The sequence below is a fragment of the Salvia splendens genome, chromosome 14 (assembly GCF_004379255.2).
Source record: "Salvia splendens isolate huo1 chromosome 14, SspV2, whole genome shotgun sequence".
Classification (NCBI taxonomy): Eukaryota; Viridiplantae; Streptophyta; class Magnoliopsida; order Lamiales; family Lamiaceae; genus Salvia; species Salvia splendens.
The window spans coordinates 27,242,467-27,313,792 of record NC_056045.1 but is presented as its reverse complement, the minus strand read 5'-3'; the positions used below and the strand labels follow the sequence as shown (position 1 = coordinate 27,313,792).

The following is a 71,326-nucleotide window of genomic DNA, read 5'->3' as shown; positions in this document are numbered from 1 at the left end:
ACTTACGAGCCCAGTAGCGTACAATATATCTGGCCTTGAGCAAGTTAAGTACCGTAGGCTTCCAACCAAGCTCTTGCATAGTGTCGGATCCACCTTTTCTCCTTTGTCGTTCTTAGATAGCTAGACCCCGCACTCCACCGGCGTGTTGATTGGCTTGCAATCCTCCATTTTGAATTTCTTCAGAATCTCATTTGCATAGTGTTCTTGTGTGATGAATACTCCATCTTCAAGTTGCTTCACTTCCACACCGAGGTAGTATGCCATCAGCCCAATGTCTGTCATCTCGAATTAGTCAGTCATGGCCTTCTTGAATTCCTCGAACATGCTTGGATTGTTTCCTGTGAAAATGAGATCATCCACATACAAGCACACTATTAAGACATCATTTCCTTTACTTTTCACATATAGCGCATGTTCATGTGGGCATTTGGTGAAGCCGTTATCTTCAAGATACTTGTCGATCCTGCTATTCCATGCCCTTGGTGTTTGCTTTAGCCCGTACAAGGCTTTCTTCAACTTCAAAACTTTGTCTTCTTGGCCATTCACCACGTAACCATCAGGTTGTTTGATGTAGACTTCTTTATCAAGAAATCCATTCAAGAAAGCCGACTTTACATCCATTTGATAAATCTTCCATCTATTTTGGGCTGCAAGAGAGAGTATTAGTCTAATAGTTTCCAAGCGAGCGACAGGAGCAAATACCTCATCATAGTCGATTCCGGCTCTTTGACTATATCCTTTTGCGACGAGTCTTGCTTTATATCTTTCAACTTCACCATTGGAATTCTTCTTAATTTTATACACCCACTTAACTCCAATGACCTTGTGTCCCTTTGGTAGTGTCACCAACTCCCACGTATCATTCTTCTCTATAGCCTTAATCTTTTCATCCATTGCGACTCGCCAATTTTCACTTTCTGCAGCTTCTTCATAGTTGACTGGTTCACATTATTTCAATCAACATACTACCTCAACACATCATTTCCACTCGCCATCTTCAAGGACGTTCAACACAAGTTCTCACTGTCCCGACGAACCGTTAATCGGTATTGGACTGCTGCAAAAAAACAACGAGACGAAGGCAAAGCAGTGCAATTAGTGAGTTGTAAGAAATTTAGAAACAATTCTAAACGTGTTACTCTTGATTTGAACTTGTTGTCTAGTCTACATTACACAAAGAGAGGTACAATTAGGCGACTTGCCGTTGGTTTGGGGTGCTCGAAATCTACTGTCGGAAGGTGGGTAATTCAGGGTCTAATTAGAGCTCATACATCAGTCATTAAGTCGAATTTAACAGTCCCTAACAAACTGTTACGTTTGAGATTTACACTTGAATCTATAGAGCTTGACATAATGCTCAATGTAATGAGGTTTAGAAACATGCACAACACAATACATATTGATGAGAAGTGGTTATACATGACAAGATCAAGTCTCATATTTTATTTGGCACCCGGAGAAGAAGAGCCACATAGAATGTGCAAAAACAAAAATTACATAGAGAAAATAATGTTACTGTGTGTTGTTTCGAGGCCACTTTTTGCAGATAATGGTGAAGTGTTATTTGATGGCAAGATAGGAATATTTCCTTTTACTGTGAAAGTTCCAGCAAAGAGCAAAAGTAAGAATAGACCAGCCGAGACAATGGAGACAAAAGCTATACAAAGCGTCAATAGAGAAGTGATGAAAGCCTGTTTGATCACTAAGGTAACAAAATTTAATTTTATGCATTGATTTTATGCGCTTAATATTGAGACAAAGTATGCAAAAAATTTATTTTTTGAGAAATTCGTGTAATTTATGCATTGATATTATGAATTTGATATTGGACTTGTAGATCATACCAGCCATTGTCTCAAAATGGCCAGCATTTGCTCCTAAAGTAATCTATATATACAACAAGACAATGCAAAACCTCACATTCTGGATAGTGATCCAGAATTCAGATTGGCTGCACAAAAATCTGGTTTTGACATTAGATTGGTACAACAATCACCAAATTCACCAGATACAAATGTTAATGACTTGGGTTTTTTCAGAGCTATACAATCTCTACAAGTCCCGACAGCATGCAAGAATGTTGATGAGTTAGTGAATGCAGTTGAGAAGTCATTTGCAGAATTGAGCCCTACTACACTTGACAATGTGTTTATAAGTTTACAATGTTGCATATCATGAAAGCGAATGGACGCAACGATTACAAATTGTCACACATGAGGAAAGATGTGTTGAGAATGTCACATGAACTCCAACAGAACTTGCAAGTTTCTTTAGAGTTAGCAATGCAGTGCATCAAATATCTCCAAGACATGGGATGCAGTGAGGCAATAGCCACAATAGTTCAAGCTCTGGGCTTGGAGCCTATTGATGTCATGTGAATGCATTGTGTAGATGATAAATGATTTTTGACAGGATGCACTAGTTTTTTTAAAAGATACATCCTTTTTTTTGTAAAGATCCATGCTGATTAAGATTGTATGGTAGTGAATGCAATGATTTTTTATTAAGATGCATCACTTATTGAAATGCTCTTATTTTGTAAAGATCCATACGTATCAAAGTGGATGGATTGAATGCAATGATCTTTTGTAAATTATGTATCATATTTTCGGTAGAGACTAATGTTAATGTAATGCATGATGGTGACTAATGTTAAATTGTTAATGCAATACAGTGGATGGTGACTAATGTTAATGCATAATGAAGCTAACACACCACAATTACAACAACACACCACAACCACAGCCAACACACCACAACCACAGCCTGTTCACCACCACAACCAGCACATCGGCTCACCTGCCAACAGCAATATATAGCCAACAACCAAGAAACATAGACAAGCAGTATAATCAGTGAACAATAAACGGTCTGAAGCATTTGTCATGAACAAACCCAAAATCAATAAAAACAAGCAGCAGTTTAGGCATTAAAATCTTACAATTACCTCCAATTTTCTTGTCAAATCTCGTAGTGATGAAAACCATTTGCTTTTTTCTTAACTTGATATGTGAAACTAAGAAGATCTATTAAGAAATTTTTTAGGAGGCAAACACTGAAATTCGGTTTCTCCAGATAGTTTAACCCCATCGAGACCTGAGAATTTTCATTCAAGATGAGAATTTCTCGAAAAAAAAGAAGAAACAATCAAAATATCAAGAAATTCAATAACCAAAAGCCAAATGCAATGCTAAAAACGAATAAATTCAGTCACTTTACCGTCAAACTTGGCCCGTCTAGATTCATCCACCATCTTCGTCGTAAAAATCGGCAATACGCCTGAAATTTGGGAAAACTGAAAGGGCACCGTCAGAAACCGCACCGCTCTCGTCTGTCATTGCAGGGAGGGTGGCGTCCTCTGCGCTATTAGCACAAACATAAAGAAGATAGGTAAAAGGAAAAGACATTGAAAGAGTTTATCGAAAGTTGTGGTGTCGGAGCCGGAGACGATTGCCGGAGAATGAGATCGCCGATTAGATCTAGGGTTTCTCCAAAGTGAAGTTGGAATGTGGGCGGTCAATTGGGTGGGTGGGTTCTCATGTTTAGTTAATTAGTGAATTAATTATGGTTAACTAATTACCCTTAAAATCCCTTATTTTTTTTAATTATTTCCTTATTAAGTAAGAAGTCATCTTCGTTGGGACAGATGAAAAAGGAAAGTGAGTCATCTTTAATGAGATGGAGGTTGGAGTACCGAGTAGATTTTGATTTTATAAGATGAAAAAATTCCAAAAAAAAAATACCCACTGAGACTCAGAACTTGGATTACTGATTCAGAGTCCAATGTCCTAACCACTAGACATTGAGACCAATTGTCATAATAAAATGTCTGAGTAAATCTAGAATGATGGATTAACTAAGGCGTAGGCCATTTAATACCTAGCATATATACATCATTTATTAAGTGTATGCAATATTTAAGAAGACAAGAGTTTTAGTAAAATACATGTACTGTATTTTAGTAAAGAAAGTGATCCATTAGTAGATTTTTCGTGTATAAATAGAAATATATTATGAGGAAACGGTATTAAAAATTAACTATGCCGAAATTCGATAAATCCTAACTAATATTGAATCAAAAAAAAGTAACAAGAGAATAGTAGAACGTGATCAAAGCTTTTAAATGATCATTATATTGCACTAGTTTTTTTTTTCTCTAGTACATGTTTATGTTTTTCTTTTGTTCATTGTTTAAATTTTTATAGTTGAATTGTAAGTGCTATTGCTTTCTGAATAATAATATACCTATATTCTTTATCATACTTTTTCACATTTTTAATACAAAATCAAAATTTGATTTTATAGGATGAAAAATGTAAATATAAAAAGAAGGTCCACCGAGACTTACTCAAGTTACTGGATTCAGATTCCAATGTCCTAACCACTAGACCATGGGACCATTCGTTGACAGCAAATTGCTATTTGGTTATATAGTCCATGATGTTTGTTTAATTTTCGAAGTTAAGTACTCTCTTCGTTTCATAACGGAGACATTTCTTTTTGTCGCGAAAATTAAGAAAATTATATTAGGTGAGTTAAGTACATGGAGAATAAAGTGGAAAATGAAAAAAGTAGAGAGATGAATAGAGAATAAAGTAGGAGAGAGTAAAGTAAGTGTGGAGAAATGTGTTCACTTTTACTAAAAAAAAGAAATTATACTATTACTATGGAACGTACTAAAATGGCATAATGACTTTATTATTATGGAATGAAGGGAGTAGAATAGACCAAGATCGATAGACTAATTTTTAGTTATTATTGGAACAGTTTGCGCGCATCAGGAAATCCAGGTCAGGTCAAACCATCAATAATCTGATCATCTGACTTGATCTCCACCTGATTTTATGTCTAAATATCTAGGTATCGCTAATCAAATAATAATAATAATAATAATAATAATAATAATAATAATAATAATAATAATTAATTATTATTATTATTATTATTATTATTATTATTATTAATGCAAGTTGCAGTGATGAATTCCTTCTCCCTTGTTAAATCCTGACGCGGCGGCGCCTCTAACTTCCACAAACCCTATCTCTCAATGACAGAGGCGGCAGTCAACAACCCCCACCAAAACCATGAGCAAGATCCGCCTTCGGCGCAAATCCACCGCCTGCATTCAATAAACTCAACCATCCTCATCCGCCAGCTCCCCTCCCAAGGCCTCTCCTTCCAGCTCTGGCCCGCCGCCGCTACCCTCGTCTCCCTCCTCGACCGCCAAGCCCTCTCCCGCCTCCTCCCCCCCTCCCCCAACCGCCCCCTCCGCCTCCTCGAGCTGGGATCCGGCACCGGCCTCGTGGGGATCGCCGCCGCAGCACTCCTCGGCGCCTCCGTCACGGCCACCGACCTCCCCCACGTGCTCCCCAACCTCCAGTTCAACGTGGACGCCAATGCCGCCGCCCTCGCCCCACGCGGCGGCCATGTCCGCGTCGCGGCGCTGTCGTGGGGCGACGTGGCGCAGATGCAGGAAGTCGGGACGGAGTTCGACGTCGTTTTGGGATCCGACGTGGTGTATCACGATCATCTCTACGAGCCGCTGCTGCAAACGCTGAGGTTTCTGCTGCTGGGGAGGGAGTTGGTGTTTGTGATGGCGCATTTGAAGAGGTGGAAGAAGGAATCGGCTTTCTTCAAGAAGGCTAACAAGTTTTTTCATGTTGAGGTTGTGCATAGAGATAGCCCTACTAATGGGGATAGAGTTGGTGTCAATGTCTACACATTTGTCAGGAGAACTGATGCTGTCAAATCCACCATATAGCACTTGAATGGATTCCTCTGTTTTGAGCTATAAATGCTGAATAATATTTTCTATTACCAACTAAAACAGAATCTAATGGAGTTGTCTGATGACATTGCAAGCATATGGATTAATGTGTTTAGTTATAGAAAAGCCACATCATAAACTTTATGGAATGGATCTAAGAATCTCATATGTTGCTGTCTTAATCAGGAAGTGAAGTGTATCTAGTTAATCTATTGTCCATTAAAAAGGACAAGAGTGGACTGGAAATGATTGGATAACAATAACATCAGGTAGCAAGCTGAATGAAAAGGAAAATATGCCCCTCCATGTCAATGTACAGTAAAAAGTAATCAGTCAATGCTCCAAATACTACTTTCATAGAAATGCAGTTCCTATAAAAAACACCATCAAAATAAGCAACAAAAGTGGATGTAATTTGGCTGGCCTTCTCTGATCTTCAGAGCATCAGTGATTCAGAATTATTACATGTTGAAACAATCGAATATGTTATGCAGTTACATGAAACTGAGATGTGGGGGTAGCAATTCTCTTAAATTCACTGCTTAGTTCTTCAGGTCATTTTCAATAATGCTAAATAACAAAAGGAGCAAACTGGTCACACAAATGAGGCCCCATTCAACCTCTCTAAAGTAAGATCTTGTCGAATATTACCAACGGAGCAAACTGGTCACACAAATAAATTAATGATATCTCCCACAATCTTTTAGTAACAAAAATTCATAAATGAAGTGTATATCACATATTTTTCTGTTAGAGGAAGTCTCAAACTAACAACGATGATCAGGAAGCAGATCATTAAACTGGACACATGGAAATGATTGCTTTACATTTGTATTTGACACATCAAAGGATCTGTTTCAGGCATGCCTCAGTTACATGAAGAAAATACACACCAAACTGAGGCCATAATAATCAGAGAAAAAAAGTACATGCCTATATATACTATGTGTGTGTGTGTTTTCATTTAAAAGAACAACATCAGCCAATAATACCTCATAAAGCATTCTCTACTTCAAATACAAATGTTGTGCCACTTCACATCAGCCAATACCTCATAAAACATTGGATATATGAACCTGAAGGTGTTGTCTGTGTCAAACTATATCAAATGAAACATGAAAAAGCAGTAAAACCGAGAAACTTTGAGGCCTAGGTCAGGTATGCAACATAGAATATTGTTAGGACTCTTTACAATCAGTATCTCAAGATTGAAGATTCCGTCAATGCAGGTTAGAGATTTTAATATAGAGCACTAAGGGGCCTCCTCTGCATGGTAAGATTACTTTTCAAACATTAATTCCAAATGAGATTTCAGGCAAATGAAAAGCCAATGAAAACGTAAGAACTTGATTTCAACGCATTTAAGTGACAAATTTTCTTTAGCAAAGTACTGGATTTTCAGGCTGGGGCCTGTACACAAAGTGAAGCAGTTGAATAAAAAAGGACCTCTCATTCTTCTTCATTACACTGGATAAAAGAATGAGCAAATGCAATTAAGACAGTTTTTCCCTTGATGAGGAAAGTATAGAAGCTGAATCTTGAGGAACAAGATACATCATCCATATGATTACCCAGACCTGCAGCAATCTTCAAACAAGATAAATGACATACCATGAACATGACCTACAAACTACATCACATAGTGCAAAATTGACTAGAACAAGACCTCAAACCACTAAGCACCAAAACAACAGTTATTTTCACTTAGAGTCTATCCAACTTTGCACTCTCAAAACTAGTGATTTAGTGATATCCAACTCAAATTAAAGATGAAGTTTGTGATACACATCCTCTTAAAATATTGTTACACAAACTTGGTGAATGCAGCATTTCAGCCATTATATCAGCAATTTGGCATCAAAATCATTCTTATAAATAACTCAAACAAAGACATTAGATTCTCAGTAAATGCAATACATAGTATACATAATTTTCAGTGTCTACAGTCAAATTATAATCAGAACAATCGTGTAAAAGTAAAACCAGTTTGAAGTACTGCTGCATTGACCAAAAAAATCGAGAAGCCGAGAAAATTAAAACCATAAAACGAATGAAAAGTTGAAATCGGCAGTTACCTGCCGAAAATGGTATCGGAACAAATCGGTGAAACTCAAATGTAAGAAAGATTAACACTACTCTTCAAAATCAAAACTCATGAATGTATTCTTTTCGTTTGTTTTTTTTTCAGAGAAGAATCATAATCAGAGAGAATAAATACGGGAATGGGGTTGGGGGTTATTATAAACCCGCGAACTGTAATTGAAAAATCAGACTTTCATTTGGGCCGTTGGATTCCGAAAGTGGGCTGCACAAAGACCAATCTGACGAGAAAGTTTGGTCGGCCCAACAACGAAATTAAGATTTTACCCATATGAAATCATTAATCACACTCAAACTCACGTGGCATACCCAAAGTGACATGGCAAAACCATTGCTGATAAGGCAAATAAAATAACATTATTTTAATCAAAAAGAGTTTACAAATCCTCACAACTCACCGCCCGCTACGACTCCACATCAACTTTAGTTTATCATATCAATTGACTTCATGCAAATTGCAAGAAATTAAAATTTTGTATTACTTAATTTCGGTTTGAAAATTTATAGGACTGACCATGCCAAAGCTTATGAATTATTTTTCCTTCAAATAAATTATATATTTTGCATTCCGCGTGTATATTTCAAATGATTCAAGGTTTGAATCATACCATACTAAAGTACTAAGAAATACCGCATTTTGGTTATTATTCAATTAGACTAAAACTCCATATAACCTTTATTTCTGTTTTATCATTTTCTTTACTTGACAATTAAGTCTCTAAATTATGTAAGGATGAATTTATTGTTTTTAAAATCAACGTTGAGATTTTAATAGTGGATAACATTATGAAGTATCAAAAGCATAAATGAGTTGGTACTTGGTAACATTATATATACACGAAAATGTGTAGACCAGGTGGGTAATATTAAGTGGTCAAAATTAAGGACAAGAAAGTGTATGAAACAGACCAACCCAAAAAGTTGTTCTTCATTCAGATTCTACATATATCTATAAGACTAATAATAATATTGGTGCCAGGCCTGATAAAAGTGAAAGCTACAAAAGAAAAGCAATCTACCAAAACAACATGGAATTAACTCATTTTTACTCCATCTATGTTTCATACACAAAAACAAAAATTAATAAAATAAATAAGCAGCTTAAAAAGAATAGAATTTCATGACCCACCTATCAATCGCCATCAAAGTAAAATTTGGAATTCATTTTCAATTAAATTGGGATTGATTTATCTGGTGAAGTCATGATCGTAGCTAGACCTATCCGTCAAGTTGAAACGCCATGACATGCGGTGATCGCCGGCCTCGTCTTCTTCCATGAACCGGTACTCGCCGCCGTATCCCGAGGAGTAGCACGACCCGTTGTTCATCGTGTACTGTGCTTCATAGTGTGCTCCGTCGCCGTTGCTGGCTGCGGCTGCCGCGGCCGCCCTTCTCTCTTCCTTCTTGTAACGAATTCCACACGCATTACATAGCGACTGCAATAATGAAAAGACGAAGATTAAAAAAAATGAATGTTTAGTAAATTAAATGTGCTAATATTCAACATAGAAAATTTAAATGATTAAATTAGAATGATTAGAAAAGAAATACTTATCAATTACAAAGAAATATCATCAAAGAGTATTTAGTAAATTAAATGTGCTAATGTTCGGCATTAATAGAAATGACCGAATTAGAATGATTAAAAAAAGAAATATGACTCAATTACGAATGAGACAGGAAAAGTACCTTGGGGCCTCGGGGGCCGTTACGCCACAAGGGAGTAGAAGTGGTGTCGCAATTAGCGCATCGGCGGGCGAGAAGGGGGTCGCCACCGCCATTGGCGGAACCGCGGTGGGGCTTGGCGGCGGAGGAGGGCGGCGGCGCGTGCTTCGAAGGGAGGATGTTCCAGCCGAAGCCGGAGCGCTTCCTCTCGTGGCTGCTCTCGTCGGTGACACGTGTGGAAGGCGTGCCTAAGGAGAGGGTACAATCCACCGAAGCGGAAGCGGAAGGGGAAGAGTACAACTCTTGTTCATCGTAACCTCTGTAGCCATTAGCCATGGAGAAGAAGGAGTTGCCAGTTTGGGAACTGTGATACATTGTTGGGAATTAATATGGGATTCGATTAATGATTTGTGAGGTCTCCAAAGACGATGGTTTTATAGTGGGAGATGGGGAATGTGAGTGTGTAGGGACAGGGGGGAGGAGGTAAGCAAAGAAGTACAAGGAAATAGTGAGTTGAAAAGGATGTGTAATAATAAAATGTTTGAACAACAACTTAGGATAGAGAGCTAGGTACGAAGAGGGAGGTGAGATCGACTGTTGTCTGTTTAGCTTTATATAAAGGTATGGAATACCAGTCAGCACCTGCAGAATCCGCTTTGTCGTCAGCTCATTTTCATTATAATTTTAACTCGCAGTGAAATTAGATTAAAATATGGTGCGCATATAGAGGGGTGCAGATTACACGTTGCAAACTTGCAATGCTGATCTTCAAGGAGGCAAGTAAACAATACTCCCTCCGTTTCATAGTAATTGAGGCGTTTCTTTTCGGCACGAAGATTAAGAAAAATTGTACTCCCTCCGTCCTGGGCTACTCGCTCCTTTCCTTTTCGGCACGGAGATTAAGGAATGAGTGTATAGGAAAGTCAAAAATGACGGCGGTGAAATTTTTTACTAAAAATGGAAAGAGTGCAAGTAACTTGGGACGCCCAAAAAGGAAATAAGTGCGAGTAGTGCGGGACGGGGGGAGTATTAGGTGAGTTAAATAAGGTGAGAATAAAGTAGAAAATGAAAAAGATAGATGGATGAAGAGAGAATAAAGTAAGAGAGAGTAAAGTATGTGTGGAGAAATGTGTTGACTTTTACTTGAAAGGAAAATAACTCTACTACTATCGAACGTACCAAAATGGTAAAATGACTCTATTACTATGGAATAGAGGAAATAATAATTTACTATCGTGGCGTCTTGTACGCACCAAGTATAAGACCAATTACTTGAGTAACAGATTGAGATTTACTGTGATTTACTTCCACTATAGTTTATCAAGTCGGGATGTGGGAGGCATAAGGCGAGGGATTTGCCATTTTTTAGTAATAAGAATACACGTTTTGGTTGTTTTGCACATTAAATAACACATCATATTAAATTTTACGAGAACTATTTACGATCTTGTTCATTAAAACGCATCTAATAAATTAAGAAAAACACCAAGATAATGCTACTACTCATTGATATAGAGAGAGAGACAGGGGTCATTTGGAGGACGCGGAACAAGGTTATCTTTGATGGGAAAGCATGGAAAGCAGCTAGGGTCATCTTTGAGATCAAGGAAGCTACCTATAGCATCTTGTACTCACGTTTCTCGCACGAGCAGGTTCTTCTCCATCTTCCAGATAGATGATGGAGTTTCTCGGGTATTGGTTGTTTGGTCTTCGACACACTTTGAGTCACTCATCAGGGTACTCTTTTTCCCCTTGGGGAGTTTTATCCCATGGGGTTTTACCCCCAAGGGGTTTTAACGAGGCCCGCTCAATCTAGGTTTCGATGGGTGATTTGAAATGTGATCGGTCTTTGTTGTAGCCGACTTGTGGCTATGTCTTTTGTTCTTCTTCGGGTATGCCCGAGCGTATGATGTAAACGTTTGGTTTTGTTTATTTAATCATTTATTCATAAAAAAAAAGAGAGACAGGGGTGAAAGGTGGAGTTGGTCATTGGGCAGTCAAAAGAGCACACATGAGGAACAGTCTTCCATGGATCTGGCTTCTCCGATCACGAGGCAGTGCCACTCTCAAAAACTCCATATCTCTGCCCCACCACCACCACCTCCGCCACCGCCACCACCATCAAACTCACGGGAATAAACGCCTTGCTCATTTGGGGCCCAATTATTTTATTTTATTTTATTTTTTGGATGGCTATATTATGTCCATATATTAAAATATTTCATTCTCTAGATTTGCAAGCCTCATTTATTCAAATTGGAATCACATTTTTTAAAATTTATACCCTTATTGACAAATTGTCCCAGCATATTAGTATATCTTATAAAGTAAACATAAAAGTCTGCTGATATTCTTAGCTGTGAAGTAATCAATTAGGACAAAATAGAGCTCCATCCTTACATTTATATTTGAATCCAAAGGCTTGATAATGGTACTTAGTAGTACTTCTTAGATTTATATACACAAGACATTGGAGTTCAAAAAATAATGAATTATTCATGTAGCATTGATTTTGGTTGGCCAAGTGAACTGAAAAACAATGATTTAGTACGATGATTTTTAGATAGGTTAGGGCAAGTGGCTATGTAGCTATTATATCCCTGGATTCATGCGATTAACAATATTCAGTCCTAACCTCAATCATAAAATCTAGTCTCCTCAACTATTTCTATCTCTCACTGTTTCATACAACATCTATATGTTTGTTTTATTTTATTTTAATACCAAAAATTATGAATTGATAAAATACCCTCTCATCAAGTGTTGTATAGTGATGGAATTTTGTTTTTCAATAACCACATCTATTGATATGAATGTTGGTAGCTTCAAATTGGCGCAATCACATACTCAATCAATCAATCCACTGCTAATAGTTTTGATAGTCCAAGACATGAGTTTTAATGTAAAAATTAATGGTATAATTTAGTAATAAAAGTATGTTACTAGAAAATAAAAATCACACTGTTAGAGAGGCATTTACAAATAAATGAAAGCGAACTACTACTTTTTAGATTTTATGGATGGACCAGAATACAGAAAAATAGGAATATTTGTTATTAATTGGTTTCACCTGCATTGTTGTGTTTAAAGTTGGTGAAACAATTATATCTCTTGCTTGTATGATAAGTTTGCATTTCATACTAAGTAGTACTAGTAGTAATTAGTAATTTTTGCGAAAAAAAATACTAATTGTTTTGAATTGTAAAGTTAAGTTCTAAATTAAATATTTTTGCTACATAAATTTGTATTGGAAATTAATTCAGTATTTTGGATGGTTTACAGTTAGATTCAATGGTCTAATTTGCTCACACATTATAAGATTTCCTTGCAAAATTGGGCAGAATATTGATTTATTTGAAATAGATGGATGGGTGTGAACTGAAGCTATCTAGTTGGCCAGTCCATGATTCTTGATTCCAAAAAAAGTGAAGGCAACTCTATCACTCTATTGATTGAGATAGTGTAATTACAAAGATCTTGAGATTCTATTGAAAAATAGAGATGGAGAGAGAAAGATAAGACATTGCTGGGGCTAGGGAATGCAAAAAGTGAAAGAGGATACTCTGCAATCATCAAAGCAACACATTTTGTTCCTCTACTCTTGCACAAATCTTTGACCCAAAGATGGAAACTTGGAAAAAAAGAAAAGCTACTATTCCAACACTATACGCCATCCCATAAATTTTAATACAGAGTATATCATAATTATCATTTTTAACTATCTTAATTGGAGTATATAATAGTCTTCATATTAGATGCTTTTTTTCTAAAGGAATTACGAGATAGTACTACAATATGTATTGAATTATTGTTCGATCGGCGAATCCAGATGACTACTATGACATGCCTCTTTATAAGTAATTGTTGTTACTCCATGTATTAAAATGGGATTTTGAATTATTAAGATGAGATGGATACCCATTTTAGAACTTTTAGATATTAATAAGAAATAATTATGAAAATAAGTGATAAGGTGGTGAGGGACAAAAAGAGGAGGGACAAAAGTGACCCCACAATGATGATGGGGTCCAAAACCAGACAAACAAAGTCCTATGGAATATCGATCGATTCGATCAAAAGATTCAAACTAAATAAACAATAAAGAGCCCAAAGCAAGAGGGGTGGATTATTATTTGTCTTGAGATTGGAGTTCAACAAAGGGGAAGAGAAGACCATCCTCTTTCCAAAAGATGCACTATTAATAATTCATTATTTGATTATCAAATGGTTATGTAATTTAATTTTTTGTTAAGAAATTTATTTTAACATTATCATTAATTGTGGGTAGTGTGTGTTCATTTCGATGAAAAAAAATGAAAAAATATATATTTACTTGTTTTAAGTACTTTATTTACTACTATGTTGTTTAGCATTTGAGGGCAATCAATCAAATAGGAGTAAATTTATATCCGCCCAATCATCATCCTATGTGCTTCTTCAGATTTTGTGGGGCTCACTATATGATTTAATTAGATTATTACTATATGCACTTTCAAGGCTATTTATGTTGACACATTTCTCTCTCTTAAACATTTTAATCTAATTAACATATTTTTTAATCTCTTTTTCTACTTCATTATTTTCCCACTTAATCATTAACACATAAAATAATATTATAGTATAAAATTCTATATTTTATTTTGAATAAGATGTAGGAAGTACTAGTATAATATAAGAACGATAATTTTTATCTTGATACAAATCCTTTAAATAGGATGCAATACTATGTCACATTATAAATTAAATGTAAGGTTATTAAACTGTAAATATGGCACTCTTAATATACTTCATGAATTGTACGTATATTCGAAAAATAGTACTATGGTAGTGCATCGATTTTAAATTTGTTTGGATTTATCACGATTGATATGAAAAGCATTAGTATTTTTTTTATAAATAAACAAAAATTTAAAGACTGCATTGCAATAAACTTAAATCTGAGATACTTGTTCTTAGTAATTAACCACTCTATCAATAAGCCAAGCCAAGCAAAAAAGCATTAGTAAGTTGAAAGGGAAGCAACTCCCAATTTTACTTTCACACAGTCCCACCAATTATCAAAATCCAAAAGATTGCAATCAATGTGATATTAGATCTTCCTAAACACTAACCCATAAAGAGTTTATCATTGCCATTAATCCACGTGGCAATCAATGGACTCGTCCCATTCCATGCATGCATGCAGATGCGTCACCCAATTATTATTGCACTATAACTAAATCTTAAACAACTATGCCCTTATACATAAATTATTACTACCACAAGTCACGAAAAGAATCAATGTTTGAACTTCCAAAAAAAGACATTCCTCAAAAGTATCGTGATACATCTGGAACAAGTGAATAATCCAGTCTCCCACACATATTAAATAGACACATATAAGTCATATGACATATATATCATATATGTAGAGAGAGAGAGAGAGAGAGAGAGGTATTTGGATTGGACTAGAGTGCATAACAAGATCTACTTTTGGCATGTAATGTTAATAAATTGATGTCTTTGAGGGTTATGGGGGAATGGAGTAAAGGAAAAGAAAACGTTCATCATCACAACTTAACACCACAAGCAACCAAAATATACCCCTACCATGTATCATTGTTCTGGATAAATTTTCAGAAAAATCACAAAGTTTGATCAATTTCATATTAATTATGCAATTTTAAAAGAGTGATGATAAACAACCAAATTTTGTACAACCAAAATAAGATTATATTAGTAATTTTGATGTATTAATTATATATTAAAGTAATAAATGTAGTTACTGGATAAGTTAAAAAGACTTTATTAGTCTTCGGCCTCATTTTCTATTTTTTATTTTTATATTTGAATTATCTCTCTACTGTTTTTTAAATTTGAATTAAAGTACGCGTTAATTACATTTTATGTTCCAAAAAAGTAAAAAACAATTATACACGTGACCATAATATTATTCACATTCCATGTACTATATATGTGTCTATATATTTTAATTAAATGTATAAATACACTAGTTTTTTTCTCAAAAAAATAATTTTTGGTTGTACAAAATTTGGTCACATAGATTTATTGATTTTAAAAATAGTCGATCATAATGTAACTTTTATATTTTTCTCAATTACACCATTAATTTGGAGTTGTGGGGAATTGTGTATGTCGAAGCGAAAGCCAAAATACGTTAGCCTAATCTTACATTTCATATTTCCAAACTTTAATCCATCGATTTCTTGAGTAATATAAATATATGCATAAAAGCCATAGATTTCAGTTTCCACTTCATACACAATTTTCATCAAATCCAAATTTGTGAAATAATTATTAAGAAAAATGATAAATTTGTAATATTTATAGAATTGACCACTATTCAACTAAATATCATGTTTTTTTAGTAATTTATCATTTTCAATAATACATTTTAATCGAGTTGCAAATAAAGTATAACACATTGTATTTTTTTAATATGTATAAAATACTCAAACGAAATATGGTGTGCAAAAGTTCATCAAAGGAAGAATAATAAGGAATATCTGCAAGACTCCTCTCAACCTATCAAAAAACAATAGTAGTACAAAATATAATAGAGAGGCCCGTCATATCGCAACAACATACACATCAAATCAAAAACAAAAAATTAAGCTATTTGAAGTATGAATTAAATTTATCAAGCACTCTTTATTATGTGGAGTGAAGTGTCAAATCAAAAACAAAAAAATCAAGCTAGTTAAAGTATGAATTAAATTTATGAAGCTCTCTTTATTATGGAGTGAAGTGAAACTATAATAATAGCTATTTAAAGTATGGGATTAGATAGAAGCATTATATTAGTCTCGGTCAAATATTGGAAATAAGACAAGACTAAAAAGATGAATCTGTAGACCCCCAATTGTCTCCTAGAATGAGGTCTAGTCTTCTGCCCAAAGGAAACTCAAACCCCTTTTCTCTAATTCTCTCAAATTCTCTTTTTCTTTTTTCGATGATTGATAATGCCCAATCCACCTTAGTGTCCATTTGTCATGCCATTGCTTCATACATTTTTCTTTCCGTTTTTATAAGGCTAATTTGGCATGCTACAACATTATTCTAGAATGAGTCCTTGCTTTATCAACTTAGTTTTGAAAATGGTCAATTCCTTAGCCCCATATTGAAATTAAAGGAAGAGGAAAATAGAAAGAGAGAAAGAAAAGAATATTGTAGGGAGGTTGAGCCTTTGAGAATGTTATTGTTTTTTAGACTCGATTTGCACCTTTATTGGGAGGATTACCTAGTTTCAAGCCCAAATTTAATCATAAAGTTGGATAATACTAATGCATTATCATAAATTCGAAATTCTTCAATATTTCCATTTGTTTCTTCTCTTTTTCATGGTAGCTTAGATGGATTGTAAATGTAATTGAAAAAATTAGTTATATAAATAAAAGTTAATTACTGAAATAACAGAGTATATTTTAAAAAAAATGCGAAGATAGAAGCTAGTTGCTATAGAGGAATGAGAGTGCGATGATATAACAATTTCAAAACAATGTTTTTCGCTTTTGAGAGAGAAATCTCAAAACAATGCTAGTAACATCGGTTAATGCAACTTGAAATTTGTGGGATGGCTTGAAGTAAGATTCAATTAGTCCCACAATATTAACTTGCAATTCGAGTAGGGCTCACGACATAAAATCTTATTGATTGATCTTAAGTGTAATTGTTGTTTATTACTTTGAATTATTTGGCACTTCACCGATGATTTTGATCACATAAACAACCACAAAATAAATTTAAGCATCTTATTTTTATGATATGTATATGTTTTAGATTTTTTGTTAGCATAATATAATAAAATAATAGATAAAATAATAAAAATAAATAAATTCAATATAAGAAATTGTCACGCCCGCATTTCCTAAGGATAGGAAGTACGGTGGACCGCGACTAGGGGAGGAATAAAGAAGCGGGGAAGAAAGGGGAGAACAGGAATATTTGACCCAAAAGGATTTATTAAAAAGAAGTTCACTTCAAACATTGTACTAAGAAGACATTTCTAAAGTTAATGTAAACAGAGTTAAATAAAAACAATGTATCGGATTACAAAGCAGCGGAAAAGACCAAAAGACAGATGATGCCGGGTATGACGACACGACACCATCCAAAAGACCAAGTAAAACACTCATTTGGCTTTCACTGCTCAACATCCGTCATCCCCATCGCCGCTCAACCTGCACATTAAGAAAACAACATGCAGGGCTGAGTACTTATTGCACTCAGTGGACACACGCCAAAATCATAGTTTGTCATGCCACATCAGTGTAACCTTGGGGTTTTAAGTGTAAGAAAGTAACCCAAGTACACTATTTCATAAATTCGACTGCGCAGTCATTTTCAGATATTGCCACCCTTATTCCCACTATCATACACTATCTGATCCAACCATGACAAGGGGCGTGGCCACACCCCAGGTCAACTAGACCGGCCAACTTGCTCTCAGATGGCTCCCGGTCTCGTGTACACTAGCCTGAGGGTTCGCAGCCCAACAGACCCGAATTCGATTAAACATATGTGGTAAACCACTTCAGATAGGTTTCAAAACAAAACAATTGGCAAGACAAACAGTTCACCTCCATAAACATTTCCGGAACAAAGTCCGTATTTAAAGATAACCCACATAAAAGTAGGGTAGAAAAGCTCACCTCGATTGCTTAGCTTTTAAAACAGTTCCCTTCAACCACACTTTCCTCGAAAAAGATCACCCTTTTGAAAGATAAATAAATCATGATTAGAGTCAGGGTAGACGATGTTTAAACGACAATGCATGATTCCTACGTGGACGACTTCAACATCTAGCACGTTACACGAACACACACTTAACAACATCTCATAAGCCAAACACACAAAGACACGCCCGAAAACACACCCCGCACGCACCCGACACGCATACGACGTACTCAAAACGCGCACACGACACACACACAACACTCAAACTCCTGGCATACCCTTATTGTGCAACGGCTCACTTGGCTCGGAAAAGGTTCGGAAAAAGCTCGGAAAAAGGATCGGCGTCTCGGCCTGGCTCGGTGTCTCGGCCGCCTGGCTCGGCACCTCGGCCGACCGTCTCGGCCGCCTGGCTCGGCACCTCGGCCGACCGTCTCGGCCGCCTGGCTCGGCACCTCGGCCGCCTGTCTCGGCACAGCTCGGCACCTGTCTCGGCACAGCTCGGCACCTGTCTCGGCACAGCTCGGCACCTGTCTCGGCACAGCTCGGCACCTGTCTCGGCACAGCTCGGCACCTGTCTCGGCACAGCTCGGCACCTGTCTCGGCACAGCTCGGCACCTGTCTCGGCACAGTCCAGTGTACACTCACTTTCCTCCAACCTCCGATTCTCAAACCCTATACGACATTCACACCACACCTCCTACGTCCCAAAACACACCCAAACACCTGGGTCATCCCTTCAAAACTCTCCACAACACTGCCCTAGGCCGAACCCTACAACTCTCGGCCAACACACACGAAACCCTCGAACCAAACACTGATTTTCCCGAGCCATCTCTTGGCCAAACACACCCACATACTTCACAAAACACAACACTCAGAAACACACCCAAAGCACACACAAACATCACCCAGAACACACCACACGCAGAACTGCGCAGTTTACTTGCAAAAATCATAGTAAAAATCATACGACATCCAATGAAGCTGAAATTTACACACCACACCGAAGACACATCCAAGTTTATACGGTTAAAATTTCGTACCAAAAGGAGATCGTTTGGTCAGTCAAAACGGGGTCGGAACCCACTGTCAGTTACTAACAAAACATGCTCGACAACAACACATAATCACAAAACCTATTCAGCATCTAAACCTTCCTAAAACGTCCTACATGCATGTTTTTCGAATTAAACGAGAGTTGAGGCCTTGTATTACCTTTCCCGGATAGTTCAACGTAGTGTAAAAGCTTTACTTCCTCTTACGACTCCGATTCACGACGAAGGAGGGTATCACCTTGAGGAATCCAAGAAGATGATGAGAGGGAGTGAATGGAAGAAGGTAAAAACCGAGAGGGAGAAGGGAGGAAGCTTACCGGTGTTGAGATTGTGAGGGAGAAGAGAGAACCGATGATTGATTGTGATTGGGAAGGGAAAGATATCGGTTTTGTGGGAGTGGGGGGGGGGGGTTGAGAAGATCGTGGGGTGAGGGAGAGAACCGAGAGAGAGAGGGAGAGAGAGAGAGAGATATTTAATTTATTAATTAGGATATTAATTTGCTTTTCAAAAACCATAAACTAAATATTCACACCCATAAATAATGTAAAACAAATAAAACATACCACACCATATCTTAAACAAGATATTCACAAAAAGCAAACACCCCTTAATTAAAAAAACGGACATGACATTCCTCCCACCTTAAAAAAAAATTTCGTCCCGAAATTTCGTCCAAGATCATTCAAACAGCTCCGGAAACTTCTCTCTCATCTTATCTTCTAATTCCCATGTTGCTTCCTCGACTCCATGATTCCTCCACCGTACCTTCACCGAAACAATTGACTTATTCCTCAACTCTTGCACCCTTCGATCCAAAATGGCCTCGGGCTTCTCCTCATAACTTAGATCGGGATTTAGGACCATCATCTCTTCTTGGTGAACGACGTGTGTGGGGTCAAACACGTACTTCCTCAATTGTGACACATGGAAGACGTTGTGCACATTTCCAAAGCTTGGTGGTAGAGCCAACCTGTATGCTACCACGCCGACTCTATCCAAAATCTCGTATGGACCAATAAATCGGGGTCTCAGCTTTCCCTTCACTCCAAAATGAGTTATTCCCTTAGAAGGGGAAACTTTCAGAAAGACCTTTTCCCCGACCTCGAACTGTAACTCGGTCCTTCGAACATCCGCATAAGATTTCTGTCGATCTTGTGCCTCCTTGATCCTCCCACGGATTTGTCGGACAATCTCTATCATCTCTTCTACAGAGTCTGGTCCGAGAATTCTTCTCTCACCCACTTCATCCCAATAAAGTGGCGATCTACACTTCTTTCCATACAAGGCCTCATATGGGGCCATCTTGATAGTCGCCTGGTAACTATTGTTGTACGCGAATTCAACCAATGGCAACACTTCTTCCCAACCCCAGCCTCGATCAAGCACCACGACTCGTAGCATGTCCTCCAAGGCTTGTATCGTTCTCTCCGACTGCCCGTCGGTTTGAGGGTGGAAAGCTGTACTGAAATTCAACTTAGTCCCCAACTCGCGTTGCAGGCTTGTCCAAAATCTAGAAGTGAATTTAGCATCACGATCAGATGTGATTGTCGCTGGAACTCCATGCAAGCGTATAATCTCCCGTACATATACCTTAGCCAACTGGTCGGATCCATAAGTAGCGCGAACCGGTACAAAGTGGGCAGATTTGGTGAGACGATCTATAATCACCCAAATCACCGTGTTCCCTCGCTGGGATTTTGGCAGTCCTATCACAAAGTCCATTGCAATATGTTCCCACTTCCATTCCGGAATCTCGAGGGGTTGCAATTTCCCATAGGGCCGTTGGTGTAGCGCCTTTACTTGATGACATGCCAGGCATCTCTCCACAAATGCCGCAACATGCTTTTTCATACCGTTCCACCAAAACTGTCTTTTCAAGTCTTGATACATTTTGGTGCTCCCTGGATGAGCAGCGTATGGGGTTTCATGTGCTTCTCTCATGATTTCCATCCTCATGCCTTCATCCTTAGGCACACACAACCTTCCCTTGTATGTGAGACCATTATCCGCTGCCTCACGAAAATTTCCGAGTTCACCCGTCCTCACTTCTGAGCGAATCTTTTCTAGTAACGTATCTCGCCGTTGAGCTTCTACAATTCTGGCTCTTAAGTCGGGTTCCATCACCAACGTGGCTACTATTCCTTCCACAGTCTCGGGCATTCTCACTACTTCCAACCGCATCTTACTGAACTCTTGGATTAAACTCTCCTCGATAGTAAGAAAGGTGGCCAGCTGAGATTGAGACTTCCTACTAAGAGCATCGGCCAATACGTTTGCTTTTCCCGGATGGTAATTTATACCACAATCGTAGTCCTTCACCAACTCGAGCCACCTACGTTGGCGCATATTCAGCTCCTTTTGCTCAAAGAAGTACTTTAGACTCTTATGGTCCGTGTATATCTCACAACGGACTCCATAGAGATGGTGTCTCCAGATCTTCAAAGCATGCACCACAGCTGCCAGTTCCAAGTCATGCGTCGGATAATTCAGTTCATGGGGCTTCAATTGTCTCGATGCATATGCAATCACTTTCCCCTTCTGCATAAGCACACATCCCAGTCCCACCTTCGACGCATCCGTATGTACCGCATAGTCAGTCTCTGGCTCCGGCACAGCTAGGATTGGTGCGGTGGTCAATTTCTCCTTCAACAACTGAAAGCTCGCCTCACATTCTGGCGTCCAAATCATCTTGACTCCCTTTTTCAGTTGTTGCGTCATTGGCCTTGCTATCTTCGAGAATCCCTCGATGAATCTTCGATAATAGCCCGCCAGTCCTAAAAAGCTTCGGATTTCGTTTTGTGTAGAAGGTGACTTCCACTCCTGCACCGCTTCTACCTTGGCCGGATCTACACGAATTCCATCTGAAGTTACTACATGTCCAAGAAAATTTACTTCCTTGAGCCAAAACTCGCATTTACTGAACTTGGCATATAGTTTCTCGTCCCTTAGAGTTGCTAGGACGGTTCTCAAGTGCTCTTTGTGCTCCTCCTCGTTCTTTGAGTAAACGAGCACGTCATCGATGAAAACCAGGACAAACCGATCCAGAAATGGATGGAACACGCGGTTCATAAGGTCCATGAACACTGCCGGGGCGTTCGTCAGTCCAAAAGGCATTACAACGGACTCATAATGACCATATCATGTTCGGAACGCCGTCTTGGGTACATCTTCTCGCCGAACCCTCAGCTGATGGTACCCAGACCTCAAATCCATCTTAGAGAAGACTCCTGCCCCTCGAAGTTGGTCAAACAAGTCGTCTATCCTTGGTAGTGGATACTTGTTCTTCAGCGTTAGTTTGTTTAGCTCCCGATAGTCGATGCACATCCTCATCGTTCCATCCTTCTTCTTTACAAACAAAACTGGTGCTCCCCATGGCGACACGCTAGGTCTAACGAATCCCAATTCCAGTAGCTCTTGTAGTTGCACCTTAAGCTCCTCCAACTCTTTTGGCGCCATCCTATAAGGTGCTTTGGATATTGGTGCCGATCCGGGCTCCAGATCGATCGTGAATTCCACCTGCCTGTCGGGTGGGGGTCCCGGCAATGCATCGGGGAAAACATCGGGGTATTCACTCACTATCTCCACATCTTCTATCTTCCTGTCTTTCTTCTCCTCCCCATTCAAATAAACAAGGTACGCTGGACATCCCTTCCTCATCATTGTAGTGGCTTGCAGCGCAGAGATAATGGACTTGCGTCGGCTCATTGGGACTCCGTGAAACTTCATCGGCTCTTTTCCGGGGGTTTCAAACGAAATTTCCCTTTCTCTACAATGAAGGGTAACGTGGTTCTCCGCTAACCAATCCATACCCAAGATTATGTCTACGCTACCCATCGTCATTATTTGCAAATTATAAGCCACTAAACTGAGTTCACATATTCCAAAGTTCACACATGCACAAGATCGGGATATATCTATAGCCCCGCCTACCGGTGAGGTCACACTCATAGTGGGTTCGGTCTTAACAGTAGGTAATTCCAAAGTATCCACACAAGACGTTGATATAAAGGAATGCGACGCACCCGTATCAAACAAGACAACTATAGGCATATTGAGAAGTGTGCCCATACCTGCCAAGTTTCCTTGCTCAAAGGTTTCTTTCCCGTTTGCCGGCTGTTTCCCCTTCAAGGCGTAGGCCCTTGCTTGCGATGGTAATCCTTGGCAGCGTTGTTGCGGTGGAGGTGCAGGTAGTGCCTGGGATTGTGGACGGAAACCTAGCTGGTTCTGTCTCGTTCCCGTTCCCCTGTTCTTATTTGGGCAGCTTCGGAAGTAATGGCCACTTCCACCACAGTTGAAGCACCTAGGGTCTCGACACTCCCCGGCGTGGTACTTGAAGCACCTTCCACATTGAGGGTTCCTCGGCGGAAAGTTTGCCCTCGGTTGGAAAGTATTCTGTCTCCCGCCATTGTAGGGTGGGTTCCTCATGTGTTGTGGCCTCTTACCACCATACTGAGCCTGGTCACCATCCCACCTCCTCTTCTCTTGGTGGCCTGACTGAGCTTGTAGGGGTGTCGCGTTTGTTGTTGCCACAACTCTTGGCTTAGGGAGTGCATCTTCCACGTCCAGTGCACAAGTCAAGATCTCCGAGTAGGAGAGTTCTCCTCGACAGGCCAATGCGGCCTTTATCTCATCTCTGAGCCCGGCCCGGAACTTCACCGCCCATTTCTCATCGGTGTCCATCAACTCGGGCGCATATCGTGCCATCTGCGCGAGGGCTCGGTCATACTCGGTTACAGTCATTCGGCCTTGGCTTAGTGTGTGGAACTCTACCACCTTGGCCCGTCTGTACGTCTTTGGAACATACTTGTTATCGATCTCTACTTTAAACTCCTCCCATGTTAGCGTCTCCAGGCGGGCAGGATTCATAGTTCTTTGCCGAGTCTCCCACCAGTAATCGGCAGCACCTGACAGTTGAAAGGTAGCACCAGCAATGCGCTCCCTATCTGTGCACTCCATGACCCTGAAGATACGCTCGAGGCCGCGTATCCACTCTTCCGCTTTGGATGGGTCTCCTTGTCCGTCAAATTTTGGGGGGATTCTGCCTTGAGAACGTAACTATGAATCTTTCTTGTTGAGGCGGGGGTGGAGGTGGTGGTGGTGGAGGTGGTGGAGGTGGTGCCTCCACGTTGGGTCCTTGTCGTGGTTGGCGTGCACGTCTTGGCGGCATTCTGATTCAATATCCAAAAAGTGTTACTACAATTCTCATCCAAAATTACCACTTTCTCAAAATTTTCTTATAAAATCTTCATGTAGTATAAGATGCAACACATAGGATATATATATCAAAATCCAAATTCTCATTAAAAGAAAGAAGGCCAACATTGTTCCCAATAGTAGATCGTACTGAAAGCAAAAACTGAAAAGACAACGAACTATTCTAATTCTAGACTACGACTCTATCATCCTCATCCATAGGCCCTTCCTCCGGGTCTTCGTCGTCGTCCTCCTCGGAGTTCCCTGGCAGAGCCTCCTCATAAACATCTTCATACCCTTGTTCACCCTCGTACATGCTCACATACTTGTCCTGATACACGACCCTCTCTTCCACCTCCTGTGGGGGCTGCTCCTCTCGAGAGTTCACCAGTGCACAATACACGGCTTTCCGAAAGCCAGCCATGTCACCCACCATGTCATCGGTAGCGGGCTCATGCCACGTGTACCTCCTCGCCGTTCTTTCGGCCCACTCCTTCCAGCTATCGGGAAGCAAATCTATTAGCTTCTCAATGCCGTCATGCTCTGTCACTCCGAACTCCTGAGCTGCCCTCCAGAGGGTGTCGAAGTGTGCCACGAACTCGATCAACGGTACGTGATCCTTCTTCCGGTACACTCTATAATCCCTGAGCACCCTCTGTGCCCTAAGTCTATCGCGATCACTCCGTCGCGCGGTTCGGAACATACGCGCCATCTATAGAAAAACAGAAACAACCGTCTCGCGTATAAAAACAGAGTGCATAACCGAAGAAGAGAGAGAAAGAGAGTGTGTGCAGACGTATCGATGTTCTAAATCCAAGCCCGCTGGTGTTCAAAGGCCAAAAGCTCTTATCTATCATAGGTCCAAGAAGCACTAGTGAAATTCTATCACGTCTAAGTTCAAACATTCAAAAGGCCAACACATACTCACATAAAAGCTCACATCAACATTCACGTCATCATATCATCACACATCAGCCACATGCTTTCATATAAGTTCATCATACATCAACAGTTCATAACACCATAACAGTTCATAACTCAAATAATTTCCAACTTTTCCACATCACTTTGTACCCTTCCACATGTCTCAACATTTACTTAAACTTTACATAAAAATCATTTTCAACACCAAAATCACAATTTCCTCCACTTCCATATACTTTCCAAAATTTCGAAATTTTCATTACCTCATTTCAGGTTGAGTGCGATGAGTCGGATGTTGAGCCAATGACACTTTTGAAAACTTACTCCAGTCAGAAAAAGAATTTTTTGGGTCTAGAGCAGAAAGAGAAAACCTAGGCTCTGATACCACTCTGTCACGCCCGCATTTCCTAAGGATAGGAAGTACGGTGGACCGCGACTAGGGGAGGAGTAAAGAAGCGGGGAAGAAAGGGGAAAAACAAGAATATTTGACCCAAAGACATTTAATAAAAGGAAATTCATTTTAAAACAAGGTACTGTAGCGACATTTCAAAAGTTTAAGTAACCAGAGTTTAAATGAAAACATTGTTTCGGATTACAAGCAGCGGAAAAAGATCAAGAGACAGATAATGCCGGGTATGACGACACGACATTATCCAAAACAAAGTGAAACGCATTTTGACTTTAACTGCTCAACATCCGTCCTCCCCATCGCCGCTCAACCTGCACATTAAGAAAACAACATGCAGGGCTGAGTACTTATTGCACTCAGTGGACACACGCCAAAATCATAGTTTGTCATGCCACATCAGTGTAACCTTGGGGTTTTAAGTGTAAGAAAGTAACCCAAGTACACAAAATATATTTCATAAATTCGACTGCGCAGTCATTTTCAGATATTGCCACCCTTATTCCCACTATCATACACTATCTGATCCAACCATGACAAGGGGCGTGGCCACACCCCAGGTCAACTAGACCGGCCAACTTGCTCTCAGATGGCTCCCGGTCTCGTGTACACTAGCCTGAGGGTTCGCAGCCCAACAGACCCGAATTCGATTAAACATATGTGGTAAACCACTTCAGATAGGTTTCAAAACAAAACAATTGGCAAGACAAACAGTTCACCTCCATAAACATTTCCGGAACAAAGTCCGTATTTAAAGATAACCCACATAAAAGTAGGGTAGAAAAGCCCACCTCGATTGCTTAGCTTTTAAAACAGTTCCCTTCAACCACACTTTCCTCGAAAAAGATCACCCTTTTGAAAGATAAATAAATCATGATTAGAGTCAGGGTAGACGATGTTTAAACGACAATGCATGATTCCTACGTGGACGACTTCAACATCTAGCACGTTACACGAACACACACTTAACAACATCTCATAAGCCAAACACACAAAGACACGCCCGAAAACACACCCCGCACGCACCCGACACGCATACGACGTACTCAAAACGCGCACACGACACACACACAACACTCAAACTCCTGGCATACCCTTACTGTGCAACGGCTCACTTGGCTCGGAAAAGGTTCGGAAAAAGCTCGGAAAAAGGATCGGCGTCTCGGCCTGGCTCGGTGTCTCGGCCGCCTGGCTCGGCACCTCGGCCGACCGTCTCGGCCGCCTGGCTCGGCACCTCGGCCGACCGTCTCGGCCGCCTGGCTCGGCACCTCGGCCGCCTGTCTCGGCACAGCTCGGCACCTGTCTCGGCACAGCTCGGCACCTGTCTCGGCACAGCTCGGCACCTGTCTCGGCACAGCTCGGCACCTGTCTCGGCACAGCTCGGCACCTGTCTCGGCACAGCTCGGCACCTGTCTCGGCACAGCTCGGCACCTGTCTCGGCACAGCTCGGCACCTGTCTCGGCACAGCTCGGCACCTGTCTCGGCACAGTCCAGTGTACACTCACTTTCCTCCAACCTCCGATTCTCAAACCCTATACGACATTCACACCACACCTCCTACGTCCCAAAACACACCCAAACACCTGGGTCATCCCTTCAAAACTCTCCACAACACTGCCCTAGGCCGAACCCTACAACTCTCGGCCAACACACACGAAACCCTCGAACCAAACACTGATTTTCCCGAGCCATCTCTTGGCCAAACACACCCACATACTTCACAAAACACAACACTCAGAAACACACCCAAAGCACACACAAACATCACCCAGAACACACCACACGCAGAACTGCGCAGTTTACTTGCAAAAATCATAGTAAAAATCATACGACATCCAATGAAGCTGAAATTTACACACCACACCGAAGACACATCCAAGTTTATACGGTTAAAATTTCGTACCAAAAGGAGATCGTTTGCTCAGTCAAAACGGGGTCGGAACCCACTGTCAGTTACTAACAAAACATGCTCGACAACAACACATAATCACAAAACCTATTCAGCATCTAAACCTTCCCAAAACGTCCTACATGCATGTTTTTCGAATTAAACGAGAGTTGAGGCCTTGTATTACCTTTCCCGGATAGTTCAACGTAGTGTAAAAGCTTTACTTCCTCTTACGACTCCGATTCACGACGAAGGAGGGTATCACCTTGAGGAATCCAAGAAGATGATGAGAGGGAGTGAATGGAAGAAGGTAAAAACCGAGAGGGAGAAGGGAGGAAGCTTACCGGTGTTGAGATTGTGAGGGAGAAGAGAGAACCGATGATTGATTGTGATTGGGAAGGGAAAGATATCGGTTTTGTGGGAGTGGGGGGGGGGTTGAGAAGATCGTGGGGTGAGGGAGAGAACCGAGAGAGAGAGGGAGAGAGAGAGAGAGATATTTAATTTATTAATTAGGATATTAATTTGCTTTTCAAAAACCATAAACTAAATATTCACACCCATAAATAATGTAAAACAAATAAAACATACCACACCATATCTTAAACAAGATATTCACAAAAAGCAAACACCCCTTAATTAAAAAAACGGACATTACAGAAATATTCCGAATTCTAAATATGCATTAAACTTTATCAAAATGTTATGGTTCATTTTAATTTTATAAATCTTAATTTAGGTTTTGCAACATGTCAAAAGCAATTATAACTTACTAATATATGATAAATAATTAAACAATTCAAGATTTATCAAACATCATTCTTATTCAAGTACTATCATTTTTTGATATTTGAACTAGTAATGTATATTTAATTGTGTTTGAATTAAATATTTCTTAAAATTCTACCAATTAAATACTAAGTATTATTTTACAATCTATGAGTTATGTGTTTTTTATTATGCAGTGAAGAGATCTTGCATGGCAACTTGGTCAATAAATCCAACCGTTTAGGGTAACGGATTGAAGTAACCCGATAAAATTTAAACTCAATTAGCCCGCAATCAACCGCAATCTAAGTAACACTAATCTAAAACTCGATCACTCTGCCTATTGTGATACTGACATCATAATTTGAGATGTGATTAAACATTACAAAAGTTAATATCTGAGCTTAAGCGTCAATAATTACTCTTCAATGGGAGAAACATAAGTTATATTCTTTGTCAAATTTTGATATCAGATAGATATTCAGTGAAGCCTCATGCCCCTCTTTTACGCTGGGCTCAATAAAGCCTCATTCCCCTTATTCAACTGGGCTTATTTATTTTGCTTTTTATGGGCTTCGATCCAATTAGGTCTAATATTAATGGACGATATATAAAACCTCATTTCCATTTATATTTTTTAACCTCATTTCAATTTATGGAGTATTTTTTTTATTTTTTTACGTCACATTACTTTATTAATGATATGTGTATTGCTATCCATCTCTACTAACGGAGGAATTTTGTTTATTTCTTTTCTAATATTTTATTAATTTCGTATTAGAATTTATGGCATTCCCTAAATTCTTAATTAACAGGGTATTAAAAATTGTATTTTGTACTTTACTAATTACTATCGTTGGTTAATATTCTATTTTCCAGAATATATGATTCCTGCGACCTTTTTCTTTCATGATAATGCGTCTAGACTCTAAAGCAAGGTTGACAACAAAAAGAAATTATTAGGCCAAAAAAGAAATGAAATTAAGTGGCTGACCAGTTACAATCAATCAAAATCATGCATCACTTATTAAACTTGAAGTATTTTGCATTCCTTAATTACTTATATTTCTTTTTACATAATTGCATTCCATATATTTTAAACAAATCACGATATAACTGTCACTATTCACCTGTTAAGGATTACGTACTAAATTACTATTCACCTATTTTATTTTGAGATTTGGTGTTCGAAAAAGAGGCTAGAAGATTTTGAGGTAACGCGTGGGTCCAAAAACTTTTGTGTGTGTGATATATACGAATAAATCAAACCGTGTTCTATAATTTTGAATTTGTCGCAGGCGTTGACTGCCCTATTTTTCACTGAGTTACTCATACTATACTAATATACTTAGGTTATTGATGAATTAAGTGATGAAGTTTGGACCATAAACCTATTTTTGTTTTGGGCTGCACGACTTTTATATGTTGTGTGAGAAATAGACATTGAAGACCAGCTCATTTGGATTTATAGATTATACTTAATAGGTTTGTGTTAAAATGACAACGTCATTTAAGATGACACTGTACCACCAAGGACAACCGTTAGATTTAGAAGCAGATTCAACTTTAGCCTGACATGTGGCAGACTTGTTTGTCTATGTATCGTAGATTGCTTGATTATCTTTGATTTCGTATCACCGATTGCTTGATACCATATGCCGAGTTGTTTGCCTATATATCGTAGATTGCTTGCCCAAATTGTCATTTTAACTATGGTGTCATCATAGTGCTTTAATTTCGTATCTCATATTGCTTGGAGCTTAATATTCTCAAAGTTAAAGAAACTTTGAGAATTAATATATTATATCCCCTCTATCAATTATAAATGAGTCATATTTTTTTATATCCCACTATGAATGAATGATTTTCTTCTTCTTTTTAAATAAAAAGTAATACTTTTAATTTTTTTATTTCTATATTTTATTTCTCTCCTATTTTATTATCTTTCACTTAACTCATTAAATATATTTTTTGTTAAATCAATGGAATGTCTTACATGTAGCAAACGAAGGAAGTGAAGAAGTATCAATTAAAACATTAGTATGTCACAGTCTTAATTTTCCTCTTAGACTACATATTTTCCAACTAAAAAACTAATTTATTTTCTAAAATATAGGAGGCGCCTTTTTTTTCATATCTATTTCCACTTGCGTAGATTGCTTCCCTACATGAGACGGCAATTGTCCGGAAATGATTTTGTTCTTAAAAATCTATCACGGGGTTTTACATAATTCCAAAATCAAGAATAATTGTTCATAATATCCAAGGATTAATAATGTGACCTGGTATAAAATATTCCTTTGTAGTTGGGGGTTCCCATTAACCATTTCAAAAGAGAGAAATACTGGTATGTGTTGAGGTCAATGTCTAGGGTTCTAATTCTTCTTCTATCGTCAGATTTATATTTATCTATTAAAAAAAAGGAATACTAAATTCAAAATTGATATAATAGTAAAATATCGATCATGTAAAAGTGTCGGTTCTAATTGATGGAATAGGATAATGAGATATTGATGATGAATTCACAAAATTATTAACTAAGATTAAATGTCTAAAAAGTTACTCCATTAATCTATACCACTGAAAATAACTAATTCATACTTTCTTTTCTAGTCTATCTCAATTAAGATGATTCATTTTAAAATGAAAATACTTTTATCTTTACTTTATTTTATATCGCTGACTTTATTCTCTTTATACTTAATATACAAAATTTTATAAAATTATGTGCCAACTGTCACCCAAGAAAATTATTATCTTTCCTTAGGACGGAGGGAATACAAAATTTAGTCAAATTATGTTCAATCCTACAATTTTAAAAAATACCAATTATGCATAGTATTTCAACGTTTTTTTAATTATTCCATGATGAAATTTTTTAATTGGCATTCTACATGTCTTAATTTATTTACTTGATGCATACATATATAAATATAAAAATGTGACTGATTAAGTGTATAAAATGATATTATTTATGTCACGCCCGCATTTCCTAAGGATAGGAAGTACGGTGGACCGCGACTAGGGGAGGAGTAAAGAAGCGGGGAAGAAAGGGGAAAAACAAGAATATTTGACCCAAAGACATTTAATAAAAGGAAATTCATTTTAAAACAAGGTACTGTAGCGACATTTCAAAAGTTTAAGTAACCAGAGTTTAAATGAAAACATTGTTTCGGATTACAAGCAGCGGAAAAAGATCAAGAGACAGATAATGCCGGGTATGACGACACGACATTATCCAAAACAAAGTGAAACGCATTTTGACTTTAACTGCTCAACATCCGTCCTCCCCATCGCCGCTCAACCTGCACATTAAGAAAACAACATGCAGGGCTGAGTACTTATTGCACTCAGTGGACACACGCCAAAATCATAGTTTGTCATGCCATAACAGTGTAACATTGGGGTTTTGAGTGTAATGAAAATAACCCAAGTACACCAAAATATATCTCATAAATTCGACTGCGCAGTCATTTTCCGATATTGCCACCCTTATTCCCTCAATCATACACTATCTGATCCAAACGGTGACAAGGGGCGTGGCCACACCCCAGGTCATCTAGACCGGCCAACTTGCTCTCAGATGGCACCCAGTCTCGTGTACACTAGCCTGAGGGTTCGCAGCCCAACAGACCCGAATTCGATTAAACATATGTGGTAAACCACTTCAGATAGGTTTCAAAACAAAACATTTGGCAAGACAAACAGTTCACCTCCATAAACAATTCCGGAACAGAGTCCGTATTAAAAACAACCCACGTAAAAGTAGGGTAGAAAAGCCCACCTTGATTGCTTAGCTTTTAAAATAATTCCCTTCTTCAACCACACTTTCCTCGTAAACGATCACCCTTTTGAAAGATAAATTGTATCATGATTAGAGTCAGAAGAGACGAGACTTTAAACGACAATGCATGATTCCTACGTGGACGACTTCAACATCTAGCACGTTACACGTACATACACTTAACAACAAGTTACAAAACAAACACACAAAGCCACACGTTCGAAACACACCCCGCACGCAAACGACGTACCCAAAACGCGCACACGACACACGAACACAGCACTCCAAGTCCTGGCATACCCTTACTGTGCAAACGGCTCACTTGGCTCGGAAAAGGTTCGGAAAAACTCGGAAAAAGGATCGGCGTCTCGACATGGCTCGGTGTCTCGGCCGCTGGCTCGGCACCTCGGCCACCTGTTCGGCACCTCGGCCGCTGGCTCGGCACCTCGGCCGCCTGCTCGGCACCTCGGCCGCCTGCTCGGCACCTCGGCCGCTGGCTCGGCACCTCGGCCGCCTGGCTCGTCCCGTGCACACTCACTTTCCTCCAACTTCCGATTCTCAAACCCTATACAACATTCACACCACACATTCTCCGTCCCAAAACACACCCAGACACCTGGGATCATCCCTTCAAAACTCTCCACAAAACTGCCCTAGGCTGAACCCTAAAACTCTCGGCCAACACACACGAAAACTCTCGAACCAAACACTGATTTTCCCGAGCCATCTCTTGGTCAAACACACCCACATTCATCACAAAAACATAGCACTCAGAATCACGCCAATTGCACATGAAAACATCTCCCAAAAACATACAACTCGCGAAACTGCGCAGTTTACTTGCAAAAATCATAATAAATTCATACGACATCCAAAGAGGCTGAAAATTACACACCACACAGAAGCCACATTAACCTTTATACAGTTCAAAATTCGTACCCAACGGAGATCGTTTGCTTAGATAAAAAGGGGTCGGAACCCACTGCCAGTTACTACCAAAAACATGCTCAACCATATCACATAGCCACAAACCCTATTCAGCATCTAAACCATCCAAAACGTCCTATATGCATGAGTTTTCGAATTAAACAAGGGTTAGGGTTTGGTTACCTTTCTTGGATAGTTCAAACGTAAATTCGAAGCTTTCCCTACACCGATTTACAACGTACGAGCGTAACACCTTGAAGAAGCCAAGATGATGATGAGAAGGGGATGAATGGGGAAAGGTAAACCGAGAGAGAGAGGGGCGAGAGCTTACCGTGAGAGCACACTTCGAGAGAGATGAGAGCTAGAGAGCGAGAGAGAGAGAGAGACCGAGAAGAGAGAACGAATGGAAAAGAGGGGGAGGGAAATCGGTTATGAGGGAGTGGGGGCGGTTGAGAGAATCATGGGGTGATAGGGGAGGTTTTTTTTTTCGAAAAAGAAGAGAGAATTGGGGAGGGAGGGATTTAATTTGTTAATTAGGAGTTTTTATTCATAGCTTAATTACTTAATTCCATTTTAATTTGCCTAGGTAGAAAATACCACATCCACAACAATCAAATAAACACAAATAATATTTTCCACACCATATTTTAAACACAAAAACATAAAAATTTCATCCTTAATTAAAAGAATAAAATTCCACAAATTTTCGGGTATTACATTCCTCCCACCTTAACAAAATTTCGCCTCGAAATTTGTTAGATTACTCAAACAGCTCTGGAAACTTCTCTCTCATCTTATCTTCTGATTCCCATGTTGCCTCTTCGGTTCCATGATTCCTCCACCGTACTTTCACCGAAGCAATTGACTTATTCCTCAATTCTTGCACTCCTCGATCCAAAATGGCCTCGGGCTTCTCCTCATAGCTTAGATCGGGATTTAGGACCATCATCTCTTCTTGGTGAACTATGTGTGTGGGGTCAAACACATACTTCCTCAATTGTGACACATGGAAGACGTTGTGCACATTTCCAAAGCTTGGTGGTAGAGCCAACCTGTATGCTACCACGCCGACTCTATCCAAAATCTCGTATGGACCAATAAATCGGGGTCTCAGCTTTCCCTTCACTCCAAAACGAGTTATTCCCTTAGAAGGGGAAACTTTCAGAAAGACCTTTTCCCCGACCTCGAACTGTAACTCGGTCCTTCGAACATCCGCATAAGATTTCTGTCGATCTTGTGCCTCCTTGATCCTCCCACGGATTTGTCGGACAATCTCTATCATCTCTTCTACAGAGTCTGGTCCGAGAATTCTTCTCTCACCCACTTCATCCCAATAAAGTGGCGATCTACACTTCTTTCCATACAAGGCCTCATATGGAGCCATCTTGATAGTCGCCTGGTAACTATTATTGTACGCGAACTCTACCAATGGCAGTACTTCTTCCCAACCCCAGCCTCGATCAAGCACCATGGCTCGTAGCATGTCCTCCAAGGCTTGTATCGTTCTCTCCGACTGCCCGTCGGTTTGAGGGTGGAAAGCTGTACTGAAATTCAACTTAGTCCCCAACTCGCGTTGCAGGCTTGTCCAAAATCTAGAAGTGAATTTAGCATCACGATCAGATGTGATTGTCGCTGGAACTACATGCAAGCGTATAATCTCCCGTACATATACCTTAGCCAACTGGTCGGATCCATAAGTAGCGCGAACCGGTACAAAGTGGGCAGATTTGGTGAGACGATCTATAATCACCCAAATCACCATGTTCCCTCGCTGGGATTTTGGCAGTCCTATCACAAAGTCCATTGCAATATGTTCCCACTTCCATTCCGGAATCTCGAGGGGTTGCAATTTCCCATAGGGCCGTTGGTGTAGCGCCTTTACTTGTTGACCCGCTAGGCATCTCTCCACAAAAGCTGCAACATGCTTTTTCATACCGTTCCACCAAAACTGTCTTTTCAAGTCTTGATACATTTTGGTGCTCCCTGGATGAGCAGCGTATGGGGTTTCATGTGCTTCTCTCATGATTTCCATCCTCAAGCCTTCATCCTTGGGCACACACAACCTTCCCTTGTAGGTGAGACCGTTATCCGCTGCCTCACGGAAACTTCCGGGTTCACCCGTCCTCACTTCTGAGCGAATCCTTTCTAGTAGCGTATCTCGCCGTTGAGCTTCCACAATTCTGGCTCTTAAGTCGGGTTCCATCACCAACGTGGCTACTATCCCTTCCACAGTCTCGGGCATTCTCACCACTTCCAAGCGCATCTTACTGAACTCTTGGATTATACTCTCCTCGATAGTAAGAAAGGAGGCCAGCTGAGATTGAGACTTCCTACTAAGAGCATCGGCCACTACGTTTGCTTTTCCCGGATGGTAATTTATACCACAATCGTAGTCCTTCACCAACTCGAGCCACCTACGTTGGCGCATATTCAGCTCCTTTTGCTCAAAGAAGTACTTTAGACTCTTATGGTCCGTGTATATCTCACAACGGACTCCATAGAGATGGTGTCTCCAGATCTTCAAAGCATGCACCACAGCTGCCAGTTCCAAGTCATGCGTCGGATAATTCAGTTCATGGGGCTTCAATTGTCTCGATGCATATGCAATCACTTTCCCCTTCTGCATATGCACACATCCCAGTCCCACCTTCGACGCATCCGTATATACCGCATAGTCAGTCTCTGGCTCCGGCACAGCTAGGATTGGTGCGGTGGTCAATTTCTCCTTCAACAACTGAAAGCTCGCCTCACATTCTGGCGTCCAAATCATCTTGACTCCCTTTTTCAGTTGTTGCGTCATTGGCCTTGCTATCTTCGAGAATCCCTCGATGAATCTTCGATAATAGCCCGCCAGTCCTAAAAAGCTTCGGATTTCATTTTGTGTAGAAGGTGGCTTCCATTCCTGCACTGCTTCCACCTTGGCCGGGTCTACACGAATTCCATCTGAGGTTACTACATGTCCAAGAAAGTTCACTTCCTTGAGCCAAAACTCGCATTTACTGAACTTGGCATATAGTTTCTCGTCCCTTAGAGTTGCTAAGACGGTTCTCAAGTGCTCTTTGTGCTCCTCTTCGTTCTTTGAGTAAACGAGCACGTCATCGATGAAAACCAGGACAAACCGATCCAGAAGTGGATGGAACACGCGGTTCATAAGGTCCATGAACACTGCCGGGGCGTTCGTCGGTCCAAAAGGCATTACAACGAACTCATAATGACCATATCTTGTTCGGAACGCCGTCTTGGGTACATCTTCTCGCCGAACCCTCAACTGATGGTACCCAGACCTCAAATCCATCTTAGAGAAGACTCCTGCCCCTCGAAGTTGGTCAAACAAGTCGTCTATCCTTGGTAGTGGATACTTGTTCTTTAGCGTTAGTTTGTTTAGCTCCCGATAGTCGATGCACATCCTCATCGTTCCATCCTTCTTCTTTACGAACAACACTGGTGCTCCCCATGGTGACACGCTAGGTCTAATGAATCCCAATTCCAGTAGCTCTTGCAGTTGCACCTTAAGCTCCTCCAACTCTTTTGGCGCCATTCTATAAGGTGCCTTGGATATTGGTGCCGATCCGGGCTCCAGATCGATCGTGAATTCTACCTGCCTGTCGGGTGGGGGTCCCGGCAATGCATCGGGGAAGACATCGGGATATTCACTCACTATCGCCACATCTTCTATCTTCCTGTCTTTCTTCTCCTCCCCATTCAAATAAACAAGGTACGCTGGACATCCCTTCCTCATCATTGTAGTGGCTTGCAGCGCAGAGATAATGGACTTGCGTCGGCTCATTGGGACTCCGTGAAACTTCATCGGCTCTTTTCCGGGGGTTTCAAACGAGATTTCCCTTTCTCTACAATGAAGGGTAACGTGGTTCTCCGCTAACCAATCCATACCCAAGATTATGTCTACGCTACCCATCGTCATTACTTGCAAATTATAAGCCACTAAACTGAGTTCACCTATTCCAAAGTTCACACATGCACAAGATCGGGATATATCTATAGTCCCGCCTACCGGTGAGGTCACACTCATAGTGGGTTCGGTCTTAACAGTATGTAATCCCAAAGTATCCACACAAGACGTTGATATAAAGGAATGCGACGCACCCGTATCAAACAAGACAACTATAGGCATATTGAGAAGTGTGCCCATACCTGCCAAGTTTCCTTGCTCAAAGGTTTCTTTCCCGTTTGCCGGCTGTTTCCCCTTCAAGGCGTAGGCCCTTGCTTGCGATGGTAATCCTTGGCGGCGTTGCTGTGGTGGAGGTGCAGGTAAAGCCTGGGGTTGTGGACGGAAGCCTAGCTGGTTCTGTCTCGTTCCCGTTCCCATGTTCTTATTTGGGCAGCTTCGGAAGTAATGGCCACTTCCACCACAGTTGAAGCACCTAGGGTCTCGACACTCCCCGGCGTGGTACTTGAAGCACCTTCCACATTGAGGGTTCCTCGGCGGAAAGTTTGCCCTCGGTTGGAAGGTATTCTGTCTCCCGCCATTGTAGGGTGGGTTCCTCATGTGTTGTGGCCTCTTACCACCATACTGAGCCTGGTCACCATCCCACCTCCTCTTCTCTTGGGGGCCTGACTGAGCTTGTAGGGGTGTCGCGTTTGTTGTTGCCACAACTCTTGGCTTAGGGAGTGCATCTTCCACGTCCAGTGCACAAGTCAAGATCTCCGAGTAGGAGAGTTCTCCTCGACAGGCCAATGCGGCCTTTATCTCATCTCTGAGCCCGGCCCGGAACTTCACCGCCCATTTCTCATCGGTGTCCATCAACTCGGGCGCATATCGTGCCATCTGCGCGAGGGCTCGGTCATACTCGGTTACAGTCATTCGGCCTTGGCTTAGCGTGTGGAATTCTACCACCTTGGCCCGTCTGTACGTTTTTGGGACATACTTGTTGTCGATCTCTACTTTAAACTCCTCCCATGTTAGCGCCTCCAGGCGGGCAGGATTCATAGTTCTTTGCCGAGTCTCCCACCAGTAATCGGCAGCACCTGACAGTTGAAAGGTAGCGCCAGCAATGCGCTCCCTATCTGTGCACTCCATGACCCTGAAGATACGCTCGAGGCCGCGTATCCACTCTTCCGCTTTGGATGGGTCTCCTTGTCCGTCAAATTTTGGGGGATTCTGCCTTGAGAACGTAACTATGAATCTTTCTTGTTGAGGCGGGGGTGGAGGTGGTGGTGGTGGAGGTGGTGCCCCCACGTTGGTTCCTTGTCGTGGTTGACGTCCCCGTCTTGGCGGCATTCTAATTCAATACCCATAAGTGTTACTTTAATTCTCATCCAAGATTACCACTTTCTCAAAAATTCTTATAAAACCTTCATGTAGTATAAGATGCAACACATAGGATATAAACCAAAATCAAATTCTCATTAAAAGAAAGAAGGCCAACATTGTTCCCAAGAGTAGATCGTACTGAAAGCAAAAACTGAAAAGACAACGAACTATTCTAATTCTAGACTACGACTCTATCATCCTCATCCATAGGCCCTTCCTCCGGGTCTTCGTCGTCGTCCTCCTCGGAGTTCCCTGGAAGAGCCTCCTCATAATCATCTTCATACCCTTGTTCACCCTCGTACATGCTCACATACTTGTCCTGATACACGACCCTCTCTTCCACCTCCTGTGGGGGCTGCTCCTCTCGAGAGTTCACCAGTGCACAATACACGGCTTTCCGAAAGCCAGCCATGTCACCCACCATGTCATCGGTTGCGGGCTCATGCCACGTGTACCTCCTCGCCGTTCTTTCGGCCCACTCCTTCCAGCTATCGGGAAGCAAATCTATTAGCTTCTCAATGCCGTCATGCTCTGTCACTCCGAACTCCTGAGCTGCCCTCCAGAGGGTATCGAAGTGTGCCACGAACTCGATCAACGGTACGTGATCCTTCTTCCGGTACACTCTATAATCCCTGAGCACCCTCTGTGCCCTAAGTCTATCGCGATCACTCCGTCGCGCGGTTCGGAACATACGCGCCATCTATAGAAAAACAGAAACAACCGCCTCGCGTATAAAAACAGAGTGCATAACCGAAGAAGAGAGAGAGATATGTGTATGCACGTATCGCTGTTCTAACCCAAACCCGCTGGTGTTCAAAGGCCAAAAGCTCTTATCTATCATAGGTCCAAGAAGCACTAGTGAAATTCTATCACGTCTAAGTTCAAACATTCAAATGGCCAACACATACTCACATAAAAGCTCACATCAACATTCACGTCATCATATCATCACACATCAGCCACATGCTTTCATATAAGTTCATCATACATCAACAGTTCATAACACCATAACAGTTCATAACTCAAATAATTTCCAACTTTTCCACATCACTTTGTACCCTTCCACATGTCTCAACATTTACTTAAACTTTACATAAAAATCATTTTCAACACCAAAATCACAATTTCCTCCACTTCCATATACTTTCCAAAATTTCGAAATTTTCATTACCTCATTTCAGGTTGAGTGCGATGAGTCGGATGTTGAGCCAATGACACTTTTGAAAACTTACTCCAGTCAGAAAAAGAATTTTTTGGGTCCAGAGCAGAAAGAGAAAACCTAGGCTCTGATACCACTCTGTCACGCCCGCATTTCCTAAGGATAGGAAGTACGGTGGACCGCGACTAGGGGAGGAGTAAAGAAGCGGGGAAGAAAGGGGAAAAACAAGAATATTTGACCCAAAGACATTTAATAAAAGGAAATTCATTTTAAAACAAGGTACTGTAGCGACATTTCAAAAGTTTAAGTAACCAGAGTTTAAATGAAAACATTGTTTCGGATTACAAGCAGCGGAAAAAGATCAAGAGACAGATAATGCCGGGTATGACGACACGACATTATCCAAAACAAAGTGAAACGCATTTTGACTTTAACTGCTCAACATCCGTCCTCCCCATCGCCGCTCAACCTGCACATTAAGAAAACAACATGCAGGGCTGAGTACTTATTGCACTCAGTGGACACACGCCAAAATCATAGTTTGTCATGCCATAACAGTGTAACATTGGGGTTTTGAGTGTAATGAAAATAACCCAAGTACACCAAAATATATTTCATAAATTCGACTGCGCAGTCATTTTCTGATATTGCCACCCTTATTCCCTCAATCATACACTATCTGATCCAAACGGTGACAAGGGGCGTGGCCACACCCCAGGTCATCTAGACCGGCCAACTTGCTCTCAGATGGCACCCAGTCTCGTGTACACTAGCCTGAGGGTTCGCAGCCCAACAGACCCGAATTCGATTAAACATATGTGGTAAACCACTTCAGATAGGTTTCAAAACAAAACATTTGGCAAGACAAACAGTTCACCTCCATAAACAATTCCGGAACAGAGTCCGTATTAAAAACAACCCACGTAAAAGTAGGGTAGAAAAGCCCACCTCGATTGCTTAGCTTTTAAAATAATTCCCTTCTTCAACCACACTTTCCTCGTAAACGATCACCCTTTTGAAAGATAAATTGTATCATGATTAGAGTCAGAAGAGACGAGACTTTAAACGACAATGCATGATTCCTACGTGGACGACTTCAACATCTAGCACGTTACACGTACATACACTTAACAACAAGTTACAAAACAAACACACAAAGCCACACGTTCGAAACACACCCCGCACGCAAACGACGTACCCAAAACGCGCACACGACACACGAACACAGCACTCCAAGTCCTGGCATACCCTTACTGTGCAAACGGCTCACTTGGCTCGGAAAAGGTTCGGAAAAACTCAGAAAAAGGATCGGCGTCTCGACATGGCTCGGTGTCTCGGCCGCTGGCTCGGCACCTCGGCCACCTGTTCGGCACCTCGGCCGCTGGCTCGGCACCTCGGCCGCCTGCTCGGCACCTCGGCCGCCTGCTCGGCACCTCGGCCGCTGGCTCGGCACCTCGGCCGCCTGCTCGGCCCCTCGGCCGCTGGCTCGGCATCTCGGCCGCCTGCTCGGCACCTCGGCCGCCTGCTCGGCACCTCGGCCGCTGGCTCGGCACCTCGGCCGCCTGGCTCGTCCCGTGCACACTCACTTTCCTCCAACTTCCGATTCTCAAACCCTATACAACATTCACACCACACATTCTCCGTCCCAAAACACACCCAGACACCTGGGATCATCCCTTCAAAACTCTCCACAAAACTGCCCTAGGCTGAACCCTAAAACTCTCGGCCAACACACACGAAAACTCTCGAACCAAACACTGATTTTCCCGAGCCATCTCTTGGTCAAACACACCCACATTCATCACAAAAACATAGCACTCAGAATCACGCCAATTGCACATGAAAACATCTCCCAAAAACATACAACTCGCGAAACTGCGCAGTTTACTTGCAAAAATCATAATAAATTCATACGACATCCAAAGAGGCTGAAAATTACACACCACACAGAAGCCACATTAACCTTTATACAGTTCAAAATTCGTACCCAACGGAGATCGTTTGCTTAGATAAAAAGGGGTCGGAACCCACTGCCAGTTACTACCAAAAACATGCTCAACCATATCACATAGCCACAAACCCTATTCAGCATCTAAACCATCCAAAACGTCCTATATGCATGAGTTTTCGAATTAAACAAGGGTTAGGGTTTGGTTACCTTTCTTGGATAGTTCAAACGTAAATTCGAAGCTTTCCCTACACCGATTTACAACGTACGAGCGTAACACCTTGAAGAAGCCAAGATGATGATGAGAAGGGGATGAATGGGGAAAGGTAAACCGAGAGAGAGAGGGGCGAGAGCTTACCGTGAGAGCACACTTCGAGAGAGATGAGAGCTAGAGAGCGAGAGAGAGAGAGAGAGAGACCGAGAAGAGAGAACGAATGGAAAAGAGGGGGAGGGAAATCGGTTATGAGGGAGTGGGGGCGGTTGAGAGAATCATGGGGTGATGGGGGAGGTTTTTTTTTCGAAAAAGAAGAGAGAATTGGGGAGGGAGGGATTTAATTTGTTAATTAGGAGTTTCTATTCATAGCTTAATTACTTAATTCCATTTTAATTTGCCTAGGTAGAAAATACCACATCCACAACAATCAAATAAACACAAATAATATTTTCCACACCATATTTTAAACACAAAAACATAAAAATTTCATCCTTAATTAAAAGAATAAAATTCCACAAATTTTCGGGTATTACAATTTAAGCAGTCGAACGTTTATCCACATAGTTTTTTCGTTCGGCATATCATACATAACTTTACTCAAATATGAAATTTTGTGACAATTAAGAAAAATATCAGAATTATAATATAGTAATAGGCTATTTTTTGAAGTTTGTAATATTAATTAAAATTTAATCAAGTTTGATGCTTTCTGACAATTTGCCAGTAACTTAAACATTAATTATTTTATTCATCCATAAAAAGTAAGTAGCTTTAACGTTTAGTACGGATTTCAAATTATGGTTGAATGTATCATGAATAAAAAATGGATCCACATTCGTTACATTATTAGTAGTTGATAAAAGGGATGAGTTGATAGAATATGTAAATAAGTTTTATACACTATTTTGATTTGTGTTATGACTAAAATTTATTTTAACATAGGAGAAAGTTGTGTTTATATTTTAGTTAAAGGAGGTTTATTTAATCAGAAGCATGTGAATAAGATAACATATTTTAGCTTGAGTTTTCACCTAATTAAGATGATTGGTAGATTTAGACTTCCACTTACCTAATTCCATGGTGCATAGTGTGTCAAGGCGCATTGTTATGACAATGTATCTTTATTTTCTTCGTATCTAGAACTCTATCAAATAAATATAAATTTCAATTGCGTATCTCAAGTTGCAATTATATAATAGGAGGAAGAAAACTCATTCAACCAAATAAAGATGACGATGTAATAATATTCAGAGCTTTTATCTAGTCTAGTAGTAGTAGTAGTAAAGAAGAAGAAGAACATGATTTAAGGCAAACTATAATCTTAAAACAATATAATCACATTATCATAATTTATTCGTTTCAATATCTTATTAGCGCTAATTGTTCTAATTGCCAAAAAAATGTTATAATTTCAAGCTAAAATCTCACTATTGTACTATTATTAATAAAAAAAATTAATCACTGTTCAAATTAGCATTGTCATTATCATTATATATGCAAAGAGTCAATAGATTAAGGTTGGGGTTAATGAGTTTTTATGAACCAATCACACAACCTCCACTTAGTTTTGTTTTTTTTTCCTTCTAAAATTTCATAATTTTCAACTAACTAAACTAAATTAAGAATTAGGCCAATAATACAGCACTGCTTGTGGCTTGTGTATTATTGACAGAGACAGATGTCTTAATTAGGAATACCATTATTATTTTATCATCTCCATGACCTTTGTGCTTTTCTTTTGTAGAAAAATAATAATTTCAGCTTTTATCAGAGTAGGGCAGGTAATTCGGTCGGTTCGGTTAGAACCGAACCGAAAACACGGTTAACCGAGCCCAAGCCTAACCGAGACTGAAGCACCGGAACCGAAACCGAATTGGCCTCGGTTCGGTTCCGGTTAACCGAACCGGAACCGAATTTTTAAAAAAATTATATAATTTACAGGTATTGATCCTTGGACGTTGCACACAAAAAATTCTCACCTTGGCCACCACTTGCGCTGCATTGCGGTTTTAGTGTTTAATCGGTTCTTTAATTTAATAATCGGTTCTTTAATTTAATAATCGGTTAAACCGATCGGTTCTCGGTCTAACCGAGAACCGATCAAGACATGCAGAATTTGGAACCGAGTATAACCAATAACTGAATGGGGCGGTTCTCGGTTAACCGAGAACCGAGGTGATCGGTTCGGTCATCGGTTAACCGACTAACCGATGACCGAATTATCAGCCCTATATCAGAGTGTATTAATTATTGAAACTTGAAGACAATCACACAACATTAAGCATAATAGATTAGTGTATTACTCCCTTCGTTTTTGAAAAATATGGATTTTGGAAAAATATGAACTTTGAATTAGTAAAATGTGAATAAAAATAATTAAAATATTAGTACTAATAGAGAATGAATTCATTTTATAGACTCAATAAAAAATTTGCCCAAAAAAAAGACTAATCAAAATGGCAAAGGATAATTATTATTTGGGGGGAGATTATGAAACAAAGATTCTTGCTTTTTTGAAGAAAAGTTGATGGTTGACTGCTTCTACAGCTTCAACCACCATTGCTAGCTACTGTCATCATTCTACAAATTATCATCTCGTCACACCCAAATTCATATAAACCTTTAAAACTCTACCAAGTTGAATAAAGAGACAATCTTTCTTTATGGTTTCATTTCATCTCTTCAGTTTTGACCATAATTAACTGAATGGTGCTATAATTCCAAAAGCCCTTTCTCTCTCTCTCTCTCTCTGCATTCATTGATAGAAAACAAGGTGACCCACATCATCATATTCGGTTCTGGCTTTTGGATTGGTTCTGATTTGAAGGGTCATATTGAATTGGCATGAGAATTTGTTTGGTGGGCGCTTTAATTGTGGTGCAAGCACCTCTGCCAAAAGGGTTTAGGTGTTCCTTTTCAATTTGAGATAAAGTTGGCATCTTTTTACCATTTGGGAATAAAGAAACATACGTCTAGTTTTAGTTTCCACTGTTTTTGCTCTTCTGGGACTATTTCGGATAGGGATAAAATTGGCTCTGGTTTTGATCATTAAAGATATTTGGCAAAACTGTGTTGAAAGGAGATTCCTTTTTTTGTGTGTGGCATGAGCGTCAAAGGGGGTAAGAGCTCCTTGAAATTTTCTTATCTTTATTATTTGATATTTGGTTTCATTCTTTTCGAATTTCGTATGTGATTGCTCTGTTTTCCGTGTTTTAAATGGAGTTTCTAGTTTGTAGATGGCAGCTTCAGTGCCATTTAATTTATATCTGATGATTTTTCGCAATGATCTACAATGTGTTAGGTTGGAAGGAAATGTATTTTTTGAATCAATTTTTTTTAATATGTAGTAATGGTTTGTTGTAATTATAGTTTATCTACACGTTTATGGGAATCTTGTGGCTGTATGAGTTCAAAATAGTTTCTTATGCAATTGGTTATTAATGTAGGATATTGAAACAAACACGTTTCAAGTGGTTTCAAGTGGAACGAGGAGCAAGCACGTTTGAGTATATTGATTCTTAAGATAAAGACTGCATTTCTTGATTGTTAGCTGTAATATGGGGAAGTTTGAAGAGTTCTTGATGCATAAAAATGCATTATTTGGCATGATTGTGGCTTAATCCTAACTACTAAATATGTATATTTACACTTGGGTCATTGATTCTGCTTTGTAAAAATTTTGTATTCTGGTTCATAAATGGAATTTTGATGTTATGACGTACTTGAATGTCTATGTAATCATATTAGTACTATATGTTGAGAGGTTAATTGGTCGGTAGACATAACTTGGATCAACAAACTAATATAGCTATGTCCTTTTTTTTGGCATTTGAAGGATTCTAATCTGGGAAACCTGTTTCTTCTATGGGAAATCATGCCGAAATTGTTGAAGGACTGCTTCCAACTCAGACCTTCAAGGTATAAACTACTACCCTCTTATATCTTTTTTTATTTTTTACAAAGTGTGTTTTAAATATTTGGTTAGAACTTCGGAATATCTTGGTGTTATTCAAATTTGTAATTTGTATTCTACTGTTACTTTCTTTATTTTGGTATTGAAAGGAATCTTCGATGTTCCAACAAGAACTTTCTGTGATCCAATTAAGTGTTGCATTCTGAGTTTTTGTCACTATATCGATCTAAGTAAAGCGTTTTAATTTTTATGCTTCGATCAAATTTCAATTGGTTCATGCATTAAGTGTTTCTACATCAAAATTATCTATGTTATTATCTGCAATCAGACACGAGGTAGTTCAAATTCTGTTTCTTAAGGACTTTAGATATAAATATGATTGTAGGTGCACGCTCAAATGTGTTCAGAACTATTTAAGGTGGTCGTTCGAGTTTCAAAGAACTTTCCAGAAATAGAAGCAGCCCGACCTCGATGCTCTTCAGGAATAGAGGCTCTTTGCTTGTTAAACAATGGTATTGCGAAAGCCAAGTCTCTGCTGCAGTACTGTAGTGAGTCGAGTGTACTTTATCTGGTACGTGTCTCACCGTGCTTCAGTCCGAGTTATATGAACTTCTTGTTTTTCTGTATCTGATTGCTATATTGTTTTAACTTTCGATATTCATTAAAATCTTACAGGCACTTACTGGTGATGCGATATTGTCCAGATGCAAAAAGTCGAGAAATTTATTGGAGCAAAGTCTCTGCCAGATTCAATCTATGGTCCCGGTGGTGCTAGCTGCCAAGGTGAGGAACCTATGCTTAAAATAAGTCTCTTTCGTTTTCCTTCGTTGAATAATGATACGACACAAAATACATTTTTCGTTATCATAATTTTACATTAGTAATGCTGATGAAAGTCATTTGATCTCTCCATTATTTACCATCAGATTTCTGGAATGATTGCTGATCTAAGTAGTGCTGCATTCTATCTGGATCCATCCGAAGAGGAGGCTGGAAGGGTTCTTCGGGAATTGCTTCACAGATACGGCTCAACAGTTGATTCGACAGAGGAAGCTGCACTTGCTGCTATTCACACTGTATCATCCCGTCTTCGTATTTCTTCAAAAAAGGCTCTACTGACCGAGAAAAGATCTCTCAAAAAGTTGCTTGACAAGTTTGGAGAAACTGAACCAAGCAAGAGGAAGATACTGATATTCTTCCTGAATCTTCTGAATAAATACGGAAAGGTTATAGCAGAAACGCAAAAGGACAACCCTTCATCTGAGCGTGGCAATGATTTCCCAGTTCCAAACCTGGACCTTTTAACATATGACGTAGAGCTCCGTGCAGATTATCGATCTAATGAAGCTCAGATCAACATCTTAAGCAGGCCCGTGCCACCTGAGGAATTCGTATGCCCTTTATCGTCGAGGCTTATGTATGATCCGGTTGTCATTGCATCGGGGCAAACTTATGAAAGGATGTGGATCCAAAAGTGGTTCGACGAAGGTCAGAATACTTGCCCCAAGACTCATGTGAAGCTTCCTAATCTGTCTTTTACATCAAATACTGGTATGAAGGATCTAATCATGAAATGGTCTGCCATGCATAGTGTGTCCGTTCCTGACCCGAAAATTCAGGAGGGACATCTTAGGTCTTGGGATTCCATCAACTCCATCAACTCCATTGCTAGCCTGACCAATTCCATGAATGATCTGAATCTTCCACTGGATTACAGCAATGTGTCGATTGGATCTAGTCACGGTTCAGATTACTCGAGCACCAAGATCAGTAACGAAACGAGACCAACTAATCATGAAATTGATTGGGTGTTTCTATCAAAACTCAGTACGCTTCCTTGGGATTCTCAGTGCAACGCAGTCAAGGATGTCAGGAAGCGACTGATGCACAATGATCAATCTTGGTCAAGTATCCCGTCAAGAAAGTTTGTCCGAACAATCATCGGATTTTTGAAGGATGCCCACGACCGCCATGACAAGGAAGCGCAGATGACGGCATGTCTGCTATTGTACGAGGTGGTGCAGAAGCAGGGGTAATTATATGTCCTCTGTTTCTTCAACTTTTATTCGATGGCTTTAAATCCTCAACTTTTCCCTTATCAGTTCAGTATTGAAAGTACTAATTAGTTGAGATGGTTGCTTCTGTTAATCTACTGTTGTTTTTGTTGCATTACAGAAACAGTGTTTCGTATTTGAAGGAAGACGAGTATGGTCTGTTAGCGTCGCTTCTTGACACAGAGGTCTCCAAGCAAGCTCTCTCCATATTGAGTGAGCTCTCTAACCAACAATGTGGTCAGAAAATTGCTGCATCGGGTGCTCTCGTTGGCATCTTTAACATACTCGACAGCCAGATTCAGGAACTGCTGGAACCAGCCTTAAAGATACTAAGCAACCTTTCCTCAAACGTCCATGTCGGTTCTTTCATCATCCCTTCAAAACTGATTCCCAAACTAATCCCATTTTTCGAAGACGACAGCCTGGCGAGTCACTGCATCGCCATTCTGAAGAACTTATGCGACAGCGAAGAGGCTAGACTTGTTGTTGCTAACACAGATGGTTGTATTGCTGCAATCACCAAACTACTCGAGAGAGAGAATCGGGAGGACCAAGAGCACGCGGTTTCAATACTACTCAACATGTGCTCTCAGTGCGCCGAGTTCAGTCAGTTGGTGATGGAGGAGGGCGTCATCCCCGGCCTTGTCAGCATCTCTGTCAACGGGAGCAAAAGAGCAGCTGCGATGGCGATGGAAATGTTGCGGATTCTGAAAGAGGACACGGCCGGAGAAATCTCTGGAGCAGATGCTGCTAGTGTAATGGAGTCTACCCCACAGAGGTATGACAGAAACACTCCTAAAGCATCAGGATTTTTGGGCAAACTCTTCTCTAAATCAAATGGGAAGAAGAAGAAGAAAGAAGTAATGAGGTAGTGCTTGGGAATATGGCTTGTTCATTATATGTAGCTGTTTGAGAATATATTGATATATAGTTAGGTGTATATGGAGTACTATTTTGTAGAAGGTTTTTGATGCTTTATACTAGGTTTGTATAGCATTTTCTGGTTATGTTGATTCTATGTTAATCCATATGAAATCAGCACTGACTTAATTTCTATATCTTATTTTAGATTACTATTTTTGTTAGAAATATATAAAGGTCTTATTTATTGTTTACACTTCACACTTGTTGGTTTGTCCCTTTATTTTTGCATGGGATTTTTCACTTTGTTATCTTATCTCAAACAAATTTAGCTGAAGTAGAATTATATACATTTGTATTATGACGAAATAGCTGGAATAGCTCAGTTGGTTAGAGCGTGTGGCTGTTAACCACAAGGTCGAAGGTTCAACCCCTTCTTCTAGCGATTGATTAATTTTTTATTTCCTTGAATTCTTATAGCAAAATAATCAATTTAAGTTTTGAGTGGAAGTATATATTTATTTAGTACTCCATCCGTCCCACGCTACTTGATCAATTTAAGTTTTGATTTGAAGTATCAAGTATCTATTTATTTAGTACTCCCTCCGTTTTTTTTATTTCCTTGAATTCTTATAGCAAAATAATCAATACAAGTTTTGATTTGAAGTATATATTTATTTAGTACTCCCTCCGTTCCATGCTACTTGAGGCGTTTATTTTCGGCACGAAATTTTAAAAAGTTGTGTTAAGTCATAAGTGAGTTAAATAAAGTAGAGGGGGAATTAAGTAAGAGAAAGAAGAGAGAGTAAAATAAAAGAAAGCATAAAGTAGGTGTGATTAGATGTTTCATTTTTAGCCAAAAAGAGAAATAACTCAACTAACTTAGAACAACCCAAAAAGAATACGACTTACTAACTGTTAATTATGATTGACTATATCTAAATGGGGTATATAATTATTTTCAAATTGATGCCAACATTCATAACAAATTTTATAATCCCAAATGAATATCCATTGATTCAGAACAAGTGTTTCTTTCCATCTGAGCTTCTAAACTAGTAAGTAACTAATACTACCTGCACAGCAAAAGGTTCTCAACTCGAAAGCAGCATAGTGCATCTCCGGTCATGGCACCCTCTGCAAGCTAGACGATGATCTTGCCGTACGTAATACATTCACGGCTCATCATTCGCAGGCCGGTTTGGTGTCAAAGCTGCTCAAGCAGATTGCGAAAGCTTGAAATGCAGAGAGAGGATAGCGATAATCCATGGTGAAAATGTCTTTCCCAATCTTCCCGAACTGCAGAATCACCTTGTCCCGTTCTTCAGCAGGAATGTTCAGCGAAGGGTCGACAGCAGCCACAAGCTGGAAGTTTTTAACAGAAGCTACTGTTACACGGCCTTTGAAATTCAGACACCAGCACTGTAAATGCTCGTGCCACCTTGGGGCCTTGTTTTTCAGAACGAGCGCCTCCCCACAATGTGGCGTTGGGACAGGCAAAGTTGTGAGGTTCGGGGAGCTGAAAGATATAGCTGGCTCCTTTTCTTTGGAAGCCCTTAGGGTTAAAGACTTGTTGTCATCACTATACTGAGGAAATGAGGTCGGGGTTGGGGCAACGCCCCCCTCCTGAATAGAAGAGACTGGGATCGAGAGCATTGTGGAGCGCATCCTTCTAGGACCTCTCGTGCGGAGAACATTGAGTTCATAGGAAATGGTGGCCACACTGTAGTTATAAGCAGGTAATTTTGGAGAAACTTGCTTAGTACTAAATCTTCGACTGTGTCGACTCTTATGCTGAATTGCAGCATCAGTTGGAGACTGGCTGTCATATATGGTAAACTTGGTACCCAGGAAATTGGATCTGATCGCAGAAATGCAATCTAGTAAGATTAAACGATCGTTTAAATTCTGATGAAAATGGTGTGTGAGATATGGCCTGCGTACCTAAGTTTTCCAACATAAGTGTTGCTGGCTCGAGAAAAATCATCAGCAACCAGAGAAATTACGAAATCCGTGATTGTCGCCCTTCTCATCTTTCTGGCCGTCAGCAATAATTTATCACTCTCGTCTTCAGCTGCGAATATAGATTTATGAATCAGCTCTTTACATAATGGTCTACAAAAATGCCAAGTAGATTATCGAAACGAAAAGCTCTTTACAGTTTACACAGAAAGTTCAAAACAAGCAGATATTCCCTATTTGCATCCTCATGCTGATAAAAAAATGTTCAATTCTGCGTAGAAGATTAAAGATACACCAATGAAAAAAGAGATTGCTTCATGGATGAGACAATTCGCTCATATATATAGATGTTGGACACATATTTCACAGGAGATTGCTTTAAGAACTAATTACAAACGCAACCCCCAATAATGTTAATTTGTAGACTGAGCATGTAAAATGCATCGATGTACAAATATGTAGTTTGTTCAAAATCTATAATCACCATCCATAAATCGTGCTGCATAAGCAATTAAGCCTTCGAAGATATAAGTAGGTAGGTTTGGGAAATCATAAAAGCAATGCAGAATCATATTATTGAAGTGAATTAAACAACTTACAAGGGGTCAGACCAAAACACAGGCGATATGTAGAAGTTGCCCTATCCCTCTTGATAAAGCATTGGACTGGAGCATCTCGAGGTCCCGGCTTGAAGCAATAAACAGACAACAAAAGTTTAGGTAGATAAAAATTATCCTCATAACCAGGTCTACTACTAAGACAGAATTCATAAGATACCTGCTTTAAAGAAATGGGGAATGTCAATCTCCCACATTCCTCGGGGGTTTTAACGATTTCCTTGGAAACTTCCCTCCATGATCTACAGACCGATGCACAAGAAACAACAACTGCCCTAGCAGGCCAAGCAGTCTCACTCTCCTCAACCCTCCTGATGATATCCAAGAGCAATTCCGGAGGTAAATTTGCCCACTGCCCTTGCTCCTCTACTGGCTCCAAAAGAGTTACATCAGGGGCTACAAAAGACCTATTATGGCTGCGCCAGTGCTTCACCTCGACCCCTCGCCTTGACATGCTGCCAATCCCATCTCTCATCTCCCTTAAAATGCTCTTGAAAGACATCGTGAGCGATTTCCACGAACGTTATCTTCAAGTATATATCGCAAGTCAGGCAATCAGAATACAATAAGTAACTTCTCTGATTCGAGAAATCTCCTGAGAATCTATACAGATCTGAGACAATTATTCCAAGCTCAAATCCTTATTGAAAAAGAGAGATGCACAAACACAAGAAATCATATTTGATCTACCTTAAGAATCAGTGAACCCTAGAGCTTACGAAATTTCCAACTAAAGAAAGAACGAATGAAATTTACTTAAAAACTAATATTTTGCATTCATTAAGCTACAAGATAGAAAATTAAAAAAATTAATATCCGAATTCTTCAGATTCACGAATGCCCACGCAAAAATTTATTCAAATCCAAACCCCAATCTTGAAGTTTCTATATAAAACTAAGAAAATCATGAACTAAAATCACAGTGCAAAAAGATTCAAATTTTCTGGAAATCCCAGATGATAAATTGAAGCATTCACACAAATAAGCTAAAAATAAAATCGAAGAGAGAAAGAACACATATATCGGATGAAATCAGATTCAGATCCATAGAAATGCAAACACATAAACCTAATCATATTCCCTTATTTTTCAGATTTAACCTATACCTAGCTGAAATCAGCGCCGTCTCCGCTGCCTTGACAAGAAATAAGATCAAACTGTGATCACGAGCTCAGAAAATAACAGCTGTTTTCATAAATCTGTGGCCCTCTCTCTCTCTCTCTCTCTCTCTCTCTCTCTCTCTCTCTCTCTCTCTCTAGAAATGTTATACCACTAATACATACTGTGTGGTATAATGTAATGCTATTTAAACGAGTTTTGAATTGAACTAGTAATAAATCTATGAATTTTTCAATTTCAGAGAATAGGACAAAGTTTTTTAACAGAATTGAAATGGAAGAATACTTTGTCTATAATTCACGATGGATGGATGAATTGGTTATTCAAATGGGAAAGGCTTTCAAGGAAAAAAATTGAGAATTTGTTATTCAAAACATTGAAGAAACATGCTCCTATTGAGCATCATTTATTTGCTGTGTGTGTGTGTGTGTGTGTGTGTGGAGCTTTTCGAAGGTGCATAAATTGTGGAAGTAATCAAAACTCGATCTTAATTGTGGAAGTAATCAAAACTCGATCTTGGAAACATAAAAAACAACTACAATAATAAAATACTCCTATTACAAAAACAACAAAAAAACTAACAAATGGCGATACAATACAAGGGATAATAGTAGCAATTTAAATGAGAAAGTTGAGTCAAATTCATACATATTATTTGAAATATAAATATTAAATTATAAGATTTCAATTTTTTTCTATTTATTTTATTCAGGAATAAATTGATGTCTTTTGATGACGTTAAAATCAACATTATTTTAATATAAAAAATAAAAGAAAAATATTATTTTAGTGAAACACGTCGTTTTAAATATCATAAAAAGATAATGTATTTTGTGCGTAGATGAGATAATTGCGAAAAATTATAACGTCGTGATTTAATATTCTGGTATGAAATGTTACTATATGATTAGGGCATCCACAATGGGACGCCCGATAGCACGCCCGATGCGCCATCGTCCGCCCCATTGTGGGTGCCCGCCATCGTCCGCGCTCTACGCCCACGCCCGATGCATCGTCCGCGGTTGAAGCGCGGACGATGGCCTATCGTCCGCGCCATCGGGCGCCCCATTGCGGGATCGGCGGACGATGCCACGCGTTTTTTAATTTTTGTACGGACCCCGCCGAAGCCGAAATTCTTCCGGGGGTTGATCGATTAGTTGCGCCGGAAGTTGAAAATTGCGTAGATTAGCCAACTTGAATCGTGTAACTTTTGTGTATTTATTAATGCAATATTCACCGGTTTTTGGTTACTCGTTGTGTTTTTAAATTAGTTTGCATTATATATTTGAAAACATTTAAATTAATTAACAAAACAATATTAAAACATATAGGGCGCGCCTTAGGACGCCCCATTGCAGGTGGGACGGTAGGAAGATAAAACTGCTGATGTGGCGCGCCTTAGGACGCCCCATTGTGGATGCCCTTAGTAGAATTTGATTGATCATCATGATTTAAATAATTATTAATCATATATACAATAATGCCAGGTCCATATATCTATGTAGTACAAGCATCGAATTCGCGTGCTCACTAATATATCTAAACAACACTCTCAATAAACAACATAATTATCAAGGAATCTCAATAGCAAAAAAACCATAAAACTCACATGTATAAACAAACTAAACAAAATTCTCAATTGTGACATAAGTCACTCTTTGAAAAGTTTTTGCACCAATCAACTAAGGAATATTAAAGAAACACGATTTAGCTAACTTTCATAGCCTATTTTGATCAAGCGTGCGTTCCATTTAAATTTAAATAAATATTTTTGTATCTTGGTTCATGAAGGTTTTGGAATACCATTTCTACTCACTTTTTACAATTTTTTTATGACTAAAAAACACATCATAATATATTACAGTATTTGTGAATCAATCATTGGTAAAGCATGTTATTAATAGAACAAAATATAGAAAGCATTTTAAACTCATTTTAGCCCTCTTCATATTTTGGATTATTATGCTTTCCAGAGTTATATTGTTGGACCACTACACAATATCTCAAAAGTACACATCCATCATTACTTCTCATATGTGCAAGTGTTGCTTGATTTTTTTTTTTATTTTCATTTTTTGAGCATTGCAACAAATGTTTCTTTAAATACTAGTACTACTATTTCGTGGGTAGTAAAATAATTATTGGTACTATAAGATACATGAACAATAACTAATGGTATTAATTTTTTATAGAAAGAGATAGTAAAAATTGAATTTTTGCGTATACATGCAATAAATAGTTCAAGAACTACTTATGGAAATGGAATGTAAATCTAACTAAATTAATACTTATAGATAATATAACAAGAAATATCTTATAGTATGAAAATCTTCAGTATGAAAAATTTCATTAAATATTTAACTGGACCTTTCGATATGGTTATGGATCGGTGTATACCGATACTTTATGTAATTACAAAGCTCACCTTAACCGCAACCATTAACGAGGTAATTATGATATTAATTGCACTATTAATAATAACATTAATTACAGTATTTAAATATTAAATATAGTACTCCTATTAATTTCCTTAATTATCTTTGGGTCCACCATTAGTAGCGCTTATGAGTGTATCTCTACCAAAAAGGGTGTATTTAGTAGGAGTACCTTTATCTTAGATTCTGAATACATTTCTTTGGAAGAATTTTATTTTTATAAAACTTCTTTATGTGTTATAACAATCTTTTATGACAAGACCTGATTATGGGTCCAAAAGATATTCCATAGAAGAATTTATTGGTCAAAGATGGTTGTCGTCCATAGTGGTAAGCGTGATAGTAATAATTATTTTGATGACAAAATGTAATTAAATGTATTGAGAAAACGTGTTTAATTTTGCAGTCTTAGAGCAAAGTGTTCGACGTATGCAATGATTCATTTAACTTCGAATTTAAAGAGAGATTAAAAAGTGTATTATCAGTTCATTCAAAACGGTAAAGCTGCAAACTCAATTTATATGTTTATACTATTCACGAAAAATATGTATGACCTAATGATTTTCACTTTTTAAATTTCTTCTTTCACTCAAAGTTGAATCGATCATAATTAAATTACATGCATTCAACACTCTACTCTCAAGTGGACAATTACAAAATTAAACATGTTTTCACAATACATTTAACATAATAAACTTTGCTATCAAAATAATTACACTCTGGACAACCATTTTTGACCAAAGAAACTAATCTATGTTTACACTTTCCCATCATCTACTTCTCCAATACTGTATCACTACAAGGACTTCACCAAAAAACTCTTCTATCCTATGTTACTTTTTGACAAAATGTAAAAGTAATGTCATGACTTGCAAATACAATAAAATTGAAGTCCTTGTTGAAGCAAGCACAGTGCATGTAGTGTCTCTTTCGACAAGGATAAGGTTATAAATAGAGTCATGGTTGTAGTTTTTAATTAATTCTTATTAGATTCCAACTAACTTAATTATTGCATAGGCTTATCCACCTTTGTTTTGGCCAAAATTACAAAAAAATACTGTGCTTTTAATTTAATAAAATTATGCAACTAAAACACACGAATTTTTTTAGTAGGTATACATAAATTAATAGTTTCAATTCACTCAAATACATTTAATTATTCAGTATTAACAAATTCTTAATAATTTAAATTTATTTTATAAAATAAAATCATAAAATAATAATCTTTTCTCTTTTGCGTGAACAACATTTATCATCCTTCTCATAATGGTATTATTTAATTTCACACATACAACACTACTCAGCATCTTTCCAGTCCCCTATGTCAAGGGAATATCGCATATTCTAATTCATCTATTGGAATTATTAATATTTTTAATGCAAATTCAAGAAGGCAACTGTTCTTGTCTGTTGCCCCAAGATTTCAAATTATGATTTGATTTTATTTTATTTTATTTTCCCAATGAGGGATAGATGTTGGTATCTCATTTGTAGGTATGATAGAGAGGAAAGGTCTGTATCATTCGAATTAGGACTTCGATAAGGTTTTCAATTTCGTATTTTATTTCATCAATTTAGGGATGCTGTCTCATTTTTTAAATTTGTAGGCTGGATCTAGTTGTACACCATAATACCAAGCAAGTAAGACAATGCTTTAGATATACATTAGTTTATTTAGTTTAACATTTTAGTCACTTTTTTATGCATTGTATAACTTTCTTTAGTTTGACTGATATCGTGCATTGTATAACATTTTAATCACTTTAGTTTGACTGATATACTTTAGGTTATTGCTATCAATTTTCACTGCTTAATTTTAGTATTGAATTTATCAAGTTATATTTTATTTTATTGACAAGAGATAAATATTATTACTGCAAAAAGTTTATCAGGCAATAAGCTCAATGGGCTATTACAAATAAAAGTACAAAAATTAAAAATAAAAACAGACAACAACGAACAGTCATTTGATGACTGCACTATTTTAGGATCAAAACAAGTGTAGAAGCAGCAACATTCATTCACACAACATCGGTCACGCAGTTGCCTTCGGATGAAATTGAATTCGATTTTACCCTGTTTTTTGAAGTCTCAATAACAACACTTACTCACAGTTGCTTTTGTTCAATTCAAGAAAGGTAGCATCTTTTTTGTGGGCTGCTTCACTAAGAAGTAAGAACCCATGTCACGAAGCAAGAAATCCGCATACATCAAATGAATCAAGTCGTGCGCTTGGTGTCACGAGCTGAGGCCACATGATCCTACAAAACCAACACAAGTGAGCAAAACACTTCCACAACTATCACCATCGTGCAATATGTAGAGGTCAGGAGCATAGGTTACAACTGCTCGAACAGGAGATCGGTTCAGTTTGAAAAAAAAGGGAAAGGAAAGTACTATGAGATTCCAGACAAATACTAGATTCTAAAAGTTTTAATGTATTCATTTGTATCATACTCTCAAAGGTCTTATTATCCATACTAGCTGACACTTAGATACCGCTGGAAGCAAAAGAATATTCTCCATTCTACAGCTAATAGGCCCGGAAAGACCATCACCACAAAATACATGATTTTCACAAGATCAAGATGTCATGATAACTGGTAAGACTAACTGAAGGAGTTGTCGAGTACTGAAGCATCCCAATGGAGAGTACTGTAACAATAATGATATACAGAAAGATGGAAACAATAAAAACTTACCGAAATAAAATCAAATGCTTTTGTGTCCTCTCTTTTTGACCCATTCATCAATGAAGTTGGAGGTTGGGTAGCTATGCCGGGATTAAAAATATCTGGAAGGGGCGCTGCATTCCCTCCTACAGATCCAGGAGAATTAACAGTAGTACTGGATTGTAGATTCCCTAGTTGATGTAAGTTGGACATTGCAGCTAGAAACTGTTGTTGAGCAAAGTGACTCCCCATGGCACTATAGTTCATCGGCTGAGAAACAAATGCGGGATTGAACCCAAAACCAGAAGGGGTATTATATGTCATAGCACCCATGGGGAACATGGCATTTACATTCATCTCAGAAGCTTGCAAAGGGAATGCATTATTTAAAGCAACATTAGGACTTCGATTATCTGCACTGGAAACCGAACCCAAAATGTTGCTACCTATGTCATCACTACTTGCATTTTTCTTTGCAGAGGAATCATTTCCATTCATGGGCATGCCATCCATCAAGTTGGTAGCATATTCACTAGAAGTTCCTTGCTCCATGAGGACCTCGGAACTAGAATTTAATAGGTTGAATGGTTCAGATTCATTTTTATGAGCTGCTATGCGGGCCTCTGAGGCTCCAGACATATCAAGAGCCATCCCAGAAAATAAATCAGTAACACGGTCATTATCTTGACTTGTATGGAAGGAGACATCTGCGAAAGGGTCATCGTCAAAGTTCAGCTTGTTGGTGCTCTCATGATTGTCGAAATTGTCACCAAGTAAGTCATTGATCAGCGGAGGAACAGATGGTGGTGCATTTGTTACTTTTGGCTGACTTGCTGCCTTTTGTGGATCTTCCATGCCAAGAAGATCATCTGGGTCATCAGTGTTTATCATATCCGGTATCATTGAAGGCTGATGAATCTTAGTCGATTGCTTAAAATGGTTGGTTCCACTGCCATTTTGTTCACCACCCAGAAGACTCAATACCTGAAGCCATCAAAAATCACAAATTTCTTATTCTGAAATGGAGAGAAGCCAAAAGTACTAATTCTGCTGTAGCTACAGTATGTAATTCTATTGGGAAATAGTAATAGAGTAATTCTTATGTGGATAGTTCACCAGTTACATACTTGACCCAGTTCCTAGATACAGGCACACAGCTGTATCCTAGATATAGGTACCTTGTATCTGTCATCTTATCATGACCTTGTATCCTTGCAACTTCACTTCAGTATTTTCAGTGCACCAATAATTCTATGTGATCATTGTTCCATGTTTCAAACCACAATGATATTTCATGAAATAAAAATTCAAAGAAATTCTAAAGGAAGGGTGCTAAAGATATCTCCGGTTACTTCTCTCACTCAAACTCCACTCACTTAAGTTTCAAGACGAAAGATAGAACTAGAGGATACCTAAATGGGACTAAAAAAGTAAAATCTCACCTTAGTTGCTTTCTCCCTCAAAGATGCTTGGGGAGATTCAGAGCATTGCACCACAACATCTTTGTTGTCACTGAAGTACAAAGAAATAACTGAAAAATGCCCGTCATTCTTCTTCCTCAATAGTGCCTCAAGGACACATAGGGCTTTCATGCGGACCTAAATAAATGGGCATTTTTATCAAAATCCAGTAAGTGAAAATATTAGACATGATAATTTAGAGCACTATATTTCACTAGAAAGTTTCTTATAACTAGTACAAAAATTTATACGAAGCATCTGCAACATTGATGATCATCAAATTATTGTTATAATGTTAACCACAAACAATGGTACAAAGCACAAACCTGCCACATAGGAGACCTCAGTTTAATTTCAATGGCATGCGCTAATGATTTGGAATCTAATTTTGAGGCCTCCACCAGGAAAACATGAAGTGCATCTCGTGTAGGCTGTAGGCGCACACCTGTTGATGTCACTACGGTCTCCAACAACTTCTCTTCACGATTTTTTTGACTATAAGTCAAAGCAGGGTCTCCATTACTAGTTTCTGACTGACTCGTAGAACTCTCTTCACCCCAGCTTCCAGTACCAGCATTTTTTGAAAAGCGAGAAGAGCTGTTATATTCGGCACGAGACCCAATATCTTCATACCTATCAGAATCATTTTCTCTCGTCAAAGATCGTTCAAGATTTGGACTTCTATAACTTCCAGTGTCATTACTTTTCCTTATGGAAGGAGATTGTTTCAAATTACTAAATCCCTGTCTAATTGTAGCACTTCCGATGTCAACAACCTCGCTGATGAACGACTTTCTATCATCTGATGGCATTTCATAGTTGGTATTTCCAAAACCTTGTATCCGACTGCGAAGACTGCTTTCTGTAGGAGCAGCCACGCTATCATCTGACGAAAATAAAGTAGATAATGTTTCTTGGGCTGTTTCTCGGACAGCCTTGTTCAACGCATCACCCTTCAGAGGATCTGGCTGGCCCCTGTAGTGGATTAACTGTCGTACTGAAACAGAATTCTTTTGCATCTCCCTTTTGAACTCTGCACCTGACTTTCCCACAGCATATTTTATGACCCTTAATGCCTGAAAAACAAACTAATAACACATCGGATTCTGTTGGCATAACAATAACAAGGATTGAAGAACTTAAATCTGGTAGAAGTTCTTCACCAGAGGAGCTGACATCGATATTAATACATACAATAGTTCTCAGTAATGCTGCCAATCCATCCAACACTTATTCAACATGTCAATATTCTGCTAAAGATCTGGTTGCATACTTGAATCCCTCACCCAAGTGATTCAAATGCTATGAGAAGTTTTGAAAACAACATAACGAAGTAACAAACAAGCATGTCAAGACGATTATGCAGCTCAAGGCACAGATAGTGTATCAGATAACTTGAAGGAAAGAAAACTAACCCTAACCATGTACAAGATCAGCACATAGAACTATGCTTACGCACAAAAATAACCGCAAAATCAACCATTTCAATCAACAAAAGAGCTCACGATGATCAAAACAAAATTTCCGTACAGCTAAGCAACGAATAGCATAATCGAATAACCTTCTGTTTAACAATCGGCGATTTGTGATCGAGCCGTTTAAGGATGAATTGCGACACTTCTTTAACAATAGAGATGTGTGAAGACCTCAGCAAATCGCAAATCTCCTCCAATTTGTAAACCGGAGTGACCTTATCCTCGTCGGAAGTCGCAACGTCGATCAGTTTCGACCTCCAGTACGACTCCACCGCCCTCCTGCTCTGCTCCATTCTTCCCCAAAATCACCTCTTTCGCTCCGCCAAATAAACAGATCGGTCAGCCGATCCGATCGGTAGATCCGTCCACTCGATTCAACAATCGATCAAATCAATTGTTCAACGAATTACTCCTCGATCGATCGAGTAGTCAGGAATTATTAGCGGCCTATGTTCATCGAAATAAAATGAACAGTGGATTGGGGGTTTTGTTGAATAAATACATTTTTAATAATATTTTAGTTATTTTTTTTAAATAAAAGATTATATAAATGAAAAGAGGGAACTCAGCTTGACACAGTGAGAGCGATGTGCAGTTTGGAGAGACGCGGCGATGTTTTCATCCTCACAATTACCGGCGACGACCAGCACCGCCTCAACCCGCAGCTAATCGACTCAATCCGGGCGGAGCTCACCCGGGTAAAGTCAGAATCGTCTCTCTCCGCCACGGCTCTCATCACCACAGCTCAGGGATAGTTCTTCTCCAACGGCTACGATCTCAATTGGGCGCTATCCGACCCGGCCCGAATCCGGCCAAAAATCATGTCGAAGAAGCTCCGTCTCCTGGTGGAGGACCTAATTTCTCTCCCGATGCCAACAATCGCGGCGGTCAACGGGCACGCCTCCGCCGCGGGGTTCGTCCTCGCCCTCAGCCACGACTATCTCCTCGCCCTCAGCCACGTCTTCTCTCCGTTCTCTAAAATCAATTTCACGCATCTCTTCTGCAATTCTCAAACGCAACCATCAAATCCCTTAGGAATGCAGAAAATTACCGCTCCTACTCTAAATCTGCAAATTCGCTCGTCTCTTTCCACGTTTTCTTCTTGCCCAATCCTTAATTTTATCACAATTAAAAGCTACGCCACAATCAGAAGAAGAAATTCACCACAATTTTCTGGCCTGCTTCGGTGAAGAGGATGATAGCGCAGAGGATGTGTCGACCGTCTTCTTCCTGTCTCTTGTTTCCTTCTCATTCTTGGTGATAAAAGCCTCGGCCATTTTAATGCTCCCCAATTCTGCTCCAAATTGAAATTACCACCTCCATTGCTTAAATCTGCTTACCAATGTTTTTTTTAACAATTCTTTATTTATTATATGTTCACTTTGGATGTAATGTGGAAGAACCGTTCGATGATATGTGTAAAAGGGATGATGCAATTGGATTTGATCCGAAGAAGCAATGTGTTAGAAAAGGTACCATTCATGACAATGGAGAGTGAGAAATAAGCAACAAGAATGAGAAGACTTGATCAGTTCTGAAAGTTGAAGGAAAAGATAGCTTCAAGACTGAATGATCTCTCTTTTTGCAAATGGAGTTGCAACTGTTATGTTACTTTTTCCTGGAATCAGTTGCTATGTTGGCTAATTTGATTTGGCCTTTCATATAATATGAGGTGTTTCAGTATTTTGCTTACCTAGTTTTGTTTACCTCTTTTCGATTCTTCAAATTCAAACAAAGTTTGTTTAGCAATTCTTACACCTTAATTTATTTGTGATAAAGTTTTGAACTTCATAATCTGTAGTAGATGGAATAGGTGATTGACATCTTCTACAGTTGTTGGGTTGCTTTATTCTCATTTCAATTGTTTCAATCTATATTAGGCTGTAGAAAAAACGAAAAAGAAGTGATTGTTGAATAAGTGCAAGCTTTCAAAGGATCTGGATTGCAAGAATTATCAATCTAATTACCCACAATCTCAAAATCAAGCAATTCACTTTTTCTTTAAACAAATTTTCTTGCACCTCAAATTTGTATACAATCACTTGGAATACGAAGTGGCAATACGCGTGGAAAATTATTTTTTATAATTTTTCATTTTCTTCTAAAAACCGTTTAGTTTCAAGTCATTTTCTACTTATTTCACATAAATAAAAGTTTTCATTTATGTGCGTATTTTCTCGCTGTGAAATTCGCAGATACCCCTGATTAGCTAGGGGTGGATTACCATGTTGGTTATTACTAAGTGTTTAGATAGATGTTCAAGTGCTCAAAACAATGTGTTACTGGCATTCATGTTTCTAGATTCTTATTTGCTCACAGGAACAAGCTACACACCAAAATTATGGGGCATATATCTTGTGTAATTTCAGCAACAAGATTTGAAGAAATACAAAAAAAAACACCACCCAATTCGACAAACTAATATATCTCAGAGCTCCATGCATACCCACAAAGCACAATATCATGGTCGTAATCACACCGGAACAGTAATGCACGTTTAATTTTTAGCTTACGATATATTGTGCTGGAATCTCATAGATTCGATGCTTAAAATGAGTAAACACAAATTCAATAATCCTCCTGTTCAATAGAATGATATTGCAAAAACTAAACAAGTATGGTTTCTGGCTGGAAACATATATTCAGTCGCATTAAGAGATGTGCCTCAAAAAGGGGAAACAAATACAGGGACTGTAAGACAACCGTAACAGCTGATTCGTTTCCGGCGGAAGTAACAGATTTGGCCTTCTAAAATCATTGTCAGAGAAGAAACCCAAGGCATAAGAGAGAGCTAATAGGAAAATAAAATAAAATAAAATAAATTAACATGTCATACAAAATCGATTGTCAATAAACACAAACAGAATGTTGAGAATCAAAAACCATGCTACAAAAACATATAGTTACCTCCTTCCTACTCCTCGCTCAAGAAGACTGAGGTAGGGACTCCCGGTGATGGCGGGTTTGATTTCAAAACAGCCGCATGGTTCCCGGCACGAGTAACAGCATCAGCATCCGCTGCAGACAAGACCTCTACGCGCTCAAGCCCCAACTGCCGCTGAATCAGCTCAAGATTCTCCCTCAGAACCTCAATCTCGCCAAAGGGAAGCTTCAGATCCAACGCGTGGACACCAACAGCCTTCACTTCATCATTCTTGAACCTCAAGAACGGCATACACAGCTTCTGTATTTGCTTGAAATTGCCCAACTGGCCAACTTCACTCTTCTGTAGCTCAGCAAGGATCTCCTGGTCGGGTGCAAAGGTGCCAGTTGCAGCATCATATTTCCTCTGGAGTATGTTCAAGCATTCCTTCTTCCACCCGTCATACTGCTCGTTTACAAAGAGCAAGCAGACTGTGGGCTTATTCTGGATAGTTGGTGCGCTAGCTTTACCCTTCTTTGAACCAGAAGCCTGCTTCTGCATAAGCTTCCTCATAGAGACAATGGAATCCTGCAAATATTTGTTTGCTTTCTTTAGGGTGAGATCAGGTGCATCGGCCTTAGGCCACCCAGCTTTCACCACATATCCATCCTTCTTCAGAAGCTCCTTCCAAACGTATTCAGCATAATGTGGGCAAATTGGGGCGATAAGGCGTGTCTGGACATCCATAAATCGCCATAATAAGTCACGGTTCATTCCTCCTGCCCCACAAGAAAGCCTATACTCATCCCTTGCTGCCTGAAGATCGTAGAAGCCAGTCTTCAGAGCTTCCCGGAAAGGCACTCGCTGTAGTTCTTATCCGTCACCTGGGCTGCTATGTTTATCTCATTAGCAAAGACATGATCAGCATACACAGCAGGCGGGCCACTTCTCAGGGATGACTCTGCAGCAATGACTTCCTCCATCCACGCAATTTCTTTTGTCAGACGCATAATTGCAGCATTTGCAGTCTCAAAAACGAAATTAGCGTCATCAATTCCATCACCTGCATCTGCAAGTGAAAATCTCGTGGCATAAGCTGAAAACTCTTCAATAGCTTCACGAACTGTCCTGAAGTTCCCGGTCGACTTTGACATTTTCTCAGCATTCAACATAATGTGACCGTTGCATCTGAACCCCTTAGGTCAATGATGCTTGGGCATAATTGCAGTGTGATTATAAATACAGAAGGTCAAGTGATTCTGAATCAGATCCTTCCCTGAAACTCTGAGATCAAACGGATACCAATACTCGAATTCTTGCTTCATCTTATTAAGAAGAGATGAAGAAAGATCTGAGGATTTAGGATAGGGACCGCTAAGAAACACGAAATCCCACACCTCATCAGTCAGCTGCTCTGGCTTCACTGAAGACCGGTTGCCTCCATACATATCGCCTCCCTGCAGAATATGAGCTACCGTGTAATATGCCATGTAAAGAGTCGAATCGGACAGAGACTCCACCAAGAAGTCCTCGTCCCAAGGGATACGAGTTCCAAGCCCAAAATTTCGTGAGCAGGCCCACTGAGTCAGCCAGCTCAAGGTGTGCTCAAAGGCATGGCATGCCTCCTCTGAGTACAGATTCATCCCAGCCAAGCATTCCTCTGCAGCCTTCTTCCATTCTTCTTCTCCATATGTGATGTACCACTGATCAGTCAACGCAAAAACGCACTCATCCCCGGATCTTGACATGACTTTCTTTTCAGGCCCACTGTAGACCACAGCTTGCCCCAGCTCTAGAAGCTTCGCCCTAATCAAACTCTTAGTCTCCTGAACTTTCATTCCAGTATACTCTCCGGCAATCATGGTTCCCTCGTAGAACCCTCCCTTGTAGATTATTCTCTTGGCCTCATCAAGCTTCTCTCTCGTTCTGGCTTTTGATCTTTTTCTCAATGCATATCTTCTCAGCAGACTTGTCACCAAAATCAGGATGGTGGATGATGGGTATGATCTCAAACGGCACAACCCACTCATCCTTCACCCCATATTTGGCTCTGAATGCCGGTTTTGCCTTCAAATCATGGAGAGCCATGTAATCATCAGGAGAATCACTCGGAACACTGGTGAAAATTCCGGTACCCTTGTCCGTAAGCACTGATAACATGGGCAGAGTATATATAACATCATTACATGCTAACGGGGATCTCAGAGGCAAGCCGATAAGATCCTGACCAGTCAACTCAACCAAGGAAGTCGGTTTCTCAGGAACACGAGACAGCTTCTGGTAAGCTAAATTCAGAGCTGCTCTCTTTGTCAAAATAAACACATCAGTGTCATTAATCTCATAGGCCCCATACTTTCCATCTGGCAACACCCAACAATTTGTTTGCAAGCTGCAAGGTACACCTTCTTCCCCTCCAGAACACTCATCTTAGGTGGAAAAGGTGAAACACCCTCCATCTTTATGAGAGTATATTCCTGCGGGATAACACCTTCCCCAGAAGCTAGATCGTGATCAGCACAGGGCTGACCATCCAATGGTGAATAGATAGTATATCCTTTCAACTTCCTCATCTGCCACCTAACAAAAGAATCAAAATACGGATTTATATCCGTAGTGATAAATGTGCGCCTCCAATCACATCCCAACCCAAAAGCCTTCAAATCATCAATAGCCAGAGGCGGGAAAAAGGTCAGCCAATGATATGGGTTTGTGAACTTGGCTATCTCCTCATCAGTCAGACCATAGCTCTGCATAATCTCCCATTGGTACTTCACAATACCAGTCTTAGCAACAGTCTTTGATTTCTTACCCTTAAACTTACCACCTGCTTGATTTTTCCCTCCTTAATTTTCACCCTCGGGCTTTGCCTCTGGCACAGCAATTTCCTCATCTTTCACAACTGGAAACACAGGCAGGTATCCGAACTTCTCAATCTCCCTAGTGAGCTTATCGGCAGAAGCCTTAATCGGCATCCCAGTACAATGGAAACCAAATGGCAACAGCACATTAGCACCCCTCAATCTATGATAGGCTGCAGCAAATTCAAGCTTCGAAAGGGAAATACAAGCTTCGAAAGGGAAATACATGCCCCAAATGGAGATGCCCATTCATGTAAGGGCATGGAAAGTTGCCATAGAACTTCTCCCCGGCTTTGGGTGGGGAGTCCTTCGCATCAGCACGAAACACATCACCCTCGGACCACCATTTCTGGACCTGTGACTCAATCTCCAACAGACGGTCCCTTCGAGCAAAGCTTTTTCCAGTTTCTTCCGCCATATCCTTTCCGGCTAACACACAAAAACTGCAATTCAAGGCCGTAATGAGAAACTCAACCCAAGATATTTGATCTGATTAACAAATATGCAAAGACCAAATACCGATAATCGCATCTGAAAATCATAAGGGCAGCTAAATTCACATGTAAATACTAACAAACCAATACATAACGCCCCCAAACAGGATAAGATCAAGTCAAACCACATCAATACAGAAACAAATTACACCAATTTCATTGTTCAACACTATAAACACACGCCGGTAAAAAACAAAATTCACCCCAATCCACTGTTTCAATCAAAACACAAATATCAACACATAAGAGAATATTAGGGGGGAAAACGCGAGAAAAGTCCACGAAAATCAAGCAATCGAATCCACAGGCAGATTAACATCATAAGAGCAACTTGAAGTGGATAAACAACTTGTAAAGAAAAGAAGATTAACCTCGATTTTCTAGGAATGAAATGTGAAATTGGAAAATAACCAGAGAAGAGGGAAATGGAGGGACGACGAGCAAATCGTGTCAATAAGAAAAGAGGCGCCACTGTTGAGACGGCGGAGATTAGAAAAGCAGGCGGCAGAATGAGGAGAGTGACGATTTTAGAGCATCTCCAATGGCGGCGACGGACAGGCAAGCCGATTCCCGGCGCTGGCCGGTCCGCTCGTCAAATTGGAACCGGCGAGCGCCATTTCGGCGAAAAAATCGGCTACCAGATGCCGATTTTCGGGCACTGGTCGATCCGCTCGCCGGTCGGCTGGCTGCCATTGCATGCTCCTGATCGGCGAACGATAAGCCAACTCATTTTTTTTTTTAATTTTTCAAAACACTATATATACGCGATTTACACGTCATTTTCATTCGCACCACTTGTTTTAACGAGTTTTCTCTCAATCTTAATTTCTGTACAAGAGCAACAACGTGAAATGAGTAACGCAGGTGGTAGTGGTGGTAGTAGTGGTGGTAGTGGTGATAATGTTGAGGAGTACGGACGGCAAATGAACGAAGAGTTGGAGGCCTATACGTCCCGCAAGATAAACCGGTTGATACAAAGGGGTACCTCACGATGAAGTCGGCCGCCTCAAGGCACCGACATGCGCCAAGTGAATGCTCATATTAGACTCCAAAAGAATTTAATTGAAGAGTTGTGGGCGCGGAGGACTGCACGTCGTTAGATTTTTTTAATTAATGTAATTTTTTTAATTAATGTACTTTTTAAATTTTAAATATTATTATTGAATTTTTCCGTATCTGTGTCGTAAATTTAATTCCGTATTTTGTGGGATTGTTAATTATTTATTTTTTATAATTTTGTTTATTGTGGCTAGCCTATTGCTAGCCTATTGTTTGTCCAGTTGTTTGTCCTGATGATGCGGCAGGAGAAGTTTTTAGTGCTGATAATGTGGCAGGGGGAGTTTGTGGCTAGGGGTGTCAATGTAGCCCGTAACCCGTGGACTGGCCCTAATAGCCCGCCAAATTTATAGGGTTAGGGTTAGAAATTTCTAGCCCGATAAAATCAAAACCCGATTAGCCCGCACCCGATTAACCCGCAACCCATTAGGGCCAGACCCGAAAACCCGATGGGATGGCCCGAAAACCCGATAAAATTTCTATTATTCTATTTTTTTTACTCTTAATTCGACATTTTATTGATTAATTTTAACTAAAAAATAACTTTCAATTTTATATTAAATATACAAATTATATATTGAATTTTTATTAATATTATAATTGATAAATAAATTAAAAACATCAAATTCACAAAAAAATATTTAAATTTCTAAAACATGCATTAAAATTCTACGAAATATCTCAAATATTAGTATTTGATCATGTTTATTTGATCACGTTTATGATTGAGTTTAAGCATATATCTCAAATATATCACAATTAAATGTTTTACATTGTATGAATATTAATAATTTTAATCATTATTTATTGGATTGATCGCATGTTAATAAAATATTAATTCGACATTTTATTGATTAATTTTAACTAAAAACATAACTTTCAATTTTATATTAAATATACAAATTATATATTAAATTTTTATTAATATAATAATTGATAAAAAAAATTAAAAACTTCAAATTCACAAAAAAAATATTTAAATTTCTAAAACATGCATTAAAATTCTACGAATATCTCAAATATTAGTATTTGATCATTTTTATGATTGAGTTTAAGCATATATCTAAAATATATCATAATTAAATGTTTTACATTGTATGAATATTAGTAATTTTAATCATTATTTATTGGATTGATCGCACGTTAATATTATCGGTAGCAACCCGATTAACCCGCTGGGCTGGCCCGAAACCCGAGCTTTTAGGGTTAGGGCTGAGCTTTTATAACCCGAAAGAAATCACAACCCGATTAGCCCGCACCCGATTGACCCGCAACCCGAGTAGGGTTGGCCCGAAACCCGACGGGCCGACCCGATTGACATCCCTATTTGTGGCTAGCTTATGGCTGGCCTATTACCATTGGAGATGCTCTTAAGGTTTTGAAAATTGAAACGTGGAAGTAATAATTTATTATAGTATAATAGTATTAATTCTGAATTTTTTATTAATTCAATAACCAAAATATTTGTATTATTGAGTGTGAGAATTAATTAAGTATTAATTAGTATGGATTCAATAGCCAAAATAATTGTCAATAATATTGATTGTGAGAATTAATTGGAGATACATAAGGCGTAATAAATTATGGTTGAATTTGTCATATTTTACATTGTAAAATTTTAATAAAGTGTATATCAATTGCATAGCTTAAAACTAGGGATGTCAATCGGTCCGGCCCATCGGGTTTCGGGCCAGCCCTACTCGGGTTGCGGGTCAATCGGGTGCGGGCTAATCGGGTTGTGAATTCTTTCGGGTTGTAAAAGTTCAACCATAACCCTAAAAGCTCGGGTTTCGGGCTAGCTCAGCGGGTTAATCGGGTTGCTACCGATAAGATTAACATGCGATCAATCCAATAAATAATGATGAAAATTAATTATATTCATAACATGTAAAATATTTAATTATGATAAATTTGAGATATATGGTCAAACTCAATCATAAACATGATCATATACTAATATTTGAGATATTTCGTGATATTATAATGCATGCTTTAGAAATTTAAATATTTTTTAAGTGAATTTGAAGTTTTTAATTTATTTATCAATTATTATATTAATAAAAATTCAATATAAAATTTGTATATTTAATATAAAATTGAAAGTTATTTTTTTAGTTATCTATATTATAAAATTAATCAATGAAGTGTTCAATTAGGAGTAAAAAATAGAATAATAGAAATTTTATCGGGTTTTCGGGCATGCCCTTCGGGTTTTCGGGTCTAGCCCTAACAGGTCGAGGGTTAATCGGGTGCGCGCCAATCGGGTTTAATTTTTATCGGGCTAGAAATTTCTAGCCCTAACCCTATAAATTTGGCTGGCTATTCGGGCCAGCCAACCGGTTACTGGCTACATTGACATCTCTACTTAAAAACCATGATCAAGGGTACTTTTCAAATACCCTATTTTCAAAGTGCTTAGGGCGTTCACGATGCAGCTCTGCCGGGGTGGCTATCCCGTTGGGTTGCATGAAGGTCCTCACCCCCATCGGCCACCGGCTTTATTTAAGCCTGTTGGAAATATTGTAGCCTTTACACGGGAAAACTCTTACTATTACAAAAGAACAAAACTGGAAGGTAAATATAACAATAAAAATTACAACGAAAGTAAAGAGATGCAAATTATAGTATTCTTCAAGTCGAGTCGAGGTATCCCTCTCTCCGCAAGACGAAATACGCCCCGGCTAGTGCTCACGGATTGGCGTAATGTCCCCAAAGATGAAACGACTTTCCTCCTATCGAGTTGAAGCACCTCAAACTCGTAGGCTCTGGCGAACTTGAATTGGAGGCGAGAACCGAGCTAGACAATGCTCCTAGAATGCCCACTAGAATGCTTAAGTGATGTAGAGAGAAGATTTGTTTTTGTTGTGTAATTTTCTCCTCAAAACAAGCCTATTTATAGGCTAGGAAACACAAGTGAAAGGTCTTGTAATTAGGGCACCTCATAAAGATTACACCATGTGAAAAGCCAAAGGCCTAACCTTTTGAAATTATCACATGTGTTTTCCTACAACCCCCCACATTGGTTAGAGCGCTGCAAGCTCAAACCAACACTAGATATGTATGCATGTATGCAGACTCTTTTGCTCAGTTCTTAGGAAACGATACTGTATTTGGAGAGGTAACTTGTGGTTTTGAACCTTCCATAGTCAACACTATCGGACATACCGGCGGACTAGTGGACGCGATGCCTTGAACTATTCCTCCTTGGTGTATGCCTAGTCAATAGCATTAACACAATATTGTCTCAACTCCATCAGTTCTCACGTTTGTGTCCGTTTCGGCCGTGGAACACCTCTTTGGAATTCATAAGTGACTTACTCACACGAAGCGGCCTCACTTCTCACTTATATAGGTGATTCTTTCATGAGTATCCTGTCATACTGCATCTCCTTGAGATTTCAAGAATCATTAAAAGTCAATAGACTTAACCTCTTACCACCTGCAGGTTACAACACTCAAAGCTTTCTAAAGAATGGGCGAAGATTAAAAATCTTCTAAGTGTTACAGCTAGATTTGTATAGCTTCGTTTTCCCATTGAACCAATCCCATGGGATCTCCAATCGTATGGTTGGGTTACCACTATACTCATCTTTTAAGATGTGGTTTTCAGTCCCATTCCTTTTAGCAATTTATGCATTTGATCACGGTTTAAACCTTTTGTTAACGGATCCGCTAAGTTATCCACTGACCTTACATAGTCAACTGTGATAACACCACTTGTGATCAATTGTCTGACGGTATTAT

General features: G+C 39.4%; 5 protein-coding genes, 2 long non-coding RNA genes, 1 other non-coding gene and 1 pseudogene across 13 annotated transcripts; 3 read left to right on the top strand and 6 right to left on the bottom strand.

Moving 5' to 3' along the window:
• The first annotated feature begins 5,014 nt into the window (after positions 1 to 5,014).
• LOC121764817 (EEF1A lysine methyltransferase 3-like) lies at positions 5,015 to 5,791 on the top strand. Its single transcript, XM_042160847.1, has one exon. It carries the CDS (start codon positions 5,048 to 5,050, stop codon positions 5,759 to 5,761), a length of 714 nt encoding a protein of 237 aa, XP_042016781.1. The 5' UTR covers positions 5,015 to 5,047; the 3' UTR covers positions 5,762 to 5,791.
• A 2,975-nt stretch (positions 5,792 to 8,766) lies between these two features.
• LOC121764666 (GATA transcription factor 18-like) lies at positions 8,767 to 10,090 on the bottom strand. Its single transcript, XM_042160689.1, has 2 exons — positions 9,557 to 10,090; positions 8,767 to 9,303 (listed from the first exon to the last, which is right to left on the bottom strand). The coding sequence occupies exons 1-2, from the start codon at positions 9,905 to 9,907 to the stop codon at positions 9,055 to 9,057; spliced, it is 600 nt and encodes a 199-aa protein (XP_042016623.1). The 5' UTR covers positions 9,908 to 10,090; the 3' UTR covers positions 8,767 to 9,054.
• Positions 10,091 to 31,558: 21,468 nt separating this feature from the next.
• On the bottom strand, positions 31,559 to 33,514 carry LOC121764989. The gene is made up of 2 exons (XR_006042675.1): positions 33,334 to 33,514; positions 31,559 to 31,744 (listed from the first exon to the last, which is right to left on the bottom strand). It is a non-coding gene; the product is annotated as an uncharacterized LOC121764989 (long non-coding RNA).
• A 6,350-nt stretch (positions 33,515 to 39,864) lies between these two features.
• LOC121765001 lies at positions 39,865 to 41,920 on the bottom strand. Its single transcript, XR_006042685.1, has 3 exons — positions 41,740 to 41,920; positions 40,530 to 40,593; positions 39,865 to 40,050 (listed from the first exon to the last, which is right to left on the bottom strand). It is a non-coding gene; the product is annotated as an uncharacterized LOC121765001 (long non-coding RNA).
• A 2,364-nt stretch (positions 41,921 to 44,284) lies between these two features.
• On the top strand, positions 44,285 to 48,825 carry LOC121765438 (U-box domain-containing protein 5-like). 4 transcript variants are annotated; one of them, XM_042161603.1, is made up of 7 exons: positions 44,285 to 44,862; positions 45,190 to 45,249; positions 45,579 to 45,661; positions 46,042 to 46,227; positions 46,332 to 46,439; positions 46,583 to 47,688; positions 47,832 to 48,825. In XM_042161603.1, the coding sequence occupies exons 3-7, from the start codon at positions 45,608 to 45,610 to the stop codon at positions 48,580 to 48,582; spliced, it is 2,205 nt and encodes a 734-aa protein (XP_042017537.1). In that variant the 5' UTR covers positions 44,285 to 44,862; positions 45,190 to 45,249; positions 45,579 to 45,607; the 3' UTR covers positions 48,583 to 48,825. The 4 variants fall into 4 exon arrangements, with proteins under 4 accessions (XP_042017537.1, XP_042017538.1, XP_042017536.1 ...); XM_042161604.1 differs by lacking the exon at positions 45,190 to 45,249 and having other exon boundaries at positions 44,285 to 44,516; XM_042161602.1 differs by lacking the exon at positions 45,190 to 45,249 and having other exon boundaries at positions 44,286 to 44,862.
• Positions 48,826 to 48,942: 117 nt separating this feature from the next.
• Positions 48,943 to 49,016, top strand: TRNAN-GUU. Its single transcript has one exon. It is a non-coding gene; the product is annotated as a tRNA-Asn (tRNA).
• Positions 49,017 to 49,529: 513 nt separating this feature from the next.
• LOC121763282 (tubby-like F-box protein 5) lies at positions 49,530 to 52,744 on the bottom strand. 3 transcript variants are annotated; one of them, XM_042159276.1, is made up of 5 exons: positions 52,257 to 52,744; positions 51,311 to 51,763; positions 51,133 to 51,220; positions 50,516 to 50,645; positions 49,530 to 50,432 (listed from the first exon to the last, which is right to left on the bottom strand). In XM_042159276.1, exons 2-5 carry the CDS (start codon positions 51,650 to 51,652, stop codon positions 49,757 to 49,759), a joined length of 1,236 nt encoding a protein of 411 aa, XP_042015210.1. In that variant the 5' UTR covers positions 51,653 to 51,763; positions 52,257 to 52,744; the 3' UTR covers positions 49,530 to 49,756. The 3 variants fall into 3 exon arrangements, with proteins under 3 accessions (XP_042015210.1, XP_042015209.1, XP_042015208.1); XM_042159275.1 differs by having other exon boundaries at positions 51,311 to 51,753; XM_042159274.1 differs by having other exon boundaries at positions 51,311 to 51,677; positions 52,257 to 52,742.
• A 3,828-nt stretch (positions 52,745 to 56,572) lies between these two features.
• LOC121765298 (protein MODIFIED TRANSPORT TO THE VACUOLE 1-like) lies at positions 56,573 to 62,033 on the bottom strand. The gene is made up of 5 exons (XM_042161387.1): positions 60,398 to 62,033; positions 59,163 to 59,912; positions 58,819 to 58,974; positions 57,407 to 58,360; positions 56,573 to 56,965 (listed from the first exon to the last, which is right to left on the bottom strand). Exons 1-5 carry the CDS (start codon positions 60,602 to 60,604, stop codon positions 56,924 to 56,926), a joined length of 2,109 nt encoding a protein of 702 aa, XP_042017321.1. The 5' UTR covers positions 60,605 to 62,033; the 3' UTR covers positions 56,573 to 56,923.
• A 1,070-nt stretch (positions 62,034 to 63,103) lies between these two features.
• LOC121766031 lies at positions 63,104 to 67,040 on the bottom strand (annotated as a pseudogene).
• Positions 67,041 to 71,326: the final 4,286 nt, after the last annotated feature.

Bases quoted from the DNA above. Each gene is read 5' to 3' on its own strand.
- LOC121764817 (XM_042160847.1), top strand. From the start codon at position 5,048: ATGACAGAGGCGGCAGTCAACAACCCCCACCAAAACCATGAGCAAGAT.
- LOC121764666 (XM_042160689.1), bottom strand. From the start codon at position 9,907: ATGTATCACAGTTCCCAAACTGGCAACTCCTTCTTCTCCATGGCTAAT. The intron at 9,304-9,556 runs GTACTTTTCCTG...TCATTATTGCAG, and splicing joins ACGGCCCCCGAGGCCCCAAG to TCGCTATGTAATGCGTGTGG.
- LOC121765438 (XM_042161604.1), top strand. From the start codon at position 45,608: ATGGGAAATCATGCCGAAATTGTTGAAGGACTGCTTCCAACTCAGACC. The intron at 45,662-46,041 runs GTATAAACTACT...ATATGATTGTAG, and splicing joins TTCCAACTCAGACCTTCAAG to GTGCACGCTCAAATGTGTTC. The intron at 47,689-47,831 runs GTAATTATATGT...GTTGCATTACAG, and splicing joins GAGGTGGTGCAGAAGCAGGG to AAACAGTGTTTCGTATTTGA.
- LOC121763282 (XM_042159276.1), bottom strand. From the start codon at position 51,652: ATGTCTTTCAAGAGCATTTTAAGGGAGATGAGAGATGGGATTGGCAGC. The intron at 51,221-51,310 runs GTATCTTATGAA...TATTGCTTCAAG, and splicing joins TCCCCATTTCTTTAAAGCAG to CCGGGACCTCGAGATGCTCC. The intron at 50,646-51,132 runs GTAAGTTGTTTA...CTATATTCGCAG, and splicing joins GTGTTTTGGTCTGACCCCTT to CTGAAGACGAGAGTGATAAA.
- LOC121765298 (XM_042161387.1), bottom strand. From the start codon at position 60,604: ATGGAGCAGAGCAGGAGGGCGGTGGAGTCGTACTGGAGGTCGAAACTG. The intron at 59,913-60,397 runs GTTATTCGATTA...TTTGTTTTTCAG, and splicing joins CGCCGATTGTTAAACAGAAG to GCATTAAGGGTCATAAAATA. The intron at 56,966-57,406 runs GTAAGTTTTTAT...TTGGTTTTGTAG, and splicing joins AAGCATTTGATTTTATTTCG to GATCATGTGGCCTCAGCTCG.